This window comes from Schistosoma mansoni, chromosome W (genome assembly GCF_000237925.1).
Source record: "Schistosoma mansoni strain Puerto Rico chromosome W, complete genome".
Lineage (NCBI taxonomy): Eukaryota > Metazoa > Platyhelminthes > Trematoda > Strigeidida > Schistosomatidae > Schistosoma > Schistosoma mansoni.
This window is the reverse complement of record NC_031502.1, coordinates 32,611,976-32,684,064: the sequence shown is the minus strand read 5'-3', so window position 1 is coordinate 32,684,064 and position 72,089 is coordinate 32,611,976. Positions and strand designations below refer to the sequence as shown.

The window sequence follows — 72,089 nt, the reverse complement described above, 5'->3', positions numbered from 1 at the left end:
TAAAAGGAAATTAAAAGGAAGCTTTGTAACTAAGTTTAACACGAAGAAAAATAGGTTGAAATCATATTTGATGGCAAAACATTAATCAGTCAATCTTGTTACTATACTTTCTGATATGCTTGAACTAAGTCGATTTCCACGGTAACGAACGAAAGCCAATGACACAAAGACACGATAAGCTATTCTAATCTGTTGTCCCAGGCCCCGCTAACTAGATGAAGAAGTTCAAGGCAAGTTGGAGAATATACATATATTCCGTAAGCAGCCGAGTACAAGCAAGTCATAAGGGGAAAAACTTAAACGTATATATACAGCAACAAATTGTCCTTGGGCATCATTATAAAATAGCACACTCAAAGAAACAACGGACCAATAGCGTTTAAGATAGTTTACAAGTGCTAAATATGACGTGAAGGTAAAGAGAGCGCTTTTGGCGCGAAAACAGCTAAATTCAAATTTTCAAAATAAAATTACAAAACTAAGCCATTTACCAAGTAAGTTCTGGGGATTTGACATCCCCAACACTTTCAATCTAGTTCAGTCAATTAACATAAAATACTGAGGTATTTAAACACCTTGAAGCAAAAAGCTGCGTTATTACCCTTAATTTAAATTAATGTTTCAACATACCTAAAAATATTGTTTTCACCTGTATTGATCAAGGAGTAAATTCTAACAATTTTTAAAGAAAAAAAGGTAAAACAAATGAATAATACTTGATAATTGTGGTAAATATCTGAATAGGTCGTGGATACACAGGGTTTAACAAAGCTACGTAACGATCGCAAAGCTAATTAAATCAAAAGTCAAAGATAATGGGATGCAAATATATATTTGAATCATATGTTTAGGGATCATAGTATTGTTTGAAGTCTAAGCTGAATACATATCTTAAGAGATGCTCAGCACAGCGTACCTGAATATGATCTGACAAGGATGGTAGACTAAATGCCTTTGTCCAAGTTTGAGTTTACTAAAACTAATAAGGTTAGCGCCAATGTCAAGGACTTACAGTACTTTTCATTTTGAAGCTTTATTTACTGCCACACATGTAAATTATTGGTGATTTATGTCATTGTAAATACTATTGGTTACTATTTCTATTTATTATAAACTTACTTACGCCTGTTACTCCCAATGGAGCATAGGCCGCCGACCAGCTTTCTCCAACCCACTCTGTCCTGGGCCTTCATTTCTAGTTCTATCCATTTTTTGTTCATTCTTCTCATGTCTGTCTCTATTTCTCGGCGTAATGTGTTGTTTGGTCTTCCTCTTCTCCTTTGGCCTTCAGGATTCTATGTGAGGGCTTGTCTTGTGACGCAGTTGGGTGATTTCCTCAAAGTGTGCCCAATCCACTTCCAGCGCTTCTTCCTGATTTCTTCCTCCGCCGGATGGAATCTGGTTTGTTGTCTCCCACAGTAACTTGTTGCTGATAGTGTCTGGCCATCGGATCCTAAGTATCTTGCGTAGACAACTGTTGATAAACACCTGTAGCTTCTGGAATATTAATTATCAGGAGGGGGTTTTGTGGAGATTTTAGTAATTTTATATAGTTGAGATCATGAGTCAATTGAAGCTAGACTACCATGAAAAACCTGGAATCACTGGACGGCCGTTTCATTCTATTGTGGGACTCCTCAACAGTGCGCATCTACTATCCTGCCTCGCGAGCTTCGAACCCAGGACCTACCAGTGGAGTTCAACTAGGTCTGTTGGGAGATATCAACTCACTGAAGACATTGGTGAATGGTTGTTCAATTTCGTGAAAGAATATTAATTCACAAACAGAAACTGTATCATAATAATGATTATGATGGACTTAAGTAATTCTGTCGTAATTTTCTTTTTACACTTTGTTTGCTTAATAATAAATCCAATGTTTACCTTTATCTAACTACACTATCTGTTTATGACAAATAATAGAGAGAAAAAAGAAGACATAACAACAAAATAAACAAATAAACAACCTCAATCAATAATTAGGCACAAAAAACAGACTTGTTGTTACGTTTATTGTAAATTTTAGTGACTGTTTATCTGTAGATTTATTTCTTTGTTCTAATATATGATTTTGTTAGAGACTATACAATGCATATATATACGTATATGTGTATGGATATAAATTACATTTGTATACTTTACTAAGTATTTATGTGCACACTACTAACAGTTTAGTTTATATTTATGCTTATTCATTTCTGTACATCTAGACGGATGATTTTCAGGTTGATTTAGGTTAAAAAAATGGTTTGTAAGAGACAAATTATGTAGAAGTAACATGAACGATTTAATCAGACTGATAATGTTATTGTGGATACTTAAAGATTGAAATTCATTGTAACTTAGTCAAACGAACAAATAAGTTCAAGTAGGAGATGTGTGGCGATTGTTAGATACTGTAGTTTGCATAACTGACTGATCTTACTTAAACAATTCTCGAGGTTGAAATGCGAAGCCATGGGCAATTAAGTTAAACTCTGTTCGGTATGAGTAAGTTACCCCAAAACACTATTAAAAGACGATTGTTTAATATCTCAATTTGACTGAGCGTAGAAATGTAAACTGTTGGATACTGATCCAGTGGTTTGAAAGTGAAGTATCTCAAGGCTCTAAGATCGATTTCTGGATGCGTGATCGTGAATGCTCATATCTAGCAAGTCTCGTGTAAGGATAAAACAGCTGTTCGATGTTGTCTGGATAGCAATGCTTATTTAACCTAGGACGGTCTGTGATGTAAACTGGGACAAGAACATTTCCACTGTATTTCTCCTAAACAGTCATATATAGAATAATAGAAATTACTTATTTATTAAACCCACAACAATTATTATCTGCCGTTCATTCTTCAACTTTATTTTATGAAGTATCTAAATATGACATTTCATTCAAGACGTTATTCAATGGTAGTATATTGTAGCGATTGTGGTTACGTTGGGGAAGACTTGTAAGTTATGTGGTTGTTGTCAGTTCACACAGAACGGTTGTCAGAACAGGCTAATTTAGCACTTGTGGAATAATTAATACAGCTGAAGTCTACTTGAAGTAAGCGATAATAATGTTATTCAGCACCGAGTTCAGAGAATATATGACAATCAATGTTTCCAGTGTTGAATATTTGTTATTCTATAACGCATAGATCCATCATATGAGACTTATTTTTTTTAGTTATTTACTTTTCACTGACCTATTGCTTCACACAGGATGGGTTAAAGACTGCTGAGTCTAACTATGTTCCAAGGATAAGTTTCTTTTTAACGTTTTTACACTAATGTGTAATTCACTCGATATCTTAATCTATCAATTTCCTGTTTTGACTGCCGGACTGTTTGAATTTTAAACCTGTCATTATGCTGTGATCGATTGATTTTCTTACTTACCGTAAGTATATCTTATGTGCTAAATCGTTTGTCCACCCTTCCTGTCTTCCGAATTCTCTAAAATGCGTTACTCTGCACATGTTCCTTCAGAAAATAACATAAAACTGTATGACAGACGTAAACATATTAGTTTCTGAACATTACACCGAAATATTCATCATATTACAATGAATCAATGAACTTAATAAAACAAAAGAGAAAAATAGACTAATAAAAGGTCACTGAGTTTTACCCCCTTCGTTAGTCTATTTGATGTCGACATTTATTTTCTTCTCTATAACCATGTTGCTTAAATCGATCAGCATCTTCCCCGTGGGGTTAATCAAATGAAATGTCCTTTGAATTTCTCTAAAAGAAGTAGGAGAACAAATCAATGTTAATGGCTTGAGATGAGTCACTTGAACGTTAGGATTATTATATTAACTAACCTATATATATGATAGACAGAGATTATTGGATAGAAATATGAGCGGACTCATACCTTTTTATGAGAATTGATTTCAATATAATTTGATTGCTTCACAGACCGATCTCATTACACTTCATATATGTTTTTATTAGACTAAGTGGAATTAGAGAGATGAGTAAATAAAAGATAAATTTATAGACTATAGATTGTATGGTAGTTAGAATTGAATTACAGTAGGCTAGTTTACAGTCATTTTTTTAATATTGATCACATTTCATACACAAGTGACATTTACTGGGGAATCATTAAAAATCATAGAGCACTAGATAATTCTCTCATTATAATTTTTAATACATCTCAGACTTCATTATGGAACAAGTCAAGAAAGTTTTTAGATTGTTGTGAAGACGGTTGAGTTTAAAGTTTTATATCAATGATTGATTTCGTTTGGAGTACATTCGAACATCAAGATATACTGAGTGATCGTTTCATCACAATGTAGGACTCTTCAAAAGTACATAGCCACCAGTCCACTATTCTCACAGCTTTTCAGACCGGATCAATACATATCTAGGCTACGAAACGTCAATCGCAATAATATATTTATATTTTTTTCTGAAATTAATTTTGTTATGTTAAACAGAATTGAAACTCCGCCTGCAGCTCTTCTAGAGTTACTGCCGGTCCCAAGCCTGGGTAAAGGAGGAGGGTTGGGCATGGGGTTGGCGACCCCATCCCGTAGAAAAACTAACTCGCTAGAAAAACGCCAACCAGAATAAATGGAATTGAGTTTAATACTGTAAATGATTCCCTGGATGATTTATGTTTATTTATATACAAATATTAGAAATTAAACACTTAAGTAACCTTCAAAATTATTAGATTTCTTAGTTATTTAACTACATTGTGTAAATAAGCTTTCGATTTCAGAAATGTAAAAGAAATTTAGAAGCCAATAAAATATAAGGATGAACTCATCTGAATTGGTGAATCAATCGAACTTTATGACAATTCGCTTTGCATGTATTAAACTCTTGAAGAAATCGCATTATCAGTTATTCACCAAGTGACAGGTTAGTTGGTTAAGTAGGATTAACAATATAAATAACCATTTCCACATATGACCTCCCAAAATTGTTATTTTATAATCCCATTCCCACAACTTGAGCGTATTTATTTAAAAAGAACAGTTTGTGGGGGATAAATTTCCTTTAAAGATATTTATAGTTAAAAGAAGTATTTGGAATAGCACTCTTTAGTATGGATACATTCCTATTCAGATAAATGAGATCAAATAGGGATAATGAGATCAAACAACCGATAGCAAGTTTTGGAAGACCAATTAACTTCTTAAATTCACTATACTCTAACAGGTTTGATTACTCTTGCTTCAAAATATGTTTTGATTTATACAAACCTCCTATTCACCAGTTGATTTGGTTTAATCTAACATTTAATTAAGGCATTAAACAAAAGTGATATTGCCTTAATAAAAACTGTCTTTTTAATGACTTTGTTCTGGAAACTGTACTATTACAAACGATATACAATTCATAAAAAATAAGGTTCATCAAAACTATGAAGACTGGGAAAAAGTACCATTTTTATTAAGAAACTGAACATATAGTAGTAATTGAACTAGAAACGATTATCAAGGCAACGCTGAAACTTAATCAAGATTAGTATTAATGCAAGTAAGCTTAGAGATTATGATTGAATCACTATCTAGAAAATGGAATGCAGTAAAATAGATCATGAATAAATTTGTTCCAGGTAAGCTATATTCATAGAATTTGTGTGGTATATAAGGGGCAATTTACAAAACAAGATAATATGAATCATGATAGGAGAGATTAAATAAACCATTTTTTGTATACATTGTTCTGGATTCTCTATATATGTAACAAGGTTTCCATTAATAGGAAAAAGAAAACAAACGAACTGTGGCAAACTTCTCTTCAGCTTGTGGATGACTTCTAATTAGAAGTTTCTTGTACTTTAATTATATTTATTGATAAGGTGTTTCAGCATGTTACATCTGGTGTAGTCATTGTTACGTGATTCTTGATGTATCATGGATAAGAAGCTCATCAAATGAACATAATGGTTACAGTTATTCCATTTTTTATGATTTGTAAATTTTCTTTAATTTATATTTATCTTATATTGAAACACATAATTAAATTGAACATTGAGTCAAAGTTCAATGTTCTAAATTTCAAACATCAATAAGTTGGTCATATAACTTGAGGTAGTCATATATTGTCTATCAATAAGTTACTCTTTTATTCTCAGTATGGTTGAACTTCAGCAGTCATGAATTTAAGCAATACATTCAGTTGAATAATTCATTATTGTTTATTGTGTGACGACAATTATTGTCAAGTATTAAGTAATAGAAGCATAATTATCATTCTGAATATGATCTTGGACATTACATTATTTTGAACTTTATTGATTGTTATGTCTAGTTTTTGATAATAATCATATGCTCACTAGTGACTGACTCCATGAGGTGTTTCCTGCAGTTTTAGTGAGAAGCAGTAACCAGTGGAGTTCAACCAGGTCTGTTGAGAGATATCAACTCACTGAAAATATTGGTGAATGGTTGCTCAATTTCGTGGATTGGTTGAAGTTAGATATTAACACCGTTGGATGCCGGCTCAGTGGTCTAGTGGTCAAGCGCTCGCGCGCGAGACTAATGGGTCCTGGGTTGGAATCTTGTGAGGCAGGATCGTGGATGCCCACTGCTGAGGAGTCCCATAATAAGACGAAACGGCCGTCCAGTGCGTGCAGGTTTTCGATGGTGGTCTAGCTTCAATTGACTCATGATCTCAACTATATAAAAATAACAGATGGAGTTTTTTAAGTTTATTTTATACATAGAGATATATATTCCATTTTCATTTGCTAATTATTTTTTTTGTATTTTCTGCATAATTGGTATACTGAAATGATTAACATAGTCTAATCACTTAACGTTACATTTCGATCTACTTTGATGATTACATTAAAATTAATAATGTTTTCTCAGTATAGTTTCAAGGATATCAAAAGTGATGAAGTTGTCTTATTATATTCAATATTAACCTAGTAAACAATAAATTCCATTGTCATTTTTTACTATCCACAGAGAACAGTGTTACATACATTAATGAAAAGAAAAAAAGGTTTTTTTATCTACTTTGTTGGAAGTTTTTACTCAGATTGGTTTGAAATGTATGTTAAACTTAAATATAATTGATTATGATTTGGTATTTGACGACAACCTATTTGATACTCATGCTGAATGTGTTAATGATAAAAAGTTATGTACAAGAATCATGAAACCGAATCACTTTATTGAATATTTCTTTTTGGATTCCCCGTTAATACCTCTTCAGTCTTAATTAGACGTAGTAATAATACTACTTTTTTTAAAGGTTAGTGTTAATCAAATTGTCAAATGTCAATCTATGTGAAAAAAAATTCTTTTTTTTTCAACGAACCTTGAACAAATTTAGTAGAATGAGTCAATCTACTTATTAGTAATATATTCTTTCAAACCAACATAACCCCGGAATTCAATCGATGAAACATTTTAACAGAATTACTTAAAATAAATGTGTGGTTTGAACGATTACCAGTATTATTTTTCCAAAATACCGTCCAATGAATACTAAAATAATCATAACATACAGATCTGTATGTATGACCGGTGTCACTTACTTTATTATTATTATTACTATTAGCTTTATTCAATACTATATTTTTGGTACAATATAGAATTCTCAGCACAAAGTACTTCAACAAGTTTCCGCTTCTTACTTCTTCTTCCTTCCTGACGATAAATATTGAGTGATCGCCAGTTAGAAGTTAGCAGCCCCGTCAATCGACATCTGGATAATGTACATTCTTCTCGCTGCATATTGCCAGCAACCACTATATCTCTGATTAGGCCTTCTGTAACCTTTACAGCGAAAGGTCTTACACTTTTCAGAAACTCACCTGAATAGGTTGTGCGATTAACAGTCATAATGATGTAATTAAACAAACAAAATAAGATAACTTGCTGAAATATCTAGATGACAGGAACAGATAGCCCAGATGTTATTGAAAACACAAATATAATTGTTAGTCGTGAACTTAATTATAAAAAGTTACTAAGATAGTAACCTATTCCTCACTGTCCTTAGATTCGTTTTACTGAAGAGATAAATAACACCCACCGAACTCACAATGTGTTGAACTGTTTATGTAAATAATAATAATATTTTATATTTGTTTACTTATTGTTTATTTAATACAATTCAACAGAATAGACTACTAACATTTGAAAAAATCTTTTGATTGACATTATTAAGTTAATGTTTTTTTATTGTTCCAACAACAGGTATAATTAGTTGGATTTTATAACTGTTGTTAATCTTCAATAGAGTAAGTTGTCGAACCCTTCAGTATGATTCAGGTATGATTGGCGGCCTGCTTAAACATCTGGGCTACCTGTTCCTGTCATCTAGATATTTCAACAAGTTATCTTATTTTGTTTGTTTAATTACATCATTATGACTGTTAATCGCACAACCTATTCAGGTGAGTTTCTGAAAAGTGTAAGACCTTTCGCTGTAAAGGTTACAGAAGGCCTAATCAGAGATATAGTGGTTGCTGGCAATATGCAGCGAGAAGAATGTACATTATCCAGATGTCGATTGACGGGGCTGCTAACTTCTAACTGGCGATCACTCAATATTTATCGTCAGGAAGGACGAAGAAGTAAGAAGCGGAAACTTGTTGAAGTACTTTGTGCTGAGAATTCTATATTGTACCAAAAATATAATATTGAATAAAGCTAATAATAATAGTAATAAGTATGCGAAAGGTGTTCTTTTTAACTGTATGAGAACTGAATAATATATGCAATATTTACAACCAATAGTCTTTCTTTGTAACGCAGCAACCACATGACAAACAAACTTTTGCGTCGTACATTTCAGTTTTAATTTTAATGATCGTACTTTCATGCACCTATGTTTGTTGTCCTGTCTGCATAGCAGAAGATTCGTCATAACGTATCAAACTAACTGGGTAATCCAGTTTACTGCAGTAAATATCGTAACATTCATAACAATTTGATGTTGCCTGCAAATTAGCATGCGTCATTTAATCTTTGCTTAATATCATTACTTCTAGTATAACATTAGCTTACAGGTAAACACTGAAAAACACTCACAAAATGTTTACTAAGCAGATCATAAAACGAACTGGGAATCATGAACAAAGCTTTATCTCACAAAAATATTTAGTTTACTCAATATTTATTTATTAGATAACCCATACCACATACGGTTTGGATGAATCGACAATAAAAGCAATAATTTGGTTAGCTATCGCAAAACACTCAAGAGATGCTGTGTTGCTCGAGTAAAATCTTTTATATATCAAACATTAAGGAATCAAACAATATAAATATGCTGAGTAGCACAGCATCTCTTGAGTGTTTTGCGATAGCTAACCAAATTATTGCTTTTATTGTCGATTCGTCCAAACCGTATGTGGTATGGGTTATCTAATAAATAAATATTGAGTAAACTAAATATTTTTGTGAGACAAAGCTTTATTCATGATTCCCAGTTCGTTTTATGCTCTGTTTGGCAAACAGCACATGTGATGATAAATCTCTGAGTAAAACTAAAAAGCAAGAATACGCAGTTATGGATCCTGGAGAATCTGTTGGGTTTTTTCATTATACAACAAAATATGAACATACTGTTATGTCAGTGAAGTCAGTTTGTTGATGATTAACTGTCAATGAGATAAAAATTGTTAAGAAGACCTGAGGTGGTGGAGAGATTGTTGAACTAATATATCTTCATCAATTATAACAGTGTTTTGGTAGTGTCGGTAGATTTGTTATTCAGAAGCACAACCCTTCCTTAATACAACTACTCTATACATCTTCAACCGGGGATCCCATCATACATAGTTTGCAGATGCCCGGTAATTTGAAATTCGGTTACATTAGTATTTGCGACAGGGTTATCAGCTCCCTACTCATAAATTATCCTTTTTGAAGATCAAGATATATAGTAACATGTGTATTTTGCATTGTGATTATGTTGTCTTTTGTGGTTGACATTTTGTGGCAGCTAATATAAACATGTGAAATGTCTGGTGAAACTGGTGTTGGCGGAGACGGGTAGAAGATTTAGAACACTATAATTAGCCCGCCACATGGAAATGAACTCTATCAAAATAAATTACAATGAAAAACTAGTTAAGTTTGTCCGAATTATATGACTGAAGTGGTGGCTACAACAAAACTGTTCTAGTTAATAGAGCTGGGGAATTAAAATATACAAGCAGTTTAATAAAAGATCTAATCACCCCTAGCTGCTTATTGTCTTAGTGTACATAATCATCCACAAAAGTCACTGCAAGATAATAGCTTATTCTAAACAAATAATAGCTTCTGGACAAGCCTTATGAAATATAATGATAATCTAATTTCGTCAGTAGTGACACTGGGGGCATGGATGTTAGTCAAAATGACCTATAAAGTCAGATCAAGCATGTGACTGTAAAGTAAACCAATTAGATTTCATTGTTTGCCGTATGCTCAGTTGTGTGTTTGGTTCTAATCACTTATTTGTATCTCTTTCCATGATACCGTTTCTGTCTGTCTGTGACGGGTAGAACCTATAGTATCTGACCGGTGTATTGAATATCGTTAATTTCATTGTGTTTTGGATGCATCTGTCTTACCCAAATTTTGAACTTGTTTGTTTGTAACTTTGACCTCAGACATTTTGGTTTCACTCTGTTTTTGGTTTGGTATTTGGGAAGTTTTGCTCCGGAAACCTAAAAAATGGAAGGTTTGATGTGTAATTGTTACGATTATGTGGTGTTTATATGAACCAATGCTTTCTTTGTATTGATGACTGTTTTGATTTTGAATTCTAAATACAGTACATTCGTTTGTAGTGGCCTAAATCTGATTCTGTCTATACTCGTATATAATAAATGACTTTATTCCGCGTTGGTGAACAACGGAGTTAAATAAGTCAAATACGAGAATGGAATTAGGATACATATATTTTCTACAGTCGAGAATGGAATTAGGATACATATATTTTCTACAGTCATTGATTTGGCCAGAGAATCAGAACGATGAAGTAAATAGATGAGAGCAGAACATAAATGACGCGCATTGGAGATGGCTGGGAAGCCAACTCGCTATGAGCAAGCATTAATCAACATTTATAGTCAGACAAAAATGAATAACAGACATGCGATGAATAAGATACGAAATGTGCATACACATGCGCTCATATAAAAAATATAGTCAAGGTCATTAAGCGAATAATTAACAAGATCAAAATATGACTCATAACATTATAGGTGAATTGGCTTGTCCAGAAACTAGAATAAACTATGTAGGTGTAATATAGTACACGACGTTACACTACTCCCCACATAGCTCCCCCCAGAGTTTCTGGAGGAAACACTGGTATGCAAAATAAACAAGGGAGAGGAGGTGTATATGCGTTCACAAAACGAAATTAAAGTATTAGCACATTAATTTGATAATAACACTGAAATGGCATGTGGATAACGTTAATAATATGTAGAGAAAAATAAGGTTGTACTATATCGAATAAGTTAGTGTCAATCGATGGGCGAGTTTATTAAACGAAAGTGTCATACTTATGTAAAAATGTACATGAATATTCTCAAAATGAGGACAGAAATGGAAATGTTAGCATGTGATTATGAGCAAATTAGTAAGCGTACAAAAAAATTTAACATGCATTTATGTAGTGACTGTCCTAATAATAAAATAACATGTTCGTATAAGCAATTCGAAATATCGTGAAAATAGAGTAATAAATCGTTAATAGGTATGACAGCGGAATAAATCGTGGAAATAAGTAATGTAGAATATAATAGAAATTGGTCTGTAGTGCCGATTGAATATGAGGATAAAGAACAGCGAAATATGTTCCGATAAGCCGCAGTAAAGTAAATAGCGTCGATCAGCGACTAGTAGATTCGAATTCGCATACCTGGAGTTCGTGTGTGGTAAAAATAATCGAGTCGTAGGATGATGACTGCATCAACGGTTGAAATTCATTGCTGTACTGCTATTGATAATGATAATAAAATGCGAAGTCAGTGTGTGTTGTCGCTTGCGTTGAGTTATTGTTAAATATGTATTAGTAGAATGACCAGAGGAACAGGATAGTGACTGCTGAGACGAGATATGCGGAGTCGTATTCCTTTTTGGTCATGAAGCCTAAAGTGGTTTGTGTAGTTAGAGGGATATGCGCTCAACCTCGTTTGTTACGAAACCGTATTAAGGCGTAATAAAAATACCAATACATATGATAATAAATGATAGCGAATGAGACTGACTTGAATGTGACGAACAAGAGTGAATCTTTGAGAGACCAGCTCTAAACTCTATGTTCTGGTGTACAGTGCAATGGAAATAGAATATTAGTTGTAGTAATCGAATAGTGTTTATAGGTAATGGATGATGCAGCATTCAGTTATACATGTGAATGAATAGATAATATGAACATAATCATTACTATACGGCTGGTAATGCGGCGTCGAATACTTGATTTGTGTATAGACATTAAAGTAGGGATCATAGTGTAACCAAAAATTGCGGAAGTTCGGTTTAAGTTGTCGCTGAAAATGTAGGAAACGACGATTGTTGCGTACCAATGAAATGAATGAACATCAGTTGTCTATCGAGAACATAAGTTCCTACTATCGGGAGTATGACTCCAAACTTATGTCTATGATAGAGTGTAATATTAAGCCGAAAATGACATGAAAAAAAATTGGAACGAACTCACCCGAATCAGGAAAATTTTTCGTCATTGAATAATAAAAATAATCCAGTGAGTTTTGAATATCATAACGTGTAATGTCCATATAATTATGATTTGTTCGATTAGTGATTCGACAGCGTAAATGCCATAGTTTAACGTTAATACGAACAAAAATAATAATTCCACGTTAGTTGATGATATGAAATTATTGTAATAATGAGCATATAGAGGTTATTCGAATCATAACAGAATATGTCGTCGACGGTTCCATTTTTGGTTTGTGTTCGCTCGTTGCGGTCGCCAATTATGTAGTGAGTTCGTACGCAGAGGTTGTCGATTCTTGTCCGTGTTCGTTCAGCGAGGCATCCAATTATGTTGCGTGTTCGTAAGTCGGACTAACCAGTTATGTAGTGGCCTAAATCTGATTCTGTCTATACTCGTATATAATAAATGACTTTATTCCGCGTTGGTGAACAACGGAGTTAAATAAGTCAAATACGAGAATGGAATTAGGATACATATATTTTCTACAGTCATTGATTTGGCCAGAGAATCAGAACGATGAAGTAAATAGATGAGAGCAGAACATAAATGACGCGCATTGGAGATGGCTGGGAAGCCAACTCGCTATGAGCAAGCATTAATCAACATTTATAGTCAGACAAAAATGAATAACAGACATGCGATGAATAAGATACGAAATGTGCATACACATGCGCTCATATAAAAAATATAGTCAAGGTCATTAAGCGAATAATTAACAAGATCAAAATATGACTCATAACATTATAGGTGAATTGGCTTGTCCAGAAACTAGAATAAACTATGTAGGTGTAATATAGTACACGACGTTACACTACTCCCCACACGTTCATGCTCATCTAATACTTCTTGATGAAATTGCGTTATTGCTGGGATTACTAGTTCATACTATAATTCGAATACTCTTAAATATCACAGATTATTATTTGAACAATATATATTCTGGTTGATTAATTGTAATTTATGAATAAACTTTGGTGCCTGAATTGGAATTCGGTTCTATTGTTATTTAGGGTCGTGAATTACGAGTGGATCGGTTGACTGTGCTTCATTAACGGACGAGAGAAAAATTTGGACGAACATAGGTTTTTTAAATTTGGTATTTGATTCCTCACACTTTGGATTTCATTGGACGTTCATATAGGATCGAATTTCAGTTCTATCTGTTGGTTTCATTGGATTTCTTTTTCAAAGTAGTGCTAAGTTTGTGGCGGTAAATAAATCCCCAAGACAAATAGTTCCATAAGTCTTCGATATTTGATGCTGACCTCATTGGTTTTAATGGACAATTCTAGCTGAAGGCGCTTGGTCACGCATTTGCACCAGATCACGATTGGGTACGTCGTGCTACACATCTCCTGTAACTGTTGGCCAGATTAGATCAAACGCTTCTCAAGATATCGATTGCCTTTCAGATATGACTTCGAACCTCTCCACTTCTAACTTCTGACTTAATTGGATTGGAATACTTCGATTATAGAGGTGTTACTGGTAAAGGTGTTGCCAAACTTCGAATACTTGTGGCATCTTTAGGTTCCCACAGGAACCTAGGTATATTAACGATAATAAGAAAAAAAGAAATTGGTAAATCATAATAAGATGTTACCCTTAGTCCTTAAGAATAGGTCAAGTTGCATCTTAAAGGATTCCTGAGAAGTCGCTTGGACTAGCTCAGTCGGCGGCGAATTCCAGGATTTGACTACTCTTAAGGAGTAGAAGTTGTGTCTACAGTCCGTTCTGCTATGTTGAGTCTCCAATATCTGGGTGTTCCCCCTTAGGTTAATATTGTGACTAAGCTTAGGTAAATGCTTAAGGGGATGACCAGAAGTGTTAAGGATACTATAAGCCATAAGAAGGTCATTTCTAAGACGCCTATACTCCAATGGGTAAAGGTCAAGTGATTGGAGGCGCTCTTCATAAGGTTTGAATTTGAGTCCACAAACTGATTTCGTGACTCACCGTTGGATACGCCCAAGAGTGTCCCTATCCTTTTGAAGAAAGGGAGGAAATAATATGTTCTCATACTCTAAATGGGGACGAATAAAAAGGTTGGTTACGTGGAAAGTTTTATCGTCAAACTGGCCAAAAGTGCGCTTCAATGTTACCAGTGCAAGGTTTGCTGGAAAAGCGTTTTTGTCACAGCATACGACTTCAAATAATAAGTAGTTGTGTATACTATCCCATATCAGGGACTCCATAATTTTAGACGGTATAGAGAGAAGGACCACCGGTCGGTAGCTTGAGGGTTCACTGCGTCGACAAATTTTGAAAACTGCCTTTGTGCATGTGTTTCTTATATGTTTATATCGCCTGTACGCGCCGTTGTTATCTGTTCGTTTATATTCAGCCCAACTGTGCCTTTAGCGACTTAGCAAACGAACAGTGAGGTTCTTGATGATTGTAGGTTGTTTGTAGCTTTTGGGGACCGTTTGAGGAACTGAGTGCTTGGTAGCACGTAAGAACATGTGCAGTAAGAAATTCCAATGAGCATCCACTTGAAGTTGAGGGTGAACGTCCCAATCCACCTGTTGTAGATAGTCCCGTAAAGCTGACCCATTCGATCGTTTGAAATTCTAGAGCCAGTTGTTGGTGGGATACCTTAGCTCAGTTTGGCTTACAAAACTGAGGGATATGATGGCGCGATCGTTTTTCCTCAGGGGAGCCAGAATTGAGAGTTTGTCGACTAGGAATTCTTCGTTTGTACCCAGTCTAAGCTCGACGGTATATGACGGTTTCTCCAATGAGTTGCCAACTTCACATTTTCGAATAATCCTAGGTCCTAAATGAAGTTGAAGAACCGAGCTTCAGTAGAGTTTTCACCTCCAATATAGGTATGTTCCGCGAAGTTGATTCTAGGAAGATTGAAGTCCCCTAGAATCAGGATATGAGAGAATCCGAGACGCGTAGGGCGGGTTAATCCTTCCAGCAAACGATTGTCGTACTCGATGTCAGCAGTGGGCTTCCTGTAGATGACCTCAACTAGACACCTCGAGGTGGTAGACAGTCTGACTGAGCACCATACGGATTCATCGAGATTGAGAAACTCTTGGTTGTGAAGTTGGTGTACCTTCAGGCATGATCGTATGTATAAGACTACTCCAACCCCCATTCCTGTCTTTCTGTCTTCGCGAAACAAAGACATCCCAGGTATTGCTAGCTCTTGGTCCGTAAACTGAGAAGATATCCAATTTTCAGATATTTCTATCAGATGAGCATTATTCGCGTTGCTGAGTTCACTTAGCTCATCCATTTTATTTGGCAAACTCCCGGCGTTCATGTATAAGCTGTTTATGCTTTCATTTTGAAACGCATGAGCTTTTTCCTGTTTGTTTGTAAGAGCCTTGCGTAAGTGGACAAGTAGCCTACCTATACAAAAATTTCCAAATTGGTAGCCCCTGTCCTTTACACGTTTTCTTGTGACTAAGACAGTCCACGAGTGGAACTGTCAGCTCCAGCCTGCCTTTGTGCTTGATCCTGGTGTCGTGTGGCCTGTTCGGGTGCATATGGATACCAGTTGGCAACCGACATCTGTTGGCACGAAATGCCTCCAGAGTTGCTGCCGCCATGTAGGAGGATGGGAAGGTTATCTTCATTAGCCGGGGTCTAGAGTCTCCATCTTTCTTGACTAGTCGCGTCACCTGTTGGGTCAGTATGTTTTTGAGTTTCAAGGATTGGTCGATGAATTTCCACTTCCTAATATCAGAGCTTGCTTGAGCTGAGTTCGTATTTTCCGGTAAACCTTGCACAACCATATTTCTTCCGCGGAAAAACGCCTCGCAAGATTCTTTAGAGATGTTCCGGATGGGATTTTGCTCGGAATACGGTATGTCAGGCAGTATTCTTAGGTTGAGATAAAATGGTGGTTGGAGGTGGTCAACAGGAAACCTTGGACCAGGGTTTCGTACTACTTGGCACTCGTCAACAAGGTGTACCTGTAATCTTGAGGGAACTGGAGCTCCCTGACGGATTCGATCCCGTGTCACCCAGCTTCACAATCAGAGACGTTACTACTGAGCTATTTGGGCCGCGACCGACCTCCTGTTGGACTGAGATGTAATCCCAATTAATTGATCACTGGGTGGTGATCAATGTCACGCATGGTGGGCCTGCGTGGTCCTTTTTAACTCTGTTAATGTGGGTTCAATCACCTACCATGTTTTTGAGAACCACCGTTGAGTTCAAGGACTCTGTGCTGGGAGACCCTAGTTTGTTGAGAGAGTCTACTACCATCGAGGTGCTGAGCTTCAGCATGTCATCACTAGTGCGATTACCTGTCGAGATCCCTCTTCTTGTTAAAACTGCGCGTCCTCGTTTGTTTACTCGTTGTATGACTGTCATTTACCAAGTTTCCAGATAACTTGTTCCGCAGACCTGTCAATAGGACAATGATGTTATTCAGCGAAACTACAGCGTCCGTGTTGCACGTAACACATACCAACCTAGACCCCGACCTGCTGAGTCTTTTGCAGGCAGTTGCTGTGAGATCTGTGCACGCTTCGTGGAACCAACCTTTGCAGTTATCACACTGCACGCCAGATGTAACAGCAAAACGGCATCCAGGTCATTTTCAGGAATTTTAGGACTGTTAAGAGAAACAAAGTACACTAAAACGGGCAAAAATGGATAAAAACGGGTTATGATTAACTGAAACCAGCCTTTATGTTACGTCTTTGATCCGTCTACTCACTTTAGTGCGGAGTATAACTTGTCTAATGTAGATTAAGACCTTGACGCGATAGGCTGACTGGCTTAACTTGAGGCTAGTATGCGTGAGTTCGAAGTGGGGGTAGAGAGACGAAAACTATCCTATCCCTGATTGACTGTCAGGTACGTGAGAGAGAGAAGATAAGACAACTGGAACACTCCTCGATTTATTCCAAATTCCGATCTGGTACCCGAATTCCGAATTCAGATTAGTGTAAAAAGATATATTAATAAATAGATGACTAACCCGACCACAATGTACAATAATTAGGAAAATACATTTATGTCTAAAACTGGGGAATTAGAGCAGAAAATAGAGTAAAATAGGTTACGTCTAAATTAAAATAGCTTTGGAACAGAAAATGCTATGTAAGCGAATCATACATCAATCGAAAGCTTATGATCTGTAGAATAGACTAGGGACAAAGGTAAATGTTACTGTTTTACAAGCTTTGAATCAAATGAAATAACGTCCCCAAAAATAGCTTCCGTAGTTCGTTAAGCCTCTTGTTTCGCTGTTCACATCACTTTAAGAGAAAAACTTAAAGAAAACCGAATAGTAAGCTGAGGCTAAACCACAGCTAACTATTAAGTTGGGTGAAACTCAAAAAATAAGTAATCTACCGAACGTATGGCTCAGAATAGATTCTTTAGATCAGAAATGGTACTTTTGTTGCGTAAAACCATAGCAAAAGTTTGAGATATGAAAATCACGTTAGAACTAAACTTCCCTTTCGAAACAGGGTCTTTCGAACAAATCTATGGGAAAAACCAGGTTGTAGAAGGTAGATGAAATTACACACCAGCGAATCTCAAAATGATAAATAACAAACATAAATTGTTCGAATGCATGTTCAGAATCCTAAGCTTGGAAAACAGGCTGTCCTGAAATCTACAAAAAACAGTTTTCGTGATAGAAAATTTCATATTTCTTTCACATCATTTGAACCTCAACCTCGTTATTAATATTTGTATTTATGAAATAACCGAACACAATATTTGCTAGTGTTCTGCTTTATGTTGGAGCACATGGGTCTAAAGAAATTTATAGTCTCCTGCTTCTGATACATGAGGAATAAAGTAACCAAGGTCACAGGTTTGTTAGCGGAAAGTTTAATTGCTCAGTTTCATTTTTATTGTGTGTGACGGCTGGCGTAGTTACTATTCTTTGTTTGTATGATAGAGGGATAATTTAGCCCCTATTTAGCTTGAGAGTGACGTTTTGCAAGTTCGTTTAATTTCTAATGGCTTGTTTCCCCCAGACATAGTGTTTTTTGTGCTTTAGAAACAACTGTTTGGTTCTCACTAGTGTTAGGGTTATTCAGAGTTGATTTTAAATCAGTGGGGATTAAGTCAACATATTACTTTCAGGTTAAACTAATTATGCTTACATGTTGGTAACAATGCTAGGGGTCAAACTTTAGAGTGAAAGTTATATATGGATTCATCGAGAGCTGGCCTTATTCATTTTCAGTCTTTAGAAGTAAGGAAGGGGTCTCAAGCAATGTGTTAATCTTCTTGACTTATGATGCTAGTAAGGTCTGGTCTGGTGTTTGATATGCCAGCATAAGGTGCTAATACTAAGTCTTTTCAGAATTCCATTAATTTACTACTCAGTACATGAAACAAAACTTCCTTTCCTATTTCCAACCCTAAGTAAAAGGAAAGGATTGAGCAGTAAAATCAAGTCTTTCAAAAGAGGCTTGGCCCTCAAACTAACCTTGCTTTTGCGCGTTTGCGGCATTAAAATCATATTTGGTCAACTTTTACCTAAATTGTTTAAGTTAAAGTTCATGTTTCTTAAATCAAATTCGTTTCTGTGGTTTGCCGTATTTGTCTATTCTTAATACTTGCTAGGTTGTGTATTTCTGTCGTTTTTCATATGGGATAACTTGATTTTATAATTTTACTGCCCGGTCCTGATTTTTTATGTAAGGATTAAATTTATGTGTAAATTTTGCCTATAATGGTTGGCTGTACTCATTAGTGTAGGTATCAATTGTTTATCCCCTGTTAAAAAAGGAATGCAATGTGATGGGTTTAGTAAATAGTTATGCCTGCTCCGAATTGGGAGGCCGGGTAGTATTCCAGCCCTCACGAATCGAATATATATATATATATATATATATATATATATATATATATATACAGTGCCTCCTTATACCAATGTTTATATGTTTAGATAAATAAATGGATAAGTAAACAAATAGTTATGCAAGATGCCTTTCCGTTTTACATTCACTACAAGCCTTACTCTCATCGACTTTGCTGTTAGGGTGGGACGTTACCGATCCAGGAGGCGATAGGGCTTCTTGCGTTAGCGAAAAAGAAAGTTCGCTTTAGTACTGGAGATTCGGGTACTGACACCATAGAGTATGTTATAAGGGCAACTACCGGAAGAGCTAAACACAACTAGAAAACGTGAAAAGCCGAGAAATCAATAGCAAAACACTTAAAGAGTGGAATTCTGTATGATGGGCCACGTATTCGTAAAGTTGATTGTAAAGTCATTTTATTCAAAGACCTAAATAAAACTGTCGCCAATTCAAAAAGTCATGATATGAAATTCTCAAATGAGGGAGAATGGAAATCAGTGCAAATTTAGAACAGAAAAAACCCATGCCCATCAACAGATTACCATCTCCGGTTGGTAAGATGTCTTTAGGCAGCTACCATTTCGAGTCACTTAAGAAATAGCGAATGATTTCATTAGTTTGGTTTATTTTTGTAAGCAATTAGAGTTGATGGTTAGTTAAGTATTTCTAGACTCCACCATTTTACTGAATGGATATAGTATGGCTAGTTTATTTTGAAATATACCCATTCTCTTGCTTGCTCCCATTTTATTTTAAACTTCTTTCTCAAGACTAAGTTTGAAAGATACAAAAGTTCATAAACCTCTCTGCACATCTTTTTCACTTGATTAAATATCTCTTGTAAATGGCGAAAATATGTGAGACTACCACAATGATCAAACACTTGCTCCCCGTAGTAATACGTTTTTCTAAACCACCCTGTGCTGATGTAACTAAATACTTTTTTCATCAGTGTTGCCATTCAAGTTTCTTTCGTCAGTCTCAGTTTTGGATTAGGGGGCCGTTATTCCCCGATGGATAGACCAGTAAAGTTGTTCACAGAAATGCTCTAATTAATTTCTTGATTTTTAGGTTTGAACTGTGCTTAAATTTTACATATCCGCCTGTCTGGATTTGATCCTGTCTCCTACTAACGAGTTTTTAACTTCTTATACTATCCAAGTCAATCATGAGCTCGTATTCGTCTCCGAGAACCCCTAATGATGCAGACAGTGATATGGACTTCTCCATTTACTCGCCTAGTAGCGAGTTTGATTTGGATTTCACGTTCAGGTCCTTAAAGAAAGGAGCTTATAATAAGGAAGAAGATTTAAATCGTAAGTCGAAACGATAGCTGTTTCTTTTTATTGAGAAGTTGAGTTTTCTTGCATTTTTAACACTGGTAAATACTTCAAATAGTGTGGTTAATGTCTTATTTAAATACCAGCTTTTTGTTTATTTTGTAAAATTCAAGTTTATTACTGGTCAGCCGTCAGTGGAGGCTCATGTACTGCTTACTACTTTCTCTTTGAACAATCACATGGTAGTTAAAGTTTAAAAATAAGGCTTGAGTAAGATTGAATCCAGGTCATTTCAATCGTCATCTTCAACCACCTCACTTCCTTTCAGTGTGGATGCGTTCTCTTATTCTCCGTATTTAAGTTTCTCCGATTTACTGCACAATAATTTAATTTCGAACATTACGAAAATTGTCTCTCGCTTATATTTGCTTAATAACAATTTAAGTAATGACAGGATTTCGTCTAGTGACCATTCAAGCTAAGAAGGACTACCGTAGATTACGATATTTTTTGACAGCATAAGATAGATGATGCAAAATGTAAATTTGTGATTGCTTCAGTTAGAATTCACCTCAAGAGATGCGAATATTTAAATATTCTTGTGTCACTACGATTTATCATACACTAAGTCATCAACCATTGGTAATCAAGTTTTCAATATACGGATTTCTCTTTTGTTAATATTAATTGTTGCTGATTTCATGAGTCTGTATAACTTTAATTAAGGTCAATTTTAACTTTCTGCGTTTGCTAACACCACTGTCCGAAACATAAAAATGACACAGATACATGAAGAATTCCTTATTGGTGTTTGTTAGTACTTGGGACTTATCTTATTGCCCATTTAAATAGATTCTTGGACTGGGACTCCTTTCTTCTCTTTTCAAACCCAATGATATCTCTTTGTTTATTATTGTTAAGCATGCACATCAAAATATTACTTTTTCGAAAATCGAAACTATTAATTACGGGTTTTGGGTTTAAGGTAGTTTACATATAGCAATATCCTTGAGGACCAGTAAAGATAAAGATGAGAAACTTTGAAAATCAACAGAGAATATTAAGCAGCAACTGATGTATGAGATTGAGAAAATACGGGAAAACAAAGGCTCGGAGTGGAAGAACAATACGGCTTCATAAATACCGGTGAAAGCGATCAGAACTGACATTACTGACTCATCCTGTATTGGCTAATTGAATATCCACACTGACGTTTAGGACTGCGATTGATCAGTTAAGTGGATAACGTGATAGCGTCTGAAGTGAATGCTACTGGGTTCAAGTACTGGAGCGAACATCAACTCGGATGAAGGTACATCTATCTGACGAGTTTCAAAAAGGGGACGCGCGTCCTGGATTTCCCTGCTAATCACCTTCCATTTCTGTTTATAATGACATTCCTAACACATATTTTTGCTTAACAATTTTCGATATGTCTACGATCCCGTTAAAGAAACATGTATACACTAATTAGATCAGTAGGAAATAACCCAATAGGCTTATACGACGTCTTGATTTGGATATTCGAGGGTTTATCCATCTTGTTCGTACTCTATGTAATGCACATGAAAGTTCAAAACTGTTTCAGACGCATAGCTGAATCATCAGTTAATAAGGCCTCATTTTTAGGTTTCTTCAGTAAAGCTCAATGTACGAGTTTTTTCCAATTATTACCACTAGTGTATCACTCACTCTTAATGAACATGATTAAATAAAACGGATCGATTTTACTGAATAATATTCCTAATATTAGGTTCTAGGTAGATTTTTTAAATTTGACACTGGTATACATGAAATCTTCATCCGAAAGTCCGCTTTTAAATTATCCTTCCATCTAACGATGAATTGTAAAAGTATATTCATGACCAAGCAATTTTTACTCAACATTTCCTATTTTGATTTAGTTCTAGGTGGCGGGACGTAGGTAGTTTACGCATTGGATTTAACTGTTTGAGATGGCTTTTGTTCACATCGTGTTAACTTGTTCGTTTCCACCTACCAAATGTAGTATTGTTTCTTTTTGAATCAGGTAAACATTTCAACTCACCGGAATCATTACTCGTCTTAACAGCCAAAGGAATCGCTCTACACTTCCCATTTGAGGTTGTTGAATCCAGTCCAGTTACTGTGCCAGAAGAATTGCAAAGACTTATAGCTTTTCATAGCTTTCCAACTGATGAAGATGATATATGGTTGTATTCCTGTCTTAGCAGCGGGGGTTCATACGAATTTGATCAGGGTGAAGCATTGTGGGCTGATAAAGCTGTTAAAGAGTGTGTTCAGATCGGTATGTAAATATGGTAGTTTTTGGAGATAAAGGCTATCAGCCTAGTTGTGATATTTTATTTCTTATTAGTCCTATATATCTTTATAATTGACTGAAGATATCGTTTTCTGTCGCAGACAATTATTTAAAATTCACAGAAGACAGCAATTGAAGAGCTTAAATCTAACTTTTGTATTTAAAAAGTCATTAGTAGACTTCCACTTTCCTTGGTAACATTTCGACCCTCTTCGGTTTGGGCGCTTGGACAGTATTCCAGCCCTCACACAAATCGAATGGCAAAGGGTGACACATATATATTTGGTGCCTTCTTATACCAGTGTTTATGTTTTTAAATAAATTAATAAGTAGAAATAAGACCCTTTTCTATAACTAATTGTAGTCATAATTTTGTGAGTTAAGCCTACACGTCCTCTTCTCCTTTCTGGGCTTCCAATATTACGCAGTAAAGTAATATTAATATACTTGAAACTTAAGAAACCATAAAAACCCCTCTATTAAAAAATTTTTTAAAACTTCTTTCTCATTGCACATCACTTAGTTGTTATTGATGAATAATTCATTTTCTAACATTATGTTATTTGTTGGAAATAGTTAAACATAATAGCTGTATATAACTAGAGAGATAGAAATCAAATGCAATGAGTTGTTCTTATTCTACAATTATTGTTATCCTTTTTCTGTTCAAGTTATTTTTCATTTTGTCTAAGTGACTTTATTTTGACAAAGTTACACAGGCCAGTTGTTTAATGTGTAGGGAATTTTTTTTGTTCAATTTTAATATTTTTATTCCATTTCTTTTGGTTTGTTCTGATCAGGATTTCATCTGAGCGCAACTGTATTGACAAGTCTTCATATTGCACCTGCTTTTGTACCTCCAGCAAATAACGAGGAGAATGGTACAAATAATAATAATAATAATAATAACCCTAGTTCCATTGGTCATTTCATCCCATATGTTATCAATCCTAATCCAAATGATACACAACGTGGACAGTCGAATTTTGAAAATTTTGGAGCTGCGAATGAAAATACTGTCAATAATACTAATAATAATGGTAACAATAATAGATTACGAAAACGTGGAATTAATATTGAGCCTGATTATCCTGCTCATCGAGTTTCATTGACATTCGATCGACAGAGAATAACTTCATGCTCATGCACGTGTACTTTCGGTTTAGAGGAAAGATGTACAGCTGTTGAATCACCTTCAAATTTTGGAGATAATATAATAAATTTAGACTCCACAGAAAACGTTAGTAATTCTATCAAATCAAATTCTTTTGCCTATCAACCAATGACTGCAACAGAACCAAATTCTGGTACTCTGTGGCAATTCGGTGCTAGAAATAGATCAATTTTTACAAATTCTCATATTAACTCACGCCAAATGTCTGGTCAACTTAATAATTATTTTCCAAATAGTAATTGTTTGTCAAAAAATTCATATAATCAAACATCTCCCAACAGTCGTCGTTCTTGGTTGTTTAATCAACATATTGTAAATCAAAATAACATACGTAATGATTTGATGCCGACAAATGGGCAAAATCCTACAGGAACATGGTGTTCACATGTTGTTGCCACATGTTTAATGCGTATTCGACAACCTGATAAAGTTTTATTACGTGCTCCTATATCAGAGTCCTTGTCAAAATTAAGTAGAGAAGATTTACAAAAATTTGCCCAAAATTTAATTTGTCACGTAGGCCCTAGAAAGGTAAGTTTGTAACTTTACTTTATAAACCAAATTGTTTAGATATAAATATTAAGTCAATGATAAAATACTAAGTATTCCAGATACTGAGTGGGCATTCAAGTACGTTTTAGATACGTTTCTCTCCTTCCAAATGTCAAATGTCGCTTTAAAACTGGATTATTTTTTAAGAATTATTTTGATGATAGGGATTATAGTTGTTGAGCTCGTCTATCACTTATCTTGGAAATCCCGGTGGTTTAGCAGTCGGTGAAATCGTTGAAAAAAGTAGTGCCAATTTCTTGGCTTGTACCAGTTCATGACACCTTTGGGAAAGACGATATGTATCCCTGTCATTTAGAGAGTGAGTATAATGTTAAACACTCAACTCCATATTACTTTCTGACTGACGTAGCGTCTTTAGGTTGCTAGCATTTGTCATAGGTGTCTTCAGAACAGTGGTGTGTATGATGAAGGAAAATGTCGAGTTAAACAACCCGGATGTTAAGTATAAAATTTGTCGAATAAAAGCGATAAATTCGTCACTGAGATCATAAATCTTTGATTGAGGTGACCGAGAATTGTGCTATGTCATCAGTCATTGTTTATTTCAATGGGTTAGATCGTCAATGTGTGAGTAGGTTGGAAGAAGGTTAATAGTGTCCATTTCAAGATGTGACATCTCATAAAGTTTCTGAATGTTTTGGGGTCAGTAACATTACCGTATTTTATGGTTTGAGACCAGGTGATATGGCCTTTTCTTTCTACAAGTCTTGGGTTTTAGTATTATTGCATACTTTTCCTTCGATTTTATTGGCTTCTTTGTTGATATCGTTATTTTCGTTCTTTTGCTTTTTTTTCTCGTTTAATCACTTACTATGTTGATATGAAGTGTGATAGCTTGGATTAATACACATTTGCGCTATTTCACGTGATTTATATCTTCATCATGTGCAGTATTCCGTTGGTAGCTTGTTGATTCGTCGTTTTAAGTCGTCTAGTTAGTGTATTTCAATTTTTGTTTTAGGGTTGGTAATACTACCCCACTCCCTGAACAGGTATAAATGAAGCTTGGTTCCAACCTAATACTCAATAGTTAGAAGTTAAGTGTTTGAATTAAGTCACCACTATGTCTGAATTCTGTTATTTTTACAGAGGTCCAGTCGATCAGTTTTTTTGGTAGAAAAAATAAAGCCGGTGGTATTTCAAATTATGACAGTATTATTAACGCAATAATTTACTGTGTTTACGGTATGTGTGTATTTACGTTATTTCTTTGATTTTATGGTGTTTCAATGGCAAAAGTCATCGCTTGTTATGACAGAGCTGCTCTTAATTAGTAGCATATTTATTATTTTTGTAATTACATATGCTATGTTTAATTATTTGTTCCTCAATAACAGATGGATCCACTAGTTCACTGCATGGTTTATTATCTTCTGCTTCGTTTTCATTTTATCCTTCTTTTTGTCTCTTCGTAGATTTTACCAGCTGCACAGCTTATTCTAGACCAGTTATTGGCTGCTACAAATAATCCCATTAAAAATTCTGCTGGAGCACCCGGTATGTATCACTTTTAAGAATTTTATGGTATTATATTTATTTATAAATCAAGAATAACAAGTTTAATTAATCACTAAATGAGAACCTATATTTAGCCCTTAATGTCGACCGAATACCCGTAGATTAACTATATAATACAAAGAATGATAATACATCGTGATATCAAGTCTCTCAGAACAATAGTCACATTGTAAATTGGTCGATGGAATTCAATCAGTACTACGATTCAGACCGTAAAACTTCACGGTGACATCACTGTAGACTACTTCTGCATGTGATCGGTTTTTACAATGGCTGTTTAATACCTATACAATAGCTTGGATTTACCGAAAAATTTGAAGTATAAGTTGATTTCAAGCATGGTGATATCATGGTAGCTTTGGGAGTAGTAGTTCATTAGGTTGGATGAGCTGGCTATCCATTAGTAGTGAAACAAACGAGTCACATTTAGAAGGATGGAGGATCATCATTTTAGACCATCGCTTATGTAGTATAAAGTATTATGAGTTTGATTAGGATAAATGGAAAATAGCTTCAGTGTTCTCCGATCACAATATTATAGTAATTCATACATCAATCGGTTGTTGGTCTAAAACGCACTGGAAGGTGTATATTTCGTGATTATGGCTCTCGATATGTTAGGAATCAATAGTTTGATACACCATATAAGATTGGTCAACATTAGTTTTAATGACTCATACACACCTGATCGTGAACACCTTATTACCTTACATTTGTTTTTCTCTCGTCTACCCAGATACTTAACCCGATTTACCTATTTTTTATTCTGCTGATTTTAAATTTGCGTTGTTCGATGAGTGAGTGGTAAGGAAGAGGTGATGGGTAACATTTATGAACTATCACCATTGTTTTCTGATTAGTTTCGTCTATTTATCAAGCTCATTGGTAAGAGATTATGTAAGGATTGAAAAAACCTATAAATTTCAAGCAGAAAAATATGAAATATTAGTTGTTGGAATGACTTAGTAGTGATGAACGGGAACACAGGAGGGGGGGCAACCAATCCATTTTAATACAAAATTACGGCGTTCTTTCATCAAATGTGAAAACCACACGTTCAATACTTCATTTGCAAATTCTCCATCAATTGCCTCAAACTTCGTCGTTTCTTCATTGTCATAACAATTACTCTCTGTTACCGTTCTCTTCGATTCGATCTTCCAACCTTCTGCTGCCAGGCATCTTACTTCTGATTGGTGTCATATACTACTTCTGTCGATATAAGTAGCATACACCACAGTAGTAGTGGTAGCTTATTTGTATAATTGTGATATAAAACCACTTATCGTCCGACTGTTTTGTCAAGTGTATATACGGTTAATAAGTGAGTTTGTTTTTAAGTTGTACGAATTTTTCACGAATTTTATCTTGATTGATTGAAAAGTTTATTTGGTAAATTTGGTATATGTCAACCATATTGTATTTTGTAGATTATTTTACGTATATTGTTTCATAATAATTTCGTTTTAAATAGACCCAACCGTCGGTGGAGCTTTGGGCGATGCAGCAGCGTGGTGTTTTGATGGTGGTGTATTGGAGGAAAAATTACGAGTTACGCTGCGTAGATTTTGGGCTCCACGACCTGTATTATACAGTGATATTGGCTCACTAAGTTTTAATTCACCCACGGAAGTAGAGAATTTTCACTGTATACTTCGCTCTTATCGTGCCAACGAACCACGTGGCCTTTGGGCGTTACTATCATTTATTAGAGATATGATGAAAAGACAAGATAATAATGGTGTTTTACTCTTAGAAATTGTTACACGATGCATTTTAGATATGAATGAGGTAATGTAGCGTTTATTCTATTTTTTTATACATACTAAAAATATAATATTCATAGATTTCAGTTGTTGCTATAAAATTCATGTAACATATTCTCCTTAATGTCCAAAGTATTTGGTTGGCAAGGGTTAACAGAAAAAATCATATATTCATCATTTTAGACAATCACTATGCATATCAATTTTGAAATGTATTTTTGCGTGGGTGAATGTTGATTCTTTGGTTTTCTTCCTACATAAAATCTGTTGTAAAATAACTAATTATACCTGGAAATGTCAAACATTCAGTTTTGTCATCGTATCATAGGGAACTCATGGAAAATGATCTATTTCCGATATTTTGTTTTTGTTACTTCACCCCACAAACCTGTTGATAATGAAAGTTAAAGTTACGTAAACACTAAATTTCAGATAAAATTTAATTGATTTCTGTTGCGTAATTATCATTTGGTTAATATTCACAATGGTTTCTTATTAGTCTAATTATTTACTTTGCTAACTACCATTTACTGAGGAATTAATCTCCATTATGTATACTTCGGATCATTATTATCAGAGGCTTAGATATCCGTTTGTTAGTTAAAATAGTAAATGTTAGTCACTGTTGATGCAATAGATGTTGAACACATATACACACACTCACCTTTACAACTACTCTCGTTTTTCTACTTACCTTCATGTTTAAACAATTGTTTCGTTCGATAGTATGTGACATTTCATGATAGTATCTGGAATTTGATCATTGTGTTAGTGTTGTTTTGTTTATTATGCATACACCCTTCTAACGCTTACGCTCTTAGTCGTTCTAGCCTATGTTTGAACTCTAATGCTTCAATGAAATTTGATCTTTGAATAAATAAAAAGAGTGAGCAGTATATTCAATTTATTGAAATCAGAGTTTTATCGTATGGGTACGAGCAATTTTATAGCTATATTTGGTAAGTTTAAGGAATCAAAGTAACAACATGAATATATTGAATTTATTAGAGTTTATTGAAAGACCTGGTTGATAAAAAAGACGTATTTCAACCATTTCTCAGTTTTATAATTTCCAGGAATGATTATTATTATTTGTTAAATAAACATATACCTAATATCCACGAATTTCCTTATCAGTCGAACGCGTCGACAACTTCACTTATCTTGGAAGTCTGATCAGCCCTAATGGGTTGGTGTCTGACGAAATCTCAGTACGGATTCAAAAAGCTCGTTTGGCTTTTGCCAACTTACGTCGCTTATGGTGAAGACGAGATATCCGTTTATCAACCAAGGGACGAGTATACTGCACAGCAGTTCGCTCTGTTCTACTTTACTGCATTGAAATATGGCCATTAAGAGTAGAAGATACTCATAAGTTACTAGTATTTGACCACAGATGTCTTAGAAATATAGCTCGCATCTGCTGGGATCACCGGGTAAGTAATAGTGAGGTTAAACACAGGGTATTAGAGAATGATGGTAAATCAGTTGATGAGGTTGTGATTCTTCATCGACTGAGATGGCTGGACCACGTGTTACGTATACCTGAACACTGATTACCACGATGCGCTATGCTGACTAGTATTGGGGATGGTTGGTAGAGAGTTAGGGTCGGCCAAACCAAAACGTGGCATCAGTGCTTGAAGTCACTAACTTCTGGTCTGAGCCATGTTGTTAGATACAGACTACTTGACTGGTGTCCGCGTGACTATCGTAACCAATGGTTGGAGACTCTGTGTGACATGGCTCAGAATCGATCACAATGGTGTTGGTGTATACACTCTTTGTCTTCCCTTAAACCTTGAGATTAAAATTGCTTCATAACTTTCTTCCTTCCTATACTATATCCTTATATACAACTTATCGTTTATATCCTACCACCACTAAATTAACTATTTCTATGAATCCGGTGTTCATCTTGTTGTGCTAATGAGTGAGGTATGGCAACTTGCACCGATGCATATATGTGCCTGGTCCTACGTTGTAGCTGATTGACTGACTTATTATAAACTACATTAATGATTTTTTGTAATGTTGGGTGATATTCTTTTTTTATTTTTCAATTCGCCAAACATTAAATAATTGTGAAATCATTTCCTTTTTTTTAAAGAAAACAATACAAACAAAATATTTGCTTATTATCTTATGGATCTTAGTGTATAATCTTTCAATGAAGTAAATATTTAGGAATAAGTCAATTTAAATAAATTTTTCAATATTTTGTAAATATTACTCTGAAATAAAATGAGTAAAATGAATGCTAATGAAGGACTCAGTAGTTGAGTGGATAACGCGATGGCGTTTGAAGCCTAAGGTACTGGGTTTGAGTCTCAGGGTGAACATCAACTCTGAGATGCAGGTACATCCAGCTGACGAGCCCCAAATAGGATGAAACGGGCGTCCTGGATTCCATTGCTATCCACTATCCATCTTTGCTTATAATGCTAATAAATGTTTATTTTTTGAAAAAATTAGATTTTACACAAAGTTGTCGTAATATTGATAAAGTGAATAGTCTTTAAACACTGAACTTTCAACAATGGAGTTCCAGTCTCAAACTTCTATTTATCTACCTTACATTTTTTTACACGGAGTAGTATCACACCATTAATTATCATATACAACAGTATGGTTCAAAGCCCTGATTTCAGGAACGCCGGTACTTGGTGTCTAGGGTTAACATTAAATTGTGTAATAATGTAGTCAAAGTAGGCTATGGTAAATTTCTATAGATTTCAAACTGATGATTCTTATTCAGCTATTCAGAATATAAAAAAATTGATTATTATTATGCTTATAGGTTATGTTCTGGTGGTGTACTGTTCAAACTAATCCTTGTCATTTTCCTGAAAGTGTATCTGTTCGTCAAAAACAAACTCAATGTGTTGCTGTTTGGTTATGCGAAGAAATTGTTCAACTTTGGAGTTTAGCTTGTTTAAATCCCGAACTTCGACCAATTTTAAATCATGTCAATCATAAATCATTGTCACCGTCATCATCATGTGGAAACGGTTTATTTTCTACTGAAAATTGTAAATCTTATTCAGATTGTTGTTGGCTTTTACAAAAAATTGCTCATAGGCTACAAGCATTTCATGCATTCGCTTTAAAACAAGCTGATATTCAAATAAATTTAACAAGTACAACTGCTAAAAATACGATGACTATGGTTTGGTGCGATACATTAGGCAATGGATTATTTCCTAATGAAATATCTTCTCAAGATGACTGTGATATAATACCAAAAAATATTTCGCTATTTTCGGGCTTTTTGCCGGCTCTTGCAGCTTGCAGGTAGTAAATTTCTAGACAGTAACTCACTATTATTATTTTTTGATTCGTTTTAACGTTCAGTTACTTTAGCATCAAATTAAACAACAATACTTAACTATATCAGAAGTTTATTCCTACGTTCTTTAAAATGGTATTTTTGTAGTAAAGAGAAGTAAAATTTATGTTTGTTCATTTCGTGATTTGTACTTGTTGAATTGATCAATATGTTTACATTATTTGGGTTTTCTATAACTTTGTAAAATAGAGCAGTCTCTTGTTGATATGTGTGCATTCTGTGCACGTTTCGTCCTATTTGGTACTCGTCAACCGAATGTACCTGCATCCCAGAGTTGATGTTCACTCCGTTCACTTCAAACGCCATCGCGTTATCCATTTACAAAAATGAATTAAAACTTCACCCCGTTGCACAAGCTAGCGGCTATCTGGACTCAGTAGCTAAGTGGATAGTGTGATTGCGTTTGAAGCGAGCCGTGCTGGGTTCGAGTCCCGGAGTAAACATCAACTGTGGGATGCAGGTATATCCAGCTGGCGAGTCCCAAATAGGACTAAATACACGTCCTGGATTCTACTGCTAACCATCATCCATTCTTGTAAATTAGTAATTGGTAATTCCTCTAATATATAGGCTGAAATGATTTGGTATCAAACAAATCGTTTGACATCTCAAAAATCAGCCAGACATTAGAAACGTAGGGCCTGGTATAATATGCATCAACCCAAGTGACTATACTGCATCGGGAGAGTAAGAAGAAATTATCAAGCAGTAATATCATTGATATTAAAATTGATTAGCCTTGGAGAATGTAACGCGACTGAATGAGTTAGGGAAATACAAAACACAAAATAGTTTTGAAACTCTGCATATAGGAGGAGACAAAGGGTTGATCTATCTAGTTTACTATGATTGTTTTTGATTCATGTCACCTGGTGTTATAATACTCATTTTCATGTTGGATGATGAACGGATTTATTGAAGGTCACTCATCTTCACTAGTTACCCATAGTGCTGAAAATATGCACAATCTAATTTATCTTTTCTGTTATTACTGAATTACATTGTAGATCTAACGGATTGACAATTCACAACTAGATCGTATCAAGCTTACCGGGACATACGATATCATAAATTGACTAAACTTGAACCACTTTATAGTTAGTCGATGATTCAGTGGTTTCATCCTCATCGCAAGACTCCAAGGTCTTGATTTCTACCCCAATTATGGTTTTCGGCTTATAACTGTAGATAATTTCAAGGTTATTTTGAAATAACTGTACAGAGCTTGTTGGTACTTAACTAGGTTGCCAGTTGATGTCAGTTTTCGAATAAAATAACCTTAAACTAAACGAGGTTTTAATGAATGTTGTTACTCAGTTCATGTTCTATTCATTTTTTCTAAAACACAATTGACATAAGGATTTTGTTCATAATTTCAGGCTTTCATGGTCTTCCGAAGTTCCACCTACATATAGCCTCTCCGGTACAGAATTTCTCAAATGTATGTTCACTACGTCTCTTCAACACTATATATTAATGTTTAAATTTCTTATGTAGCGAACAATATCTAGGTACAAGTTATTATAATCCATACATTGTATTTTGTTTTTTGAATGTTATTGCATTTGCTGTAGTGTTGAAAACGTTTTTACAACCTACTTGGAAATCATCTGTCTGGAATTGAAAAGTTCTTTTAAAATACTTATTTATACGAACCTGTGATCAAAGGAATAACGAACTGTATTCATATTACGTAGGTATTTAATTGGTGAAAATTTGAGTGTATGACTATTGAAACTAAATCATGCTAGCAGTGAATCATTTACCAAACAGTGGCGTTGGATGATGATTGTGCAATATCGCAAGGTGACAGAAGTTTGAAATGCGAACCATTGGGGGTCTAGAAGTTATGTTCATGTTACAAGACTTAAATGGTCCTGAGTTCGGTCCCCGCTAGATATGTGGAGAGATGGCTTAGTGGTTAGGGTGTTTTACTTTCGTCCACTAAGTCCCCACATTCGAAGTCCGTTCCGTCTATTTCGCTTTGGGGACCGAATAGTATCATTAACCCTTATACTTAGAGCGTTGCTCACACTCATGTATTCGATGAATGAGCTTATTAGAATATATTATACCCGATTGAGTCGTGGATGTCTGTTTATTGTAGAACAAAACTACTGTCCAATGCTTTTTGATTCTCAGCAGTTATCTAACTGTGGCTGATGTATGGTATAAACTACAAAATTCAACAATTTCCACAAATCCCTGTACTAGGGACTCTTTGATCCTGTTATTAGATAATAATAAGCAAAAAAGTGAATATAAACTACCGATAATAACTGTAATTAGAAAAACTGGTTTATAATTTCATTTTAATTATTGTTGCTATTGTCATTATCTGTAAAGAAAAAGGTCGTTTTAATTTTTCTCTTGAAATATTATTTTATATTTTATAGTTATGCCATTATTTTCTGGTGCACATGTAAATAGTGATTCTGAAACAACAGATTATGCAGATGTGATTTTGAATTTTTCAAAACATTATTACAATTCCTTGCGAAGTAACAATGATAATAACAATAACCATAGTGATAATTGTCCAGTTGAATTAGATAATTATTGGAGTATAGATCAAATGAATTCGCAATTATTGAATAATCTTCCTTTACCGGAAAATCATATCGAAGTAAGCTGTTAGATGGTAATATTTTGAATATTTCTGTATGTCATGAAGTAAAATGAACATTGGAGGATGATTTTGTGAAAGCCTAGCACTTATTGAAGTCAATCAGCTAGTAGAACATAAAATCTCTGGTGCAATTGTTCACCGAAACACTTATACTAATAGTACTAATGGCTTGTTTTGCTTGGAGAGCCTCACACATTAGCTTAATTCATGGAAGCTAGCTAACTGGTAATCTGAATAGTGTGTAATTGAGATGCATGCTTTCTAGTTAAACTCATTGTAGGACAAGCTTGATTTATATTTGTACAGTTTAAGAGACCCGGATCTGAGTCTGTACTATCGGTTCAGATTCATCTGTTTTTTTTCTCTTTTATTCTCGGGTTTTAGTCTCTAATTAAAGCCAGATAGCGGTTATTCTCTTATTTTTTTTTACGTTATTTCATTCTGTCTCCTGAAATCTTATGTCTCCTTATCTCATATATCATGGTGTTAGAAATTTTCAGAGGTACTTTATTTAGTATCATTGACTATACAAAGATGTAAAATGTTTTCCTGATATCCGTAGTTTGTGAAGTTGTGGGATATTAAATTTTAAGTTCTAGAATTATGTCTTACGCTTCTACTGCACGAATTTATCGTTTCCTCAAGAGTCATATTCTCTATATTGAACTTCTCCTACTGCCGCTGATACTGTTATCTCTTCTACTAATTTTTATATTTATCTTGTGAATTTCATCTCATTCTACTGATGTGATGTGACAACTTGAATCGATGCACGTATGTGCCAAGTTCAGCGTTTCTTATGACTGACTAACTGATTCACTTGTAATCCAGTTTACTTATTGTATTTGCTAAATCCTCTTTTCTGATTAGTTTTTTTATTTTAATCAGTTGTAAACTACTGACATAAAGTTATTGATTTACTATTTTTTTATTATTATCTCCATTATCTAAAAGCAAATATGGTTAAGTTCATTTTGTATTGTTTGTTTGAATCTTTCCATTGATGTTTGGGACTGCAAGCGATCAGTCTCTTATTGGCATATGTGCATCCTGTGAGGGTTGCCTCGATATTGCCTTCATTCACAAGCATTGTAAGCAAAGATGGATGGTGTCTATGGTTATGGTCATATTGGGTAAAATGTACAGCTTTAATATTTAATTCATTTTTTAATTCATATCACAACTGGTTTTAAATGGACTCAGTGGATTTTTAGTGTTCATATAACCGTTTGGTTGCAGGTTCATTGCATACTACCATGTGAACAACTGAAGAGCATGGTTTGCAGCCCTCATACGAAACACAGTGCTGTTGAATGTTGAATTCAAAATATCCAGATCATTAAAAATACGAAATGGATTTTTTTAATTTCATAATGTCATTACGTGTTAAAGTTTTCGGTTGGTCTACAGAAAATTCTATTTACGAACATTTGAGAATCTTCTAATACGAACTAGAACGATTATGAACTCTAAGTGATTGGATTTCTGACACACAAGCTAATATGAAATGGATATGGGAGTTTCAGGACAGCTTTATAATATGAATATAGGTCAAAGGTTGAAGAGAAACAACTCTGTATGTTAACATGCATTGATCTTGGGGTATGTAGCAAAGTTGGCAAACAAAAAGCGATAATGGCCAGTCACATAACAGAAAAGGTCACTGAAGAATTATGAATTAAAAAAGCGTCATCTAAGTTACCCTTTACGAAAAAACTGATTTGTGATAACAAAAATAACTAGATAATCTAAACTCTCCTTAGTACAGAATGATGTTTGTCTGTCTGTTTGTTTTCTTTCTTTTGTGTTATAGTTTGCTTTTATAAGATTTCAAGCACTTAACACTCATGGTTATACCGAACAAGCTTTACATTGGGCACGTTTTCTAGCTCTTCTATTACTGTATACCAGTAATGAATTTATCAATGAATGTGAACAAGCTTCTTTTGAGATTGTTGGCAGAGCAAAATATCAATCTTCTGAAACTAATACTACTAATCATGTAGCTAATATCAGTCGAAACACAGACAATTCACATAGAACTAATCTACAAAATCCATGTCCTGCTAACTATCAGTCTAATTCACGTGGTCAGCAGAAATCAGTGCCCACAAGTACAGTGTCAAGTTCATGGAGTTCAAATGGTATACCTGGTGGTGTAGGTAATAGTAGTAGTGGTGTTGGTGGCGGCGCTAGTTCAAATCCTCGAAGGAATTCACGAAATGGACGTTCTAGGAAAACTGGTGCATGTTCAAACACGAATAATCCTCGAGAAACGACAGAGAAATATACAAATTCAATTAAATTACACCCATTAGGTAAAAAATTATCCATTGATTATACTAAAAAGGTAAATATTGTGTGTTTATCTGTCATACATTTATATTGCTCTTTTCCTTTGATTTCTATTAATCTAGAATAATTTTGAATATGTGCAATAAGATTTTTATAGAATTCAACGTCTATTTTCGAAAAGTAGTATAGTTACCACACCAAAGAAATTTTTAGTCAACAATACATTGAAGTAAATTTATGACCTTTCTTTTTTTCTACCCACGATCCCACCGAGGTCAAACCCTAGGACTTTTCCAATTCATGGTAACTGCTTAGTTTCCTGGGGACTGAGTTGGTGTCTAACAATTTATAATATAATACTAGAAGAAAACATCTTGTTTTCAGTACCTATCGAACTGAGGATATCATTTTTCATTTCTCTATATAGTGTTTATTTTGACGTGTGGAGTCGTATCTTTGAATTTTTTCGGTTTATCTTTGAATGGCCGATTATTTCCAAACACGATTACATGAATTTCTCGATCTCTATATATGCTATTTTATTGTTAGAGTTATTTATTCAGTTACTACAGTTACAACCATTAATAAGTATACACTAGATGGCATGACATAATAATGATCTTGATTTTAGCACACTAATATTATGATAATTTGTTTCTTTTACTAAAGCGAAATGCTTATATATGTATACATTGTTTATAAATTACAGGCTATTCGTTGGCTGGATCAAATACGTTGTATCATGGAGTGCCTTTCAAATGCACACAAGGAACGTATCTTTAGTATACCGAATTCTTCAACTAATGGGAATATTTTCTTCCCTAAAACAACACGCTTTGATAATACAAATAATAGTATTATTAACAATGATAGTTGTATAAATAATAATAATAATGCTAACCATAATACCACTGATCACAGAAAGCAAACAGAAACTAACAACATTGATTTAAATAAATCTTTTGATATATGGGAATGTATTGATATTGAGTTGATTTTTCGTCTTGGATTTTGTGCATTAAAATTCCCTCGACCACCATGTTGTAGTCCATTGTTAGAAGTAAAATTATTTGTTATAGAAATTGCATTGCTTACTCGACTTTGTTTTTTACCAATTCATATTGCATGTCCACATGTAATATCAAGTATACGTAGTGAAGCTAAACAATTAGTATCAAATTTAACATTACATCAAAAAGGTGAGTACTTGTGCGTAAATTTCACTTGTTTTCCTTCCACTTTACACAAACTGTTGAATTCATATGGATCGGTACAATAATATTTATTAATCTGTGGTAAATTATGTAGAAATCGTATAAAATGTAAAAGTCGAAAATCTAGATTGGTTGGTAGAGTAGTTGATGAAGGTAGATATTTCTTACAGAGGGTTAGATTTCAGAAGAGACTTTGTGTTTATACCAGTAAAACTTCTGAAATAAACGAAATTCGGTAATTTCATGAACTAATGTCTTAGTCAGACAATCCTTATTATTTTGTTTCAAATCTCCTGGTCTTATATATCATGAAATCAGTTTTCTAGAAAATTTTAACTTTCTCTAATCTCATAAAGGCCAGTTGTTTTTATTTTTGACTTGTTGAATTTAATCGACCAGTTCTACGTGATATCCGCCTATATATTAACTTGGAAGATTAATTTATGTTTGATCATTTCATACTTTTATTACTATGATGGTACACTGACATTAACAAGTAACTAATAGTACATATGTGGTGTATGCTACTTATGTTGACAGATATAAGTAGTATGTAGAACCAATCGAGAGTGGAGATTGAAGAGAACAGAAAGGGAAACAGCAAGTAATTGTAATAAAAACAATTGAATCATGAAGTATGTAAAGGACAACCGATACAAGATGTGAAAATAATGTATTCAATGTATGATTTTCATATTTTACGAAGGTACTCTGTAATTCTTCACTAAACAATAAATCGGTCTTCCCGCTTTGCTATTAAATATACATTTTCGAATGTTGGTTTGATTATCGACATTTTTTTATTCACCATAAGTATTTTATGTTGTATATCGATATTAATTACCATGTGTTGTTCTATTCTGTTTATCCATTGCACATTACTTCGTGACTTTCGTAAAAAAAACAATATTTAGGAAATAATATCAATTTTTATTGGATAATCAGTGTTTATATTTTATGCGACTTATTCGTGAATTTTGCTGATCGTTTTTTTTACTGAATCATATTATAGATATTCATGTCCCATTCAATTTGGCCACTTATTTATTTCATCAATTGGTCGGTGTAGTTCGATCGAATGGGAATTATTTACCTTCACAATCAGTTAATTTTATACCACCCATTCATCAAGATACAGAAAATGTTGCACCAAACATTAATATTTCATTAATGGAAAATTTTTTCGCTTATCCAGTATTGTCAACTGGTGCAGTACTAGCTGGAAGTGGTCTACCATTAGCAATGGACATATATAATTACACTAACGGAACTACTTCTAATCATCATTTGTTAGAATCGGAAAAAAATGATCATCCTATCAATGTTCGTATTGCATCAGATGGAGAATTAGGTTTACAATCTATCTTATCAGTATTGGGTGTAAAATCTCGTGTACCAGAAAGATTATTCACTTATTTTATTGAAGGTCAACGTACTCAAGAAGATGCCCTAGCTGTATATCTATTTCGTATGTATAGAGATGATATATCAAAACTTGATCGAGTAAGCGTTTATTTTCAGAAATAACCTTGACAATTAGTGAATCAGTCAGTCATTTATGTACAACGTAGGTCCCCATACCATATTAGCACAGCGAGATAAAATTATTTCAATATAAATCCCAGCGTAGTATTAGTAACCATATCAGCAGTAGTAAAAAAGGTTAGGTATAAAGAAGAAAAAAAGGCATAAGAGAATTTCGCGACTCCGGTTCTAGAGGAAAAGAAAGAGTGAATGCACCATTGGTTACGATAATCACGCAGACCTCAACTAGGTAGTCTACACCTATTAATATGGCTTGATCGAATTGTCAATGACTTGATGGTTTGTTGCTCTGTCTTGGCTTGGACCTCTTTCTAGCCTACTCATACACCAAATAACATCGTCCGTCGGAGTAGATGTTTGGACATACGTAACACATCTTCCAACCACCTTAGTTGATAAAGATTCACTGTTTAATCAACGAATGTGTCTCCTTTACCTAATGTCCCATACGTAGCCTCAGCAGCGCTCATTCAGTCGTCCGAAAATTATGATTCAAAGATATCTGTGATCGAATACTATTAACCTACCAATGGAGACAATAAATAACGTTGTAATGGATTTGCTCATAAAGCCTTCACCGTCCTGATGTGACAACATAAGATCAAAAGACAAATGAGCTATGATTTTTCGTGCATGTCTTAACAGCTACCTCTGAATGCTTAGAATATCTTCGATCATTATCAGCATCAATATTGCGTATTCATTTTTTCGATTGATTACTTTAATGACCTGATTTGTAAACTGGTCGTTGCTTCACTTTCACCTCAATGGCTCACAGTTTAGGTTTATGATAATACGTTTATTGTTTATTGGTTAACTGCAGTAATAATATTTTAAGAATATTTTAGGACTTTCCGTATTTCATTTACCTTCATGCTCTCACATATATGGTTTTATAGCATTTACGTGAAACTCAACTGCCGACTTTTATTCTCATAAATCAATTAAGCGATTCCGTTGTTTAATGTAATTGTTGTATCTTTCAACTTGTGTGAAATGGAATGAAGTTAATCCTTGAATTTTTTAAGCTGCTTCTTTCACAAGATTTCTCAGTAATTTAGTCTATCTACAAAATATTCTTTATCTCAAGTAAAATACACTCTGTCTATTAAATTCCTTGTATTATGCTTTTTTTTCTTTGGCTATTGATCTTACAAACAATTCTTGATGAGTTTGGTTGTTTAGTTGTTCTTGTGAATTAGTTTTATTAGATGGTTTTTCTTATTCCTTTAAAACAAGCTTATGTTACAATGTTTCTGTTATGTTTCATATTTTTAACTTGATGATTGAGGGCGAATGAATTAGGCAAGAACTCTTATATTGAATGTTCCTGAATGGATGTGTTCAAGTAATTAGATCAACTAGTGCGTATATTATTAACAAACAATCAAAGTTTAACGGAGTTGAATGAACACAACTGGACTGGCTTAATAATAGTAATGGATTAATGCTAGAATTAGATCTCTTTGTAACTGAATTGGATTGTAATGCATACTGACTAGAATCATTGGTAATTGCATTAGAATAGAAATGATTAACACTAGAGTTTCTTCTCCATCATCGTCATCTTTGAATTATATCCGTACTTATAGTTGATTTTCTGTATTGTTCATTTGTCTGTAAATGTGGTTAAAATCTGTTGATTTTATTGCGCCATATAATTCTATACTTTGCTGGTCTGCAATACATATTTATCTTGGATTAATCTTTTATATATTCTAAAACTTGTCACGTGTATATTATAATTTAGACAAAACATTAGAGTCACTATAAGAATTTTTCATGAAAATCGGCATACTGGCAAACTCCATGTTTAAGCTGTATTTATGTAGAGTCATAAAACAGTTAATAGGTGGGAAATAAATAGACATACTGACCAGTATACATAAATCTGGAAAAAGAGTTATAATATAAACCAGCAAATAATTACATCTATGAAAATATGTACAATATGGTGAATTCGATTAGTAGCGACATATTTACTAGTCAAGCTTGTACAGATAAAGATAGATAGATTGCTGATATATATATGATAAGCATTACTACACCACATTGTGTTGTAACTATAATATCTTGGTTGGTTATAATGTATAACTTATGATGTAATGATCAAAACCTTCTTGTAATCATCCTTTTAATAATTTAAACAGAGTATGAGGATATCAGCTGTTCCGGTAAATATGGTTTAATTTTTTTGACATTTCATTGGCTGTATGGATTCAAAAGATCAAACTAGTTTTATCTACGTCTACTTGAGAATGTTTCTTAGAACATTGTTGCGCATATGATAATAATAATAATAACAATAATAATAATGCAGTTTACTTTTTACGGAAGATGTATGATCCATTAGTTTTATTTAATTTTTTCTTTAGATAAATAAAGATAATAGCCGATAATAACATTTTGTTATTCTTTCCTTTTTACATTAATTCATTACAGATTCGTGCACGTTTACTTGATCGCTACTATAATCCATACTTTAAATCTCCACCTTTATGGGCTTGTTTAAGTTTAGGATCTCGTGAATTAATGAATTTTCAAACATCAAATCTCGACTATAATTCAGTTCCTGAAGTAGTGGTAACGAGTAAAATTGAAAACAAATTGGATGTATCACAAAACACCTGTGTATCAGTCGCTTCAACAGTCTCACTTGAACTAAATAATTTATCATCGAATAATAATAATAATAATAATAATAGCAACAGCAAAACTCGAGATGTATTAATTTTGTCTTCACCTTCCGACACAATCACTTCCAAATTAAATAATAATAATTTAATGGATAACAACACAATACTAACCCATGGTAGTGAAGATCAAAAACATTCTACAATAATTAAATCGAATAGTACGATGGAAAAAATGGACCATGACGATAATAGCATCAATAGTAGTAGTGTTCATCAAGGGAATGAAAATGGTATGTTTTCTCCTTTTTGTCTGTATGTACGTTAGTATTTGTGTGTGTGTCTGTGTATGTGTTTCGGTAATAAATGTTCTTTTTTAAAAAATCTCATCACCAGAACCATATGGTCTCATTTTAGCTTTATTGCTTCCTATTTAAATATATTTTGTTCCCAATAGGAATTATTAGTTGATTTAATCTTCATTGCTAGTGTATGGGTTGTTGTTGAATTATTTCTCTCCTGTGTGTGTTCATATATGAGATTATGAGTCATTAATAATATGGTTGTGTTGTCGTATTGAGTATATCATAGAAATGTTGAGATCCCCTTACGAATGTGGATACCAACACTAGATGGATATTTTCGTTTTTGTTGTGATGTCTGTGGGTGGTTTTAGATTGGACGACTGGATTATGAAGAAATTAAGGTTGTCGCATTTCATGTTACGTCACACAACCGCATACACTGGTCGCTGATTAATAATAATGACAATAATTATATATATATATATATATATATATATATATATATATATAGAACAGTTTATTCGAACATTCTTATACACAAGTTACAAAATCCGTCATTTACGATATTGCGCAACTATCTCCTATTGTCTGCGATTGCTAACTGTCACACCCTGTACGACTGAACTCCACTGATCGTGGCTTCTCACTAGAGCTCCAGGCATTGCATCTTCAGGCTAAAACCCTATACTGATAATCGTCATGTGCTCACTAGTGACTAGCATCAAGATACAGTTCCTGGAGCTTTAGTGATAAGCCGTGACTAATGGAGTTCAACCGTGTTGATGTGAGACAGTTATCTACTGCAAGCAATGAAAGATGGTCCTACAATCTCGTGAATTGATTGAATTTAGAAATATACACCACTGGAAGCCGACTTAGTGGTCTGAAGATTATGCCTTCATGCGCAAGACTGAAGGTCCTGGATTCGATTCCCTGTAGCTGGGTTGTGAATGGCCACTTCTTAAGAGTCAGTCTCATAATAGGACGAAACATCTATCCAGTGCTTCCTGGTTTCCATTGATGGTCTAGCTAAGATTTACTCATCATTAGTTGTACAAATACAGAACTTCATTTCTATTGGGCAGTATCACAGCCCTCACACAAATCGAATGAGATTTGTGTGGCGCATATATATCTGGTGCCCTCTTGTACCAATATTTATGTGTATAAATAAATAAATAATCTATTGACTCACTTGATAACAGAAAATAGTTTTTCGCTGAAAGACTATTAGAACATAATGAAACAGTTCTGATCAAAGTTTGAAAGGTACTGTAGAGCTGATAGTTTCTACGTATTACATTAAGGTCATCATCGTAGGTGAGATATGTTTGCAGAAACAAATTCGTAATTTGAACCATTTAGGTATTGGGAAAGAATTTACTATTGATAGAGGAGTTTTGACTTGGCGGTTAGTGCAATCGAATTTCGACTAACTGATCACAAGTTCTAACCTTACTTCATCCACTTCAGTTTCCTCCTGCAAGGGAAGACAATAACATCAGCAAAAGTAAAAGCTAGTGTAACTAGTGCCATTATTATCCAGTTTACAAGAATCAGCGTAATTATTCTCGAAGTTAACTTGGAATAAACAAAAATGTCCCCATATATGGTTATTGTTCCCTCTAACACATTTGATTGGGACAATTTGCTATTGATATTTTCGGGGGTTAAGATATCATCTAGGACCGGTGAACGGGACGAAAGTCAGCGACACAACAACAGAACAGGCTAATCTATTCCACTGCACCTTATCTTTGCCAAGTAGAAGGAGAAGACTAGATTCAGCCGGAAAAATATATGGTTTTACAAGCAACCCGGAAGAACTAACAATAAGCCCTCAACTAATGAGTATATATACAACACAAAAATGTTCTTGGAAATCGTCACAATGTAGCGTACCAGAAGAGAAGATGGACCAGTAACATCTAAAATCCATCCAGATGGGAAACAAAAACTAAAGGTAAAAGTGGATACTTCTGGTACGAAAATGAGAAATTCGAATTCCTATAATTAAATTACAAAAATAAGTGGTTTACCAAGTAGTTTCTGGGGTTCCAACATCCTCAGCAACCATCATTATAACCTACATATTGCCTAGCAGTCATTTCTACCCCACAATGCTTAATGAATCCTCTCAACGATTTCATCTCTTGTAGGCAATGAACTATAAAGCTTTGAAATCAACAGTTTAACGATCATAAGTATGTATATGGTATTTTGATATTTGCCGTAACGTTGAGATCACTTACTCAAATCTCACCAACTCGTTCATAGAATTATATTCTCATCTCATACTCTGAATAGTGATCATTTCACATGTAAAATACATTTACTAATCGTATTACATGGCTCTCTTTCTCCCTCCTTAATAATGTGATCACTTATATTATAAGCTACCAAATTGTTTTCACTTTGTACATTTATTATTTATTTATTATTTTTGAAAAGCTTGATCAATGTCATTTTGTTTTTATACGCAGACCTGGATAAATAATAATGCTTATATACTTATGATGATAGATTATGATATAATCTCTTTCATTATTCTCTAAGTAACCAAATAAAAGTCAACAATTCAACTGTTATGTTATTATTACTATTTTTTCTCTTTTTTTTGGTTTCCTCCAGATATATGTCCTAATTCCAATAATACAACAGATTCATCAGATGTAGATAATATTACTAAATTATCTGAGAATGATAAACAATATGCTCCAGCAAATAATGGCAACAATAATAATAATCTTTGTTCGTTTGATCCACTATCGATTAGCGAAGATACGGATACCTTATCTGACTCAAAAGTAGGTCTTGTTAGCTCATAAGATGTGGTTATTTTGTTTATATAAATATTTCCTAGGAATAATATGAATTAATATGCTCATATTTGTGTTTTTCATGAAAATTTTAACTCAGTAAACATTGTAGAAGCTCTCGATAATTCGGCGGAAAAAGTTTTCCAGAATCTATGACAAATGCTAGGAAGAATAAGTCAACCAATCAGTGCTCATATGAAATCATAAAAATAACCTTAGTTTTGGTACATGACATAACTTTCAAAGTTGAGCTTCTTCTATACAACATGCCTTCTGTTTTCCTTTGGATTCTTAGGAGTGGAAGACTTCTGAGTATTAGTAAATTTTTATTTAGACGTTCAAACACGTTATCCATCAGTAAAATCTCTTGTTTAGTATTTTGTCTGAAAGTTTGTCTGTTGATGACTGTCAGCAGAACTGAGACATGCTGATGGTAATTAAAAATATTGATTACCGTATTTCTTCCAATTTGTGGTTATTGATCATTGTCTAACTAACGTCTTCTTAGTCTAATTATTAGCACTGATAGTTTCATCGATCAAATCGCAATATGGTCACTGTTGTCCTATGGACTTCACACTAGGTGTTCTATATATTTTAATATTAGATGTTGATAGTATTCGGTAAGAAATTCTGACCATACATTGTATGCTAGTTGGGGTTTGTCAGAAAGGTATATCTGCAGCGTAGATAACGTTCATTTGGATTCTATTGATTGTCGGTAATACGACGTTGATTGAGTTCATTAATGTATCACTAATTGATTTTCATAACTGTGTAAAGTTAATGTTTCTCTGCATCATAATTTAGTCAATACATAATTTTAATCCCTAATCAGTCATACTGTTGTGATTGAAAATCCAGGTGAGGACAACCGGCATGTCTTAATAAAACCATATACTGAATACGTCATTTGCAAATTTCCATCATTTGTCCTTCATATTTTGTACAATTCTTCCAGTTTACAATTCCTTTCTATTTCCATTTCTATTACCCTCAACTTGATCTTCTTAGCCTTCTGCTGCCAGGTTTTCCACTTCCGATTGCTGTTACATACTGCTTATACCGACAGACATAAGTAGCATACACCACAATACTACTTACTTATTTTTATACAAAAACATATAACTATTATAAGGGCTTAGTTGATTTTGCAAAACTATTTTACAGTAGTTGAGATGGCGAAATAGATATTTTATCTACTAAACTAACTCTGTCCTCAAAACAAGAAAGATTTCAGCATACTGAACAACTCACCAAGTGACTAGGAATTATTTATACTAAATAATTGAATTCGTTATCTGCTTGCAAGAATATTCAGTCAATATAAAGTGACTAAGTTACTTATCATATAATTAATAGTTAATCACAAATGATAACGAAGGTCACAAGATAGACGGTGGTTCTGTTATTACCTTTGCCCTGCTAATATATCACGTGACAAAACCGCCAATTGGAACACCGACTTGTGGTTGTGAGAGACTGTAACTAGTAAATTGGTTTATTTATTTACTTGAACACATAAACATTGGTACAAGGGGACAACAAATACATATGCGCCACACAATAACAGTGAGGCCAATAACAGTTATCATTGATTTGTGTGAGGACTGTGATACTGATCGGGCGCCCAAACATAAGCAGGGAATAACCTAAGAATAGTAAATCATATAATAATAGCCAACAGTTCAAATAAAAGCTTATGATAGAAGGAATATAAATATATATAATCTAGTTACTTAACAGTTATACAATAAGAATATATATATATAATATATATATATATATATATATATATATAATGACAGTCTATGAATAGTTCCCGGAAGTTACGCATAGTTTAATCTCCTTCGGGTATAACAGGTTCTTAATTTCTATTTTTCATATAACCTTGAAATTATGTTGTACGGGAGTAAAAATTGTTATATCAGTGTAACATCTTTGAAGATCACTGAATTAATTCTTGTTTTCTTCTTCTAATACTTTGTTTTCTGTATGTATGTTCTAAACTCAACCCCTAATATATATATATATATATATATATATATATATATATATATATATAGGCGTGGCCTGTTTTATGTGTTACTACAAATTTTCAGTAAAATGAATGACAATTATTCATGACCATTTTTCTCTCCTATCGATTTCAAGTATATTGGATAATTTAGAACAAATAGTTGGTTGATTGTTTGTTAAAAGCATGTGATGATTGAATAATAGATTTTGCATTTTCAACAGTAAACTCGTGTAATAGGCCACAAATTGTACATTTTGTGTTTAATTAAATTTAATACTGAATTGTTTCTATTCGTTCCAATTCTGTCATCATACACTTATGTTGGATTTTGGGAACAAAATGAAATTACAAGAGGCTAAGTCTTCATGTAAGGATAATTTCTATAACTCTTATGCATTTTGCCAAGAATAGTGTATTCATAGATGATTTTCCCATTTGAACAGTGGTTTAAGAATCGAGAGTCACTAAACACTATACGCGTTGTGTTTTCATAAAGACAGGAAATGATCGTTGCTAATGTTCAGTGGCTTAGTTTGAATATTCATCGAACAGATTATGTAAAATACATTGTATGTAGAAAACTGTCATTCTACAAAGCTAACGTGATAGAAAATTTAGTTTTTTTGTTATTGTTTTTTCATCAGGTTTGTTTTTTGTTATACTCAACATATCAAATCATATTCACTGACAATTATATTTTTGACTTTCTACTTTTTTTTTGTTTTTGATCAACAATCAGCTGGATAATTTACATTGTACTACTCTGTATGATGTTCGTAGAAAAATATCGCGTCATTTGAATACAATTGATACTACTACTAGTGCACCGGAAACAACTAGCAGTGATAATTCACCTGCTGTCACGCGTCGTTTGATACTGATTGGTGCTAAGTCATCTGAAGCTCAAACAACAGAAAGTAGTGATGGTGGTGGCGGTTGTGGAGTGATTGCTGAACGTTATAAACAATTGTCTTCGACTTTATTGGATCCAGCGATAATCAATAATAATAATAATGATAATAATAATAATAGTAATAATAATAATAACAATGGAACTCCTTTAAACGGAACTAATGTTTCAAATGAAAGTAAAGATTATATTCAACATAGTGATAACGTTAGACAATTTCCCACAGTAGATGACAATGTCATACAATCATCTTTCTCTTCATTCTCTGATGATGAAGTTGATGATGGTGATGACGATGAGGATGATGACGACAATGAATGTATTCCTACTGAGATGGTCACAAAACAATCTGTTGCTAATAGTATGGGAGTTAGTAATGAAAATAATAATGATACTAATAATAATAGTTTCCGGACAAATTTCATTCAGTCTGTGGTATGTTCTATAATTTGTAGATTTTATTTCTTGTATTATTATTTGATAATTGTTATCGGTTAACTCTGAATTTAATAGTTCTGTTTGTTTAGGTGAAACATACTAGTAAGCATGCTGTAAACAAATGATTTAACTAATCGGTTATTAGCATTTTTGGTTAACAGGTTCGAACTGGGCTACATTTACTTTTGCTTGTAAACTTGGTAGTTTATACAGGCTGTTTTAACAAGTTTGTTCTTGGTTGTTGATGTCTAATTCTTAATGCTGATCAATTTCTATGGATTTTGTCTATATGCTTTGACATTGTATACACCGTTGTTTTTAGAAAATTGCTAACTGCTTGGAGGCAGTTGGCAAGAAATCTTGAAGCCAGGTTTCATGTTCTAATTAAATGTCGTCAGCTTAGCGTATTTAGGATCATGAATATCATCAATAACCATCGACAATTTTTTATCCCGATTTTATATTTAACTTGGCGCAATTTCCAAAATACAAAGATAAATAATAGTACGATGTAGACATATGTTTAAACAACTGAAAAATTGTTTTAACTCAAGACTATCTTAATCGTTAAATGAAATTGAATTTATTTAGACTCCGTTTCTTATTTAGATGGTAATGGTACTTTTCTCTTTGTGTCATTTTAGCCAAACGATACTTATATCCGTTCAGGATCTAATTGTGAATCTAGGAATGATTCAAAATTTAATTACACTACATCAAAAATTTCAATGTCTTCTCTTCCTATTAGAAATTTATCTACTGCAGCAGGTCCATATCGTTTACGCATAGGTTGGCATTCACATCTTAAACGTCCACCACCACAACCTTTATCCGATTCTATGGCTTTTCATGCATTTCAATTGGCTGAAACAATTCGTGAATGTGCTGGTGGTCCAAGTACCAGTGGATCTATGTTTGTAGCTGAAACTGAAGCAAATGATACTGTTCATCGTAATCTCCAGTTAATATCGTTTCAAGTTAGTTTATTTTAGTGTTATGTAACTAAACTTGTCTCATTATTTGTTAACTAATTTGCTTGAACTACTAAAGATAGTAACTTGTTTTTAAATAACTTGGAGATCACTGATAAATATCAAATAAACAATTATCATGTTAAGAAATATATGTTACAGTGTTAAGAGGTTATCATTGAATGATTAGAACACTCGACTTTCAATAAGTAAGTTGTATGTTTGAATCCTAGTCCACTTACTTCGGTTTTGTAAGGTATTGTAGTGAGCAGTACACGATTGGGGACAGTCGAATGTATTTGAGCACAAATTACAGACTGTCCCACTAAAATCCGATGACCTTACAGTTAACAGGTAATTTACAAAATAACAATCAATTTTCTCAATCTTGACTGTTCCTTCTGCAAATATCAGTCTATCTCTGACTTCAGTGTCCATGCATTTTCATACCGGTTGTGCTTCGTTCCTGTTCTTTCCTTATCCATCTTCTGCCAAAATACATTCTATACCTGACCATCACCATATACTACTTATGTGGATATAAGTAACCCACATCACAGTATTACTAGCCTCTCGAAGCCGAGTACATAAAACTTGGCGAACAATCTATATAGTAATATGCAATAGGAATGTTCATATTTTTTCAGTCAAAAGTTGTAACTTTTTGTTGTGAGTGCCCATCTTGACAAGTTTACTCTGGAGAATGTGAAATTTTATAATTAACTTCTCAGTTTTCAATAAATTTATTGTAATGTATGCTCAAGTATGCCTATCTTTAAAAAGAAATTCTATTCGTTCTCTTTTATAGAGAGATTATGCCTTGTTTTTTCCAGTGTAAAATTCACTTGCTCTAAGACAGAGTTTATAATTCAGAGGTAAGTTTTCATCATAAACTGTATGTATCTGGATTTCTGTGTTGATGTTCACAATACAACTCGAACTCCAATATACGTACCCGACTACTTAGACTATTAAGTCCAAATAGTTATTAGCTGGAAATTACACATCTTTACTAAGAAACTTTATACATTTGTTGTTTTTCATTTTTGACAGCACTTTCCTAAAAAGAAATTATTTTATTTTATTATTTTAGTTAGGACTTTATGGCTTAGGACTATTCAATCGTCTTTTGCCTTCTTGGCAAAATCGCACGTTCTCAAGAAACGGTGGATGGATAAGTCAACAAGTATTTGAAATCGGTATACCGGCTGCTTGTATTTTATATCATTCTTGGCAACAACATCTTACAGCAGCAGAATTAACCGCTATCGCATTTCAATTATCAAGAGCAAACAATCGTTCTGTAAGAAATATGGATTATTTCTCGATTTTTTTTCCGATGAAGTTCAGTGTTTTACTCAAATAAATAGTGATTTGCAGATTGTATAAGGTCTTTTTTTCAGAAAAGTTTGGTTTTATAATTTTTACGTTTATTTTCAGCCTTTTTTTACTACTTGATCATTGCTGTTAAAAAGGCACAGATTGTAATAAATATTTTTTGTTATATCCCAATTAGTAGAAAAACTGTATTTCTGACGTTTCACCACTTCTTCGAAAGTGGTTTACATTAAGTCACGAAACACCAGAAATACAATTTTTCTGCTCATCGGGATAGAATATATATATATATATATATATATATATATCACTTTCTACCCAATACTCAATTTATTTGGAGCTATCAAGTCTAACGTTGGCATTGATAATTATAAGCGCACAGATCATGTTTGAGAAAAAACATAGTCAGTTGTTATCTATAGGAGTGTTATATCTAGAGCTTAGATTTTTAATATACTGCGTACAACTTGTCTACTGCTTATACTCTTACTACTTCTACCACTATGGAATTTGAATCGACAACTGCATCTCTGTGTTCATGTGGTATGGCAACTCGAACTGATGTACGTACGTACTAAGTTCTACGTTGTGACTGACTGACTGCGTTCAACTTGAGTTCTCGAACGCTAGAATCCCCCCACGTCGCAAATGAGAAGATAGAAGGAAGAATGGAGAAAGTGCTTGTTGGGCAAGAATCAAAATGTACAGAAAATCATGGGTATTTGTAGGTATTAGCATTTGTTAAATCAACATTATAATTCAACGAATCCTCAAAGAGGCACGTTATGCTACTGACCAATAGTAGTATGCCATATTGATATTCTAGGAAGCTCCATTGCGTTCTGATTGGATGAAACTCTTCGGCTCCTCTAGGGCCTCTGGAGGCTCCGTCGTAGTTCTCGCAAGCCGTCTCAACAAGTAGTATGTTGGCTTAGTGGTTAAAACTCACTCATTCTTCAACTGTCGTATCATTGTTGGTTAAGAACTATGCTTCATCTGTTTAAGTCTTGACAGTTGTGTAATAACAGTAGATCATGTCATCCAAAATAATTAGGACGTCAATCAATCTTATGCAAACCAAAAGACGAGATGATATGAGAAGAAAAGCTAAACAATACACAAAATAAACTGATTCAATTGCAATAAACACTACATCAAACAAAGCGGTCGTCCTCCCAATCTTCGTTTGCATAAACGCCAATTAGCTGTCAAACGCTATGGTGTATCTTCACTTATATCAATTCACATGAACAGTTGTAGACGTAAATTTGTCTGAAGAGTTGTTTAGATTTCGGAAAGAGGAAATACAAAGAAGACTAGAAAATCTCCAAAATCCTGAAACTCAGGTCAATCAACAAACACATCAAAAGTGATCTAATTTATCAGAAAAATATAAATAAACTTACGTACGAGAATCAGGTTGATGAGGAGAACAATCCAAATAAATATTCAAATAATGACAGGACAATCATGTTCATGACAGACAGTCGTACTCGAAGAAATTCAGATAACACACAATATCGAGTCACTTAGACTAGTAGTCACAGTGCAACTTGGTCGATAGAATTCGAACTCTAAAAGCGACTTGACATACATGAGAGTAGTTACTACTCAGTGATTATCTTATTGTAAATACATTTCATTTCTATAAGAGATTGGTCGCGGCCAGGATAGCTCATTAGTAACATCTCTAACTTTGCAGCTGCATGATACAAAATCGAATCCTCGGGTGAACACCGTTTCCTTCAAGATTACAGGTACACCTTGCTGACAAGTGTCAAATAGATCAAAAGTTATGTCCAGGGTTTCCTTCAACCACCACCAGCACTTTACATTCTACCTTATTTAACGATGAAGTAATTTTTGTTTTCTAAACTTAATTTATATATCTTAGTATGTTTTAAATTGATATGTTTTTTTAATTGTTTTGCATAGCTTGTCGATGTTGCTGCAGAATTATGTCTTGCTAGTTTATCATTATGTACAGCTTTAAAACCACAAGAATTATACAGAGCATTAGAACAATGCGGTGAACATTCAAGTCATACTTTAGAACGTGGTTTATTATGCGTTGAACGTAGCGCTTATCAATCGTCACATGATATTTTACCGGAGATATATTTTTTTATAGCAAGAAGTTGGTATACTTTATATCATTCAACCAATAAGGAATTTGAACAAGCACTGAATTCATTGGAATCTTCTAATAATTCCAATCAATCGTCATTAAAAATTCGAAATGATAACGAGAATTTATCCACGTTTAATAAAAATAATACTATGAATACAATTTTATCTGACTCAAATATTCATGTTTATCCTAATTTAACGAATTCAGTTCAGGAATTGACTAATAACGATATTAATAGTAACAGCAGTGTCACTAATAATAATTGTGATATTGGTAATAGTGCTACTATCAATACCACTATCACTACTACTACTAATAATAGTAATAATTCTATTACAGGAATGTCACTAGTTTCAGATTCGAACCATGCAACCAGTGATAATAAAAGTAACAATAATAATCCCATCAATAGTATAAACTTAACCAGTAATGGTTTAGTTAATGCTTGGTATTATTATCAGTCGGTTAATTTATTGCCACCACCAGTAGTGCGAGGTGATCAACAACCGCATCATCAGCATCAAGAACAACCAAATCAATTGATGTATGGTGCCTCCATGTTGTCCCCTGTGAATTTTAATTATAGTGGTTTTCCACTTGGTCAACAACAACACCAATACACATCATTACCCTATTATATGAATATGCTCAGTTTACAAACACCTCAGTCATTATCGCAACAACAGACAAATAATAATAATTTATTGAATAACAATAGCCCACAATTACAATCTACAACGCCACCAACACAACGACAACAACAGTCAGCTCATCCACCACCTCCTCATCATCATTTACCGTATTATTTGCCACAATCTCAACATATGATGTCACCGATTCAAGTAAGAAGCTTTCGTTATTAATAGAAAATGTTTTTGTTTAGTTTATGGAAAAAGTTAGATTACTATGTTTTATAGATGCTTCCTTTTTATTCCGTACGGTGAAAATTGAACCAGAAATTGTTAATATCATATTCAACGATTGTTGTATAGCGCAGTTAATCCATAGTTGATGGATGGGAGTGAGCAGCTTTTGATGAAGAATACATTTGAGCTTCTATTTACCGAGTGTGTTATGCGGTAATAATGTTTCCTGTGGAGTACCCGATCTTCTACTTAGCCCGTTATCTCATAAACGAATGGACTGAAGAGCGATCAACCTTTGTTAAGGCTTAAATTAATCTTTTCGCATATTAATTTTAGTTGATTATTATGATTTTCTTGCCTGTTATCCATTTTTCTGGTGTTGTATTATTCGTTATGCTGTCGTGTCTCTCAAGACTTTTTGTTCTCATTTTAAGTTAAGCATTTGGTAACTCTAGTTTCCATATTTACTTTTAATAGCTATCAGCACTAATATCTGATGCGTTGGTCTGGAGATTATCTACAAGTAGATATAATTATAACATATTGAGCTATGAATACCTAACATGCAAAATAGGAATTGGTTACTATCCGTGTGTGTTTATTCACAAGTTTAGTCGAACTCTGAAAAAAACTCGCCATCCAGAATATTACTATTTATTCATTTATTATTACTTTTAACAATTTCACTTATAAATCGGTCTAAAAACTGCTTGGTGGACTTTATTCAGCATAATCATTGAAATCAGCACTACATTAGGTGACTATTCCAGTGGTTGGTTCACCTTGTCATGTTCATGTTTAAAAAGCTATTCTTATTATCAGTTTATGAATAATTTTACATTTTTATGTGTAATTATTTCACAGTCTAATGTACCGTACTCATTCGGAATGTCATCTTTACCTCCAGTGGGACTTGTGCAATCGCCTAATAATTATTTTTTACATCCACAGTTCATTCCAAATACTCCTCTTCCAACACCATCATCATCTCAGTCAATAAATATGATTCCAAGTGGTCCATTTGTCACTATTCCACATCATATAAATCCATCCACTTCACTGTCTCCAACTTTTGGAACTAACGTTCTGCGTAAGTAATGTATATTCGTTTTAATTAAACTGACAATAATGGTAATAATAATAATAAGACGATCCAATGAAATCATGATAGTTGTCTAATAGTGCTTTATTGCCACTGAATTATTTGACGATTTCAACTCGTAAAGCTGTATTATAAGACAGCTTATGGAATATCGTACAAACGAAATGAATTTTTAAGTATATTTTTGAAGTAGTTTTCAACCAATCAGCTGACTGTTTCTGATTAGACGCTTATCATAACCGTAGTTTTCAGTATAATCCGTCGTTTTTTATCTTATTTTCTAAACAAGTAGGTAGTAAAGCTGACTGATTGTGAACCGTTATTTTGCATTTGATGAATGTGACATTGATCTTTCATATCCACTGTTCACTCATATGCAAAACCATTTGCTTTCTTCAGAGTCATCTTAGCTTAGAACTACATTATTTGTGTACTGCATATCGATAAAAGTATATATATATATATATATATAATAGACCTAAACCGATAGACAATTGATGGATGGTCGCTCATAATTCGTGGATCGGTTGAAGTTAGACATTAACACCGTTGGATGCCGGCTCAGTGGTCTATCGGTTAAGGGCTCTGGCTCGAGACTGGTAGGTCCTGGGTTCGAATCTCGCTAGTGTGGGATCGTAGATGCTCACTGCTGAGGAGTCCCATAATAGGGCGAAACGGCCGTCCAGTGCTTCCAGGTTTTCCATGGTGGTCTAGCTTCAATTGACTCATGATTTCAACTTTGAAAAATAGAATTATGTGTTTTTCAGTTTCAGTAACACGAGTTTAATACAAGATATTTAGACGAATCTCTTTGTTTCCTGATTAGTGGTTGGGAATGGATGATTTTGTGCAATTTACTGATCGTTAGTGTAACACAGTAAAAAAAACGGAGCTGTTAGATTAACTATTACCAGGTTTAAACAAAAAAAGTCATAGCATCAATTCAATTGCTTAAAAGTCAGATAAAATAGATATCACGTTTGAGAAAAAATGACACTAATATTGTAGGAAGTCAATCATAATTAGATAAAGTCAGTTACCCATACATTTCTCAAAAACTCTAGATATTATAATTCTTCAATTTAACGTTGTTGTTTCTGCATATTAAAACCAATATGTTCACCACTTTTTGAAAAAATAACTTTTAGCCTGTAATTCATATCAAGCTTATTCAACGGATCAAGTAATGGAACCATCATTGTACGGTTTTAATCCTGCAATGACTGCACCAACTGTTCATCAGTCCATGGTTTGTAACGTACTTGGTACTCCACCTCAGTCACAAGTACAGCAACAACAACATCAAACCGTCGAACCGGTTACGTCATTAGCATCTATAAACACTATTAATAACATACACAGTACTAATAACAATTATGTCAATAATGTTAATTTGAATACACTATCTGATAGTACAGTTATTTCAGTCAATTCATTATCGTCAGTTATATCATCCGCATTAACATCAACTCGTCAGTTGACAACATCAAATACTGCTTCTAGTTCTGTTGTTGTACATCCATCTATGTCTGATCAAGGATCCATTATCTCTGAAGGCGATTCTTGTCGATTAGCTGAATCTGTAGCAGATGGATTAGGCGATGAAAACAATCCATATTCTAACAATAGCAACTCCTCTGGTGACTTGTCATTGAATAGTAACAATAATAATAAAGAGAAATTGTCGAGTAATACAGCGAAATCAACAGTCAGTGAATTACAATCTTTAAAGTTGAAAGCACAAGCTTATTTGATTCGAGCATTTTTCTGTGCAAAATGTGCTATTAAAAAGATATCAGCTAGCCAAGTATGTTTCTTTTCTTTTTTGTTTTGGGTTTTCCACTTTTTTACTCTTAGTGCTGACATTTTCGATTATCTGATTCTATAATACAATCTTATTCGTTAGATATTTACTTATAAATTGTAGCTTGGTTCAGAGAATCTGGTCGTGACTTAGTGATATTGGCTGCTACATTACTTAGTGATTATTCAATTGTAAACGTCTTACTCTTGCAAAACGTGGTGGTCAGTTGAGACACAAATAATTCAGTTGTAATGTCGCAGATTGTAAATATGGATGATTGATACAGATTCGAATCCCGAATGACTGACTGCAAGGCGTTTCCTACTAATTGCCTACAACTACTGAACAATATAAATTAAATTGATCCCACCCTACTAATCAGTCATGACTGAATGTTAATACTTCTTTTCTAACTGAAACACTCATTAGGAGAGTACTTTCAAGAATTTTAGTAACAATGATTTTTTCAAAAAAAGTTTACAGACGGATTATCTATATGCGGATTTTATAAACGTTTACTTACTGAATACCTTTGGGATCTTAACTAGTGGAATTCACAAAACTCAACTTAATTAGGAACTGGTTGGCAATCAACCAAGGACTATTATAGAACCTCCAATGTTTATCAAACCTTCCCTTACTTTTGCGTTTTATTTATAAGGCCTTATTTGAATTTTAAAAAAATAGTTTATTGTCTTCTATCTTGATGGACTGTTTTTAATAAATTGAAATGATCAATAATTCTATAGAGTTCTTATTTCAGTATATTTCTTCTGTTATCTACATTATAGTCTAATGTGAATACAAATTTTACTCGTCAAAATCCTATTGCTGTTTCAATGCCATCAAGAAGTATACGAGGAAAGCATCATCATTATCATATGCAACAAAGCCATCGTGGAAATTCAACAAATCATTCACAACGTAGGCATCTCATACAAACTGATACTAATAGTAATTGTATGCTTTCAACTAGCACACGAAATACCATAACAACAAATGATCAAAATAATTGTTTACCATCGGAGAATTCATCATCAATGTTTCTTATGCCTGGTGTATCATCATCTTGTAGAGCATCGAATCAAGTCAGAATATCCTCAGCTAATGTTATCTCAGATTTTAATTTGATCAATGCTACTACTACTTCTACTACTACTACTACTACCAGTACTACTAATGCCAATTCAAAATCGTGTAGTGCACATATACTGTGGACCTTAGATGTATGTTTTTCTTCCTTATTCTTAATCCGTCATACCAATATACACATATTGCACGTAACTAAGTAATTATATTTGTTAGCTATAGGATCTTTTGCATATGCGTGATATAAATAACTTATTTATAACAATGCTTAATTATTATCAAATGGAGACACTAGATTAATTTTGGGATAATTTCATTGTTTGTTATTTGATTGAACGTGCAACCTAAATTGTAATGAAATTTATCAATGTAATAATATAATAATAATACATTCTGAAATTAATAATTACGGAATTCATGCCAGTTTACAGGCATGATTAGCTAGGTATATGTAGTAGTATTGAAGATAGAGGACAGATATGTGATATTATATTGTTTAAAGTTTTCTGGTCCAAAAAATTGTTTGGATAGTACAGTTTTCACATATATTACAACAATTACCCCCAAGTGCCCTGGTATCGCTGAGAGTGGGGAGAGTCAGCTCCCACATGTCCACGCGTATATAGCCTCTGACAGGGAAGTCCTACTCACTGTCTTCTCGTGGCACCGGTGTTGCTTACGAAGTTGAGAGGACGAGCAGCGAATGTCCGGCGCTTTCACCGGGTTGATGGACATGCAGGGTCCACCTGGGGGAGTTGTGAAACCCTGATTCCAAAGCCACTGATGTGCATGGGCTCCAGGGTCGTAAGGAAACAAATGGCGTATGAACCTATTGTTCGTCACCGGCTACTATAGGACTGCATCTCCTAGCGTTGCTCCATGGCCTTGTGGATCAGACATACAGCTCAAAGGCTCTGCGAGTGACTTCCTAAGAAGACCACCTTTGGTTTTGGAACCCGGGCAGTATCCCAGCCCACGCACACATCAAATGATTTATGTGGCGCTTATCTGTTTGGTGCCTTTTTATACCAATGTTTATATGTTGAAATAAATCAATAAATAAAATAAATTACAGCAGTCAAAGGTTTCAGCCGGGAAGTTTTAATTATTTTTAATTAGACATCTTATTGATGTATGAATGGTAGATTTCAGGTGATTTCGTGTGCCATCACAAATTGATTGTAATCATCTACAACTAGAGAAAATAAAACAGAGACAGGGGGCAAGGAACAGGGAAAGCAGTAATTTCTACGATAGGTCAGTCAAGTCTACTATAATATATGTGTCAGATTATTTTATAATATATTATTCGTGTTAGATATTATTCAAATTAGTTAAGGTTATCAGAAACGGTGTTAGTGTAAAGTATCAGCAGGTACGAAGGTTCACTTAGTGGATTTAGTAATAAAAACGTTTAAACATTTAAAGTTCCTATAATCTCACTTGTGAAATGGGATATACTTACAGGTGTAATAACATTTAAAGTATTTTCAGAGGAGAAGTAAGCATCAATAGAACGAACAAAGGATGGGATTGATTTTATTTCACGGACAGATTGTGGTAAATTATTCCGGAGTTTGGAATACTTGATAGAAATGTTGTACTTTATCTTATCCAACATTTGTATCAATTATAAGAGTAAAAATGATTAGTACTTAGTCAATGTTGTCGAGAAAAAATATTATTCTTTGACATATATTCCATATCATTTTGATGATGATAATAGTAATGGAATTGAAAATGAAGATGAAACGTCGTTGTATAATAAATTTTAAATTAATATCAGAAGGGGTTTTTGTGGATATTATGGTAATTTTAATAGTTGAGATCATGCGTCAATTGAAGTTAAACCACCATTGAAAACCTGGAAGCACAAATTGAGAATTTCTCAGTTTAATCAAGTATTTATTGTACTATATAAAGTGATTTTCTTAGTCAAATGTATTTTACTCTTTGTATTTACTGTGATGAATTTTTGTTTATGGTTGGTGACTGTTTAATTCCAGTTGAATATATTAAACACTCAATTAACAGAATTAATTTGAGCTATTTTGTTTGTCAACTGAATTATTTCATAATTTTACATGTTTCATACGCTAATCTGACATTGAGCAACTAACTACTTGTGAAACAGCTTTCTACCATTTTGTACTTTTACTTCAGACAGAGATGGTTGTGAATTGTATTATTATTTTGGATCGTAATAGCTCTCTACAATAAGCACAACACCGTAACTTGGTTGAACGATAAAAGTCATTAAGTAGCAAAAGGAAATGTTTCAAAAGCAAGTTATTTATTATGTATTCAAGTTTTGTTGGTGGAACAACCTCTTAGTGGGTTAAGACGTCCGAATTTTAGCTTCTTAGTCCCTGGCTCGAACCCTGTACAAGCTACTTTGGTTTAAGGAACCGGATATTATCATTACTCCTCACACTCAACGTGGGATTCTTAACCAAGTAGCTGGCGAATTAGTTAATTCACTTGTAATTCAAGAAAAACTGTTGGAATTTAATAACAATATTTTTTCTATATTTTAAAAATAAGCTTATTTAGAGCAGTGAACCTGAAAATCGAGTTAAATCTAATCTCATTGATCTTTAAATAAAAGGTAACTTATTTGAAATCATATTTTTCTCTTTTTATTTTATTGATCCATTTACAGGTTGCTAGTAGTTTAGGTCCGTTGGCTGTGAATGAATATTGTGATTTAGTTTTACAATGTGTCAATTGTCCTTTGTTAATGGAACAAATCACTTCGAAAGTTATTGACTATTTTGAAAAATATGCAAAAACACATACACCATCTTGCAGCGTTAATAATGGCAGGGGTGGCCTAGCCCATATGCAACAACCTTACATTGATGTTTCCTCACCAAATGCAGTAATTTCTGATAACAATGATAAAAATGTAAACTTTTGTTCAAATATATCTCAAAATTTTCTCAATCAATCTCATACACCTAATCAACCATGGACGACTTCAATTGCCTCTGTAACTCCCGTATCTAATTGGCCAACCAATTCCAATCCCTATGATCTACATGATGTTGTTCATCCACTGATTTCTTTACCTTTTCCTCATTCCGATCCCAATAACATAAACTCCACGTTTAATTACCATTCTTTCATACCACCGTCAATACTTCCACCGAATAATCCATCTTGGTCACATCCGTCTGTTCGACCTGTCAGTTATCCTATACTACGACAGAATTTATCTTCTAAACAATTGCATGAAAATCTTTATCGATTTAAACAAATGAATTTAAATTATGAGCCAAATATAAATGCTAGTCCTTACATTCTTTCAAACAATAAACTGAATAATTTAAATGTTGCTTTAAATCAATTACCTTTTTACAATCAGCAGACAAGTCTATGGCCAATGAACCCACTGTCCTATATTCTTCCTGTTCCTGTTCCTCCACCCCACACAGTAACACCTAGTCCTCTGACACATCATCAAAACGATATGTATCGAAATTCAGTGATGACAACTACAACAACAGGAACACTAGGAATGCATCATAACAGTTACACCACAACAGATGAATCAATAAAACAAAAACCACTTGAATTTAGCGGTAGAGATGTGATAGAAAATTTGATTAATCATACACACACATTGTAAGTTGTTGTTTCTTAAAACAGAATATTCTTTATTCAAAGGAAATAATTACTAATGAATAACCAGTGTATATATTATTATTACTGCGTCTTAGGGTAGACAAGATTATTCCTCAATATTCATTTTTCTATTTAAGTTCAACTGAATAATGAGTGTATGTTATCTATACTGTTTATCTTTAGAATTAGCATCATTCATGATATACATGAGATCGGATTGTAAAATTATCCGTTAGTAAAGTATTGACTAAAATTCTATCAACATATCAAATCATTCTAAGTAGGATAATTATTATCTACTCTGATTAAAAATAAAAACCGGGATATTTTTAATCCTTTGTTTTTAATTTGTTGATTTAGTTTAGATTATTGACATAGTGGTTAAAACACTTAGTTTTCAGCTATGATCGTTTAATAATAAACCTTCAATACTGTCTAGTGTTATCGGGTTGTGTGAGAACAAAGTAATGTCAGTCAGCAACAACGTAAAACTTTGTACGTACGTACGTACATCCGTTCAAGTTGCCATACCACATTAACACAGACCTACGATTGTTGACTCGAATCCCATAGTGGTAGAGCTAATAAAAGTATGAGCAGTAATCGAAAAAATATGGGTTTGAAGATTTTATTCAAGGAGTACAATCCAGTGAAATAAATTTGGAAAGAGAAAAAGAAACAGTAATCTCAGATTTATCTGTACATTGTAGTGTAGTATATTAATCAGTATATGATAAATAGTTTTACACTGTATTGTTTTATATAAAACTTTTCAACTGATGTATCACTGATACCCATGATCGATTGTTAAGTACAATTTTTACGAGAAAAAAAAGTAGTTTTACTTAGTTTATAAGGTATCATCTTTTCGTAGCAAATAAGAAATTAAGTGGTAATTGTTTATATTATACATGTTTTATGTCGGAATCTGTTGAAAAAACAAACAACTTCTTTTTGGTTTCTTCAATGTTTTTTCGAATTAACTTGTTCACATACTAAACTTTTGATGCAAATCTAATTATCATATTCAATAGAGCCGTTTTAAAAATCAAATTTAAAACGTGAATTATACTGTATTGTAATTGTGAAGTATTATTAAGCGTGATTAAGGTGAGTTGATGATAAATTCCATATTATGTGAATGAATTTGAAATCTAAAAGTGAAGTTAGGTAAGAAATGATAAGTCCATTCTTACTAATTGCCTTATTGATATTGGTTTGAATTAGTTAAAAGTAGGCTAAAAATGACTGTATCAATAGATTTTTGTCAATCTATAAATCTACTAACGACTGTTGATTTAAGTTATGTAGAACAGTAAAGGGTTGTACGTGTTGTGTATTGCTTTTCATAAAAATACTGTCATTGATGAATGGGAATTTACAGATGGATCATTTATATTTGAAAGGGAGATAACAATAATATAGAGATCATTTATCATGTTTTTTTTTCTGATTATCTTCTAAATCTTAAATATGCGGTAGTTCATCATAACATTTATTCTTTGATGTCATTTATGTTTCACCTTTCGTTAGTCATACTTGATAGTGTTATTGTTCTTTTCATTGAGTCCCGTTTTTATCCTTATATGAAATGTTGTTGTTAGAAGGTATATGTGTATATATTTGTGCCAGGCTATACCCTGTTTACATCCAGATCATTATATATTGTTTTAGCTCAATGTTTTGATTTGTATAGGCATACTTTAGCAGCTTTCATGTATTCTTTTTTCATTCTGTCTGTCCGAATCATATTGAAAATAAGTAGTCTTACTCATTATCATCGCTACTGCAATCATTTTGACTCCTTTGCTATTTTATTATGTCGTACTAATGTGGTATGACTACTGTAGCCCCTTGATCACGTTCGCTCTAGGCTGTACGCTGATCATGATTGACTGGTTTAGTAATATTTCTAGGTTATTTTACTTGAATGTATCTTGATGGTAGACTTAGATTTTGCAATCATAACTCCGTTCCTTTACTAAATTGATTGCATTTCTAGTAATAAAAATAAATTGAGCATCACATACGTGTGTGTGGATTATCGTTTTCAATATATTTTAGTCAATTCTTGTCTAACTTTTCCATGTGTAATCAGTTCCTTGACTGTAGTCACAAATCTTTTCTTTGACTCTTGTTGCTTAAGTAATACGTTTTAAAAACGCTCAATTACTTAAGGTTGCTTTGAAACGATACCTTCGTTTTATTTATTCATAAGAATATGTGGTATGTAGATACTTTCCTCATTTTTTCATAAACTGAAATTTGTAAACTGACTGTTACCATAGTGACTTGTTTTTCATATGATCATCTGCTTTCTGTTTTGTTATTGGGATATATATATATATATATATATATATATATATATTAGTCACTGAAATTAGTATGCCAAACTTATATTTATTTAAAAAGAGGCGAACTGTAATGTACTGTTAAAATATGCGACCATTTTGAAACAGTATGCATTTAGTATGGTATAGCTGACATGTACCTGTTAACCTTGTGGTCAGGGTTTAAAACTCAATAACAGAAATCGTTAGAACAATTAAAGCGTACTTTTCTAGTGGACAACGTATTTAAAGGTGAAAGAAAATTAGTATATTAAGTATGTTATTATGAAGCAGTACATTCAGAGCAGGAGAAGCACTATACTGCTCAAAGACGACTTATCGTTTTGTTCTAGCTTACAGAATAATAATCTTAATGAGAAGGCATGTGTTTAATACCAAAAGATATATGAAATAGTTCAGGGTAGTTATCTTTTCACGAAAAAGCTGAAACCAAATTACTGAGCAAAACATTGGACTTATTTAAAGTTTAATGGCTGAGAATTTTACATATATAATTTTTTTCTTAATAGTTCAAGTTATCTTCACAGATTTGTTTAAAATAGATTTCTTGCCACGAGCTCCAGTTTTTATGTCAATTAATGGGACTTTACAAATAAGCATTACAATTGTTGCATTTTCTTTTTTCAAGTTTGTTTAGAACCTATTTACTACCACATTCATCATATCACATATACATCAAAGAAACAGATGACACGATCTTATGTATGAATATCAATTAACCCATTTTAAAATCAAATGTTAACTATTTATTTCTATGAACTACAACTCACTAATGAACCGTAATATATGATATGCTAAACATCATGATAATATCAATCTTCTTTTGTTGTTGAATCAAGTGCACAGTAGGTTTGAATCCATAATCTAATATTTTATAGTTGTGTGTGCCCGTATCGCTCAACAACTTAATAAGCCCATTAAAGAAAAACCGTTGTAAACAGACAATAATAAGTTTATCAAACGGTGTTTTATCGTATTTTTGATCGTTTTTGTTAAATTGTTCACTGAATCTTAAATTCATTTTTGTTTGTGAGGGTAACCATCCTTCCTTCAGTGCTCAATAAAAGTGTAATCTCAAGCATTTCTCTGTTCATTTAGAGGGTGAGTGCTGTACCTAAGGGCGTCTTTTTCCCAGTGAGTTCATTCCAAACATCTAAGGCTGTCTATATATGCCTTCTCTGACTGTGGTGCATCTTGAAATGCCGGACAAGAAAAACAAATAAAGTCAAAGTTAGAGCTTGAAATGATATCATCCAGGAAAAATTATATTCTCTCATCCAGCGTTCATACACTAAATGAATGGAAAAATGTTCTAAAAATACTTACTGTCGCAAATACTTTTAGGTTTCTGCTTATATTAATATCTATTTATTCATTGTCTGTTAAAACTGTTATCATTATACCTTATTTCCTAGGTTTCAAAAATATATTGATCAAAGACTTCAGTATATTGGACAAAGTCAAGCTGAGTGGGATGAATTCGTTGATTTAATTTTAAAAGCGTATAATGTTCACTTAAGTATGCCCGCTATTGATTGCGGTTTACATTGGAATAACTTATTGACACGTATTCGTCGTCATCAAAAGTGTAGTCCAGCTTTATGGCAGCGTATTTTAGCTGGTATACAAACAGCTGACTTAAAAAGATCAACTTAAGTTCTTTTCAGTTTTGTTTTTGTTTTAATCGCTCGTTGTCTTTTGCTCATAATTTTCTTTCTCATTGACAGTTGTTATTTATATTCATTGTGTGTGTATGTGTTGACATCTTGTTTATTTTCTTGGTCACACAATTTCGTTTACATCTTGTTCAGGATACATTTATTCCATAACTGTTTGTATGTCGCTGTGTTTTAATTCATGTCCTCAATATTCTCAATTGTTAGCATATCTAAAACGGTTATTTTCATCATACTTTTCAATTTGGTACAAACGCACGTACTCAATATTATTTGATTGTAAAAGAGACAAAACAATTGGGTTTATTTAATATGTAAACATGAAAAACAATTCTCTATTCATGCATACATGCATCCTCGCTTACTTGTCCTTAATAATAATAATAATAATAATAATAATTATTATTATTATTATTATTACTACACTATCTCCTCATCGACATTACATCTGCACACGTATATATGTATGTATATGTATATCAATTTATATTTCATCAATTTCATCTTCATTTTGAACAGTTATAAAGTGTTACGTTGCAAGCATTTTCTGCCAAAAAAGTTCTTCCTTTTTTGTTAGTCTCCTTTAAGCTAAAAGCATGCAAACAAACATGCAATACATTAGACTAATTGTCATTGAAAACAGAAAGAGGCGAACATGGTCACTTTTATCCTAGTTGTTTTCTTCTCCTTGTCGGTTGTCTCTATTGTTGTGTTTTTGTGTATCAGCACGCTAACGCACATAATCTTCTTGTTTTATATTCATCAGTGTATCAGGGTTTTTGGGGTAGACAACATATCACCCCTCATCCTCTGTATGTATATTCGTATAGTTAATATCTCTATGCTTTGAATTGGTTGTAAATGTAATTTTCATCGTCGTCGTCATTGTTATTATTATTATTATCATCACTATTATTATTACAATATATTACTTGCATTTGCTCAGCAAACTGTAATTACTAAAATTACTCTTTTTTCGAGAAATCGTTTCATTGTCTCGTTTTCTTCCAAATGAAAAAAAAACAGCGAGTGATTTTCATCTCGATGTGATGTAATGTTTCTCTCCTTCACTTTTTCTTTTTACTTTTATGAATAAATAGGAGAATAAATAATTTCTTGGTCAGCAAAATAATTTTCAGTTAATAAAATAGTTCAATTTTTTTTGTTTTTTCTCAATATTTTTGTTGCAATTTTTTTATAGTTTTTTTGTTTCATTTTTCTCTAAAGAGAAAGATGTAAACAATATTGGACGTGATAATTCTTATTTTTCAGCATTGAAACACTTTAGTAGTTGTTTGTTTTAATGATTATGATTGAAAATACAGATACTGTTAGATAGGCAATGTGTCATACTGAATAAATTTATTGTGTCCATTTTAACACAATGATTTAGATGCGAATCAATCTTTGTAAATGCAAAGGGATGTATTAAGATAAACTGTGTACAACAGTTAATGCATGATAAGTGTTAGAAGTTGAGAATTAGATCGAATTATTACTAAAGTCACTTCAAAGGTATCATTTTTCTTTATTTGCATGAATACACAGAGCCTTTGGATAAAAAAAAAACACTGACGTGTTGGGGGTTAGAAAATATTAATACAAGGAAGCTGTATGACTATTTGTTGAAATTTTCCTGAAAAAATAGGTTTTTTTTTCTAAAAATTAGTTGTAATTACAACTGTTTGCATTAGAGATATTGCATGACTTGTGTTTTATGACAAATTTACTGAGAAGAGTACCATCACGTGACTATATTTTTGGGTCATGTCTTTGGTTTGGAATATTACGAGACATATATCAAGCTGTGTTAAGGCGTATCTAGACACATTTTCCACTGTAATATGTGACAATTACAACTCCTATAAGGACTCAGAACAGGATTTTCTAACCTAAGGAAATATTTTTTGGAATTGTTAGGTCCTCTGAGCTGGATGATATAATTCGGAGCTCTCATTGTCACTTTGGACAACATGATCAGTACTTACCATAAAATTAGGTTTCTTATTATTTCCATGAGTTATGAATTTTTGTCGGTCTTGTAATTACTTGTCGTTGTAGGTTTCATCATCTTGGTTTTCAGATCAATCAGCAGCCAATAGATACCGCATTAGACCAGATCCATCGTTCCATTCCAAAAATGTAAATCGGCATATATTCAGAGTTCAACGGAGCAAGAAAGTTAACTTAAATACAAAGGCAAATGAAAACGATAAAACTAACGGTTAATCACAAAGAAAGCCACCAGAACAAACTGATTCAAAATTCGTGGAATAACTAAGAAGCTCATTTTCACATGAAGTAAGGGCTGATTATGTTGTCCAAACTAACAGTGAAAACTCCAGAATTCAGTTTAGTTCAGAAGACTTAATAGTATTTAAGTATTCACCCAATCTGCTAATCTTCATCATTTGAATGAACCATCTTTAGTTTGCTGACTTCGTGACATAAATTTTCACTGTGTGGTGTAAAAATGAAATGTATGTTTTCATTTCAAATTACGAATGTTGGAAATAATTTTCATTAAATAGACTCGATATACAGGTAGATGATTTCCCCTGTCTTTTACTGTTTCAGAATTGTTCCTAAAATATCAGCAGTTTTATTGATATGTTTACCAGAAACTACATTATACCAAAATGTATTTATTATTCCCTTGCGAATATTTTCAACAAATAGTCAGAATAATATATTTTACCAAGGGTTATGCAATGTAGTTAGAGTATTCTCCATGATGACTGTGCTAATTTCTGATTAAATGTATTTATTTTGAAATCTTATAGATGAAGAAAAATTTCCTAATTCCCACGTTTCACAACCTTATTGCTTTAAAATCTTTACTGAATGCATAATTCATCTACTCAACTACATTTAAAAGATGGATTAGATGCTTCATAACTTCTTAGCGGTGTTTCAGATGATTCGTATTTTATGCATCATTTATAGTTAACAAAACTTATTTGGTAAGTCATTTGTGTCGAAGAACATGTAGAATATCGTTGTAGAGTTGACAAAATGTTTGGGTGGTCTATCGTCCGTCTGTTTGTTGCGCCTGTTACCCCTCATGCAGGGGTATAGGCCGCTTACCAGTATTTTACATCCAACTCTCCCAAGCAATCCTTTTCATATCTGCTTCCAATTCTCGACTTAGTATGTTCTTTGACCGTCCTCTTTTCTGTTTTCCTTCAGGATTTCAAGTAAGCGCTTCCCCCGTGATGCAGTTTGTTGGTTTTCTCAATGTGTGTCCTATTCACCTTCAAAGTCTTTTCCTAATTCCCTGTTCAGCCGGAAGCTAGTTTGTTGTCTCCCACAGCAGGGTGTTGCTGCTGGTATCCGGTCAACGGATATTCTGTATCTTACGTAGACAACTGTTTATAAATCCTTGTACTCTTTTAATGATGGTTGTGGTAGTTCTCGAAGTTTTAGTTCCATACAGTGAAACCGTCTTGACCTTCGTATTGAGGATTGTGACTTCGATATCAGCTGATAGTTGTTCTGAGTTCCATATGTTCTTTATGCGCAGGAGTGTTGTTTTTGCTTTACCAATCATTGCCTTGAGGCCTGCATCAGGTCCTCCTTGTTCATCGATGATGCCTCCCAGGTACGTGAAAGATTCCAACTCTCAGAGCTTCTACATTAAGTGTGGTCACGTTGGCTTTGTCCTTGTTGTATCTGAGGATTTCGCTATCTCCTTTGTGTATGTTGAGGCCTAAATATTCAGAGGCTGCTGCTACTTTTCTCTATCTTGACCTGCATTTGTTTTGTGTATAGTATGGAAGAGCTGGGTCATATGCGAAATCGTCTAGTTGCATCCAACCTGTCCATTTTATTCCGTGCGCCCCGTGAGATGTAGAGGTCTTCATAATTCAGTCAACCACCCGAAGAAAGAGCAAGGAGGATAGTAGGCAGCCTTGTCTGACTCTGATCCTTACTTGGGATGCGTCTGTCAGCTGTCCTTTGATGGGTCATAGTAACAGGCTATTCAGCAAATGTCTCATAGCACTTTCGGTTTTTTGAGGTATGGTGACGTCAATAAAATCTCTTATTTTCTGCTTCTATTTTTAAATTTCGATCTATCTTGTGTTGAGAGATATTAACTTTTGTATACTTAGTTTACGGAATCACATATCAATGGTAAATAGCATGACTTGAACTTCAGATTTCGATGGATAGTTGTGCATCCTAACAAGACATTTTAATCGAAAAGTTATTTTCAAGGCGGGTACTCATTTATTGTGATCAGTGTCCACTGGCTTACTGTATATAAAAATATTATCTGTCATCTCATACCACAGATAGTTGGAAATCTTGCTTGTGTGCTTACTATTACAGTTATTTTCATAGCGACTTAACAGCTGAATGTTATTTAGATACTTCATAGTGAAAAAGCTACTCCTGAATGTAGCTGTATTTCGTAAGATATTGGAAATTCGTCGAAGAATCCCTCTTTGAAAGCACTTTTCCTACCGTGCAGACTATTGTCTCTGAACTAATTCAAACAAAATACTTCAAAAGTCATCACCTCTTGGGAATAACTGACTTCATGCTTCTATTTTACTACTAAGAAATTTGTAAAACAAACGTATCTGGCTGTATCTTAAATTTACAAATAACAAACTTCTCCGGATTTTCTACGATTGCAAATAATAGTGATTCCTCACTGGCACCTATTTGTGCTACCGATCAGATCCTTCACAGGAAAGTGGCGAATCGCTGCTAAATAACTCTTAAGGCTTCGTCAAAACAAGCAGGTGGGAAAACGAAACCTCCAACGCGGCTTATCAAAAAGAAGTCTGTAGGCCACAAACAAAATATGGTCGACCGTAAAACGCTTCAGATCATCAAAACTTGTTGGCCGTAGGTAGTTCCAGACATTGCCACTTTATGCGGCTAATAGAGATAATGCCCTTAAATTACTCAACCGTAATTGCCTAGGGTTCCAGATCCATAGAAATAAATTGGTAAACACTCATTTTCACACCAAAAGCGCCCACTTTTACCTTCATTTTGTGTTGCCCACGAAGCAGAACCTTAAATGCCACTGGTTTGATTCCTCTTTAAGTAAGCTATTTTGTGACATTTTCCAAGGACATATCTTCGCTGTTCTGCGTTCAGGCTAACTCTGGTCTTCCCTTTAGTTAGCAGGGTTTGGGTGGAGTGAAATAACTTAGCCTGTCCTGTTATTTTGTTGCTGGCTTCCGTTCAGTTCGCCGGTTTAGGTGGTCTCGTAATCTCTTCACGTACCACTGGCGACGAGGCTGGTGCAAGCATAGACCCTGGAAAAGTGGAGTTATTGCTGAAGGACTAGGTGGAACTAATCCAGATGTTAGTATATACGAAAATTGTGTCTACTTAACATTATAGCACATCTAGTCCTACTACTGCACCGTCAATTGATGACATCGCAAACACTGTTGCTGAATCGCACTACGATCACGATTCTAATGTTATTTTTGTCTTAGGGTTCAGGCGTTATGAGGATCTATTAAACTAGACTGGAAGTGGGGGGTAGGAGGAGACAAAGATAATAATAGTGATAGTTATAATAATAATAACAATAGCGGTAAAACTATCCGAAACCGAATCACTCTGGATAATAAGCTAATATTACACTAAGAGAGTGTGAATTTTCCTATGACTAAGGCTTCAATATACCTTAGTATACGCCCTTTTACACTTTTATACAACACAACAAAAGCCAAGTTAGGATCAATGCCATGGCCTGTTTCGATTATATATTTGGAAATGGAGGATGATGGATGTTTATGCTCCACTCTTGTTGGGTCATCCGAATATATTTGTTTCTGCGACCATCTTGATACATCCTCCGAATGCACGTTGCTGCTTCAGGACTGGCCTGCATCAACACCTGAACTAAGCATACGGAATAAAGGGGTAGAACGCATCGACAACACCTATCTTAAGAATCTAATCAAACCTAATGGGTTGGTGTCTGACGAAAGCTCGTTTGGCTTTTGCCAACTTACACCATCCACGGAGAAGATGAGATATCCGTTTATCGATTAACAAACGAGTATATTGTGCAGCAGTTCGTTCTTTTCTACCTTACGGTTTTAAATCCAGGCCACTGAGGGTAGAAGATATTCCTAAGTTACTAGTGTTTGACCACAGATTTCTCAGAAATATGGCTCGCATCTGCTGGGATCATCGGGTAAGAAATAGTGAGGCTAGTTGCAGGGTACTAGGGAATGATAGTAAATCAGTGGATGAGGTCATGAATCTTCATCGACTGAACACCGATTACCACGACGCGCTATGCTGACTAGTATTGGCGATAGTTGGAAGAGAGTGTCATCAGTGCTTGAAGTCACTAACTTCTAGTCTGAGCCATGTTGGTAGATTAAGACTACTTGATTGGGGTCTACGTGACTATCGTAACTGGTTCCATGAATTTTGTGTTCATTTTGTTGTGCTAATGAGGTATGGCAACTTGCATCCTCCATATTTCTTAAGGCAGAAAAGAAGTACAGTCGGATCTACAACAGATAGATCAATGTTATTCACCGTGTTATGCATAGGTTACCTCGCGAAAATCATAAAACATAAACCCTTTTGAAGTATTTATTGTCTGCCGCAAAATTCTAGAACGTTCACCGGGTTTCTAAAGACCATTTTGAAGCCCCGAACTTTGATTCCTTTAAAATTTGCTTTTCGAACGTTTGTTTTGGCTTCAACTGACATCATTTTGTCGACATTTGTATGGAAAGCAAGTTTTTGAACTAGATGGTCACTCTTACAAAGGGTTGCCATTAATTCTCTGGCCTTGGTAATTTAAGGGAATCTTCATTGAATGAGACAACTTTGGAATCGTATACTTCAGTTTACGCAGTGCATTCAATTTTCCATGTGAAGAACTATTTATTTATATAAATTTGCATGATGGTTGTTAATAATAT

General features: G+C 33.8%; 1 protein-coding gene across 1 annotated transcript; it reads left to right on the top strand.

Moving 5' to 3' along the window:
- Nucleotides 1-20,663: 20,663 nt before the first annotated feature.
- Nucleotides 20,664-65,659, top strand: Smp_132000 (putative zinc finger protein; the record flags this gene model as incomplete). Its single annotated transcript, XM_018789413.1, has 23 exons — nucleotides 20,664-20,763; nucleotides 22,757-23,018; nucleotides 24,083-24,189; nucleotides 24,574-24,734; nucleotides 26,192-26,273; nucleotides 27,769-28,085; nucleotides 30,861-31,354; nucleotides 33,840-34,035; nucleotides 35,852-36,388; nucleotides 37,043-37,106; nucleotides 37,266-37,532; nucleotides 38,560-39,050; nucleotides 41,535-41,682; nucleotides 44,662-44,837; nucleotides 47,609-47,812; nucleotides 48,862-49,194; nucleotides 50,282-50,491; nucleotides 52,462-53,499; nucleotides 54,388-54,613; nucleotides 55,774-56,432; nucleotides 57,221-57,655; nucleotides 60,181-61,145; nucleotides 64,912-65,659. 23 exons carry the CDS (start codon nucleotides 20,664-20,666, stop codon nucleotides 65,150-65,152), a joined length of 7,713 nt encoding a protein of 2,570 aa, XP_018654859.1. The 3' UTR covers nucleotides 65,153-65,659.
- Nucleotides 65,660-72,089: the final 6,430 nt, after the last annotated feature.